Raw genomic sequence first — 61,495 nt, 5'->3', positions numbered from 1 at the left:
GTCCCCCATCACTGTCCTGCCCCCCCCACTGTCCGGCCCCCAACACTCTCCTGCCCCCCCCAACACTGTCCTGCCCCTCACACTTACTCTGTGGGTCTTCATTACTTACTCTTGGTAGGTTTTCATTTTCCTCCTAGGCTCTGTCTGGCTCTGGCTCACATGACCTGTGGGATCAATTTTGTGGCTCATTTGGGCTGCTGTGTTCACAGGCTTCGAAAAGCTGCTCGGAAGGGTATGAAGCCTGGCTTCTGCAGTGTCTGCCTGCACAGTCACTTAGCTCTGAGGATGAGCAGCCCTTTAAAAGGAGAAGAGGTCCTGGGTTGCTGCTCTTTCTAGATTCAGAGCCATCCACAGAAGGGAAATCCCTCCATACTTTGTCTAAACTGAATTCATTTTGGTGGAGTTTTTAAAGTGATAGTTGAAAAAGTGTCCTACCCTGGAGCTAGGGGTAACCCTGCCCTACCTTGGAGCTGGGAGTGCTGGTGGGTAACCCTCCATTGAAGAGAGTGTGTGAGCCTGGACAAGTAGCTTCTCTTTGCTTCAACTTCTGGAAAATGGGAACATTATTTCTGTCTCCTAGGAAGGAATCTGGGATCTTCAGATGGAGAGGAAGTGAGGGCCCAGGCAGCTTCTGAATCCCCAGATCGGGTTGGGTTATTCTGACAGGCTACAACCCTGTCTGCCCAGGTGTTACCAAGAAGGCTCTGCTCTCTCAGCTCCCAGACAGCTCTGTGAGTCACCTGAGAAACTCAGAGAAGGCAGAGAAAGCGCCACCTCCTGGGGACCTCACAGCTAGGCTCCTCCCTGCCTCTCTCTTGAGCCTGGATGGAGCTTGGGGCTGTAGGTTTGACTATTTTCATTTCATCAGCTACCTTTCGGTTTCTCAAGTGTGTCCTCTGTGGTTCTGGGAACCTAGGGTCTCTAGCAGTAGTTTTCCCCAAGGACTAGGTAGAAGTGTGTGACCTCTGACGGTTCCCACTTAGATCTGCTGTCAGGACTTTTTTGATCCTGTTCTGGACAAAGGGTTAGAAAAGTGAGCTACAAGGCCAACTTCAGCTCAGCTTTGGCTACCAGGATGGTTTGGAGTAGCCAACTGTGTGCCCACAGGTCCTGTGGAAGTAGAGACCTCATACGGCGTGGGAGAACGGGGTAATCAAGCCAATGAGGTCCTCAGAGAGCATGCCAGTTGGGAGGAGATGGGCGATACTGTGGGCAGGTAGTGAGAGCAGAAGGCAGTGGCAATGTCATCCCCTGCCAGTTACTGAGCATCTACCATGAGCCAAGCACAGGGGTAAAGGCTGTTTGCAGTTGCTGCTATCCTGTTTCCAGTGCCTACTGATAGCAAAGAATTTATCCCAGCATTCTCTATGGCTCGGCCCTCCCCACCCCAACTCCAGTCCCTTTCTATCACAATCCTGGGGGTAATTTAGACGAGAATGTGCACCCGGCTGCCTCCTAGGACAGGTGCTGGGGTGGAGACTACTTGTCTTCCAGGGCAGGCAACTGGAGGAGAAAGAAGGGGGATTGGAGGAGGGAGAGCTGAGGACACACAACTCCCTCCCCAGTCCATGAGGTCCCTGCTAGGACAAAAGTATCAAGCGTGAGAATCAGGAGCCACAAGCTGAGAGCCAGCCTGGTGTATGGTTTGTGGAGTGACTTTGGGCAAAGGGATGGCCTCTCTGGACTCTGGCTCTACACCTCTAGGCAGTAGTACTTGGGGAGAATCAGAGACTGCCTCAATTCCAAACTGGGGTGACATGAGAAGCTAGTGAGTTTTAGAGACCCTCTTCCTCCCAGACACCAAGGACAGACACCAAGACACATAATTTACTCCCACCCTGCACCAACTGGCAGGAAGGGCCAGATCCAAGAGCTTGAATTCCTCAGGCCTTTACCCCCCTCTTTGCTTTGAAATCCTTACCCAGGACAGAGTTGTGGATAGAAAAGGAGGAAGAGAAGGACCCATTGTTTCCCAAGCACTTAAGGGACAGGAACCCCAGCAGATCACTTCAGGGTTCTGACATCTAGAATATCCAGGCCCCAGTGTATAAGTAGTTACTGCTGTTGAGGTGCTATCAAGTGAGATATTTTCCATTTAGCACTTCAATTGCTCTGAGATGGGTATAGTTTCATCTGCACTACACAGGAGGGAAACCAAGGCCCGCAGAGGTGGCCACTCAGCTGACTTTATGTATCACAGCCAATCAGCAATAGACCTGGGATGTAAATAACCCTGGATGGAAAGCTGAGGTGATGACCTTGGTGTGAATGGAAAGGCTGTTTTCTGCCTTTCCCATGGGCCTCCCCACTGTCACAAACACACCCTTCAGTCCAGCCCTGACTAGAAGCCCCCTCCCTACATCCATGAAGACAACACTGGGGCCCAGAGAGGCTTGGGACTGGAGTCAACACAGCTGCCACTGGCTGCTCACCAACTCTCCGCTCAGGGGGAGGGGGCAGGTGGACATACAAATGAGACCTTAGAAGAGAAGCCCTGAGAGGCCAGGGTGATGGAGAAGGGGCCATGGAGGGAAGCCGCAGGTCCTGCTCCATTCCTGGAGGAGAGCCCAGGAAGGTTTCACAACTCTCCTCTCTGGTGATTGGCTAAGAGAAGAGTTGGGGAAAGGAGTCACTTGGGATCCCTGCTAGGACCCCAAGTCACAGCCATCACTCTCCTGTTTCCAATGGAAACCTGACCCCCTCCCCCCATTGCCTCTCCTCTGATGTAGTTTGCTTTCTGGATAGGGAAGCTGATAAAGACCACTCTGTGCCAGAATGAGGTGCCCTTGACCTTGAAAGAGACTACCCCTCCCAGGTACACATTCTAGTAGACAGCTGGATGGGTAGGCCGCTCTGCAGTGTGAAGAGGGAAGCTCGAAGTCCTTTCTGAGGCAACAGTAGACTTTGGAGTTTAGAAAGAGCTCTGCTTTTTCCCAAGGGACCAGTTCTGCCCTTACTGGAGACCTCAACCTTCAGGGAACAAAGATTTTCTTGGAAACTCCAGAGAGCTCTGACACTGGAGCTTGTAAGGATGTAGGTCTGTCAGATCTCTCTGGCCATGAACCACCTTCTCCCTCCTTTCCTAGGCCTCCATCCCTCCAGGTGAAAACTGGGTTCCCATCTGCCTTCCTGTGCAAGACCAAGCTGTGCAAAGACAGATCCACCCATTACCCCAAACCCATTATCCCTAGGAAACTCTATGAAACCTCATGTCTGTCTCCGGGTACCTGGGAGATGTGTGCCCTGCATCCTCCATGGGGGAAAAAGCCCTAGGGGCTGAGGTCTGAACACCTCTAGGCCAGTGGTTGGCTAACACACATTGGGAAATGACTTGTGGATTTAATCACATTCTCAGAGGGAGCACCAACTGGCTGGCATGATGTTCTTAGCATGAGCATGCTTCCAGTCCAACGACTTCCCTCTGAGGTCAACAAGATTTAAGTTAGTGATCCTGTGGCAGAATGGAAACCCATTTTCCACAAGCTTTGGGCTTTCTGAGAGAATCCTTGATCTAGTCCAGACCATAACTCTTAGCTCAGCTCCACCCAGCCAGCGGGTAGGAATAGGGCTCCATTGTGCATCTGAGCTACATCTTAAAGGGAATCTGACCGCCTAGAAAAGCCCTTGCTACCCAGATCACCCAGAACAGAAAGGTAAGGGGCAGAGAACAATACAAACGAGCAATGTGCATATCTTACTTTGGGAGCTAGGTTTTAAGCCCTCTACTGCTGCAGGTTTGAACTTCTTCCACATGAGGAAAGCTTATGAGGTGCTGACATCTTATCCTTGCTCTGTGAAAATATGCTCTTGGCTCTCCTGAGTGACCTACAATGTTACAGCAAGGTACAGGGTAATGGTGAGGTCTCTTTGGGGGAAGAGTTTAGAGGGCTGGGTAGCTACAAATCTGGAATGGTTAAGCATCTCAGCTCCAGTGGGAGATCCAGGGTACTGGGCAAGCAATGCCTTGTTCTTGGGACTTTACTAAACCAGGGAGCTGCCAACCTGTCCAGAGCCTTCTCTTACAGGTCAACACCTAGACGACCTCACTGCTCCCCAGCTCCAGTGCAGAAACCTGGTGCTCTATCCCGGTGGAGAGAGCTTCGGTGGCTGGCGCTCTGCCTTTTCCCGGGGCTATGGCTGCCCCAGGCTGGGGGCCAAGGGGATGGCTGCTGGGGCACAACTGGAGAGGTGAGGTGGCCGCCTCCATGTTCCAGCAACCGTGTGACAGTAGGCGAAATTTGTTCTGAATCTCCATCTACTCTGGGTGGGGGACTCACTGGGTCAGCTTGCCTCAGATCTCGGTTGATAGGGAATTCGGCATGTGGGGGAGGGGGAAGAGTCCCCGTTGTCACTTCCATCGCACTGGATTGACACTGATTCTAATTCTGGGTGCTAGGAGCATTTCCTAGAGTCCTGAGTAGAGAAAAACCAGGGCCTTTCTGCTTGGCCTACCTTCCCAGGGCTCATCTCCAGAAATCAGCCCGCCTCTGGAGTCCCAAGTTCATATTCAAAATCCTCGAATTGAGCAATTGAGTACCTCTCTCAATCTTCTGCACCTCACTGCTCTGCACTGCGGGGAACTACAGAGATGCTGGTGAGGGAGAGAACTTGAGACCTGCAGTTAGCTGCCGTTGCTATGCCTGACTACCACGGGTTTGAGCGCCAAAGAGTCCCCACGATTTGTTAAGTCCCTTAGCCTCTGGGATCTGTATCTTAATGCCTTCTACCACCCAGGTGTCCACAGTGTCCTCCCGAAGCAACAAATTCTGAGAAACTTCATAGACTTCCCACAGTTCACAGAACAGCAGTTCCCACCAAGTTGGGAAAGCCTCCTTTGACTCAGATGGAAACTGAGGCTTGTGACAGTCAGGTGACTTCACCTGGCTGGATAGTGGCTTGCAAGCTGGGCTACAGAGTCCCTCCCATGGTTCCATTGCATGATCAGCCAAGCAGGAGAACAGTGGGAAACTGAAGACTTGGTGGCAGCCTGACCCAAAGAGACCCAGAATCTGCCCTTCCCTTTGAAAGGTGGGGGAGGCTGCTTTCCCTGGATCGGGGAGCCTCTCATCAACTCAGTTCTCCCTCTCACACACAGTTCTGCGCCCCCCCCCCAACCAGCTCCAACTCTGATCAACAACCCAACAGTGGCCCTCCTGCATCCTCCTCTCTGCATCTGTTCACTCGCTTGCCCAGTGGTCCGTTCAGCAGCAGCAGCAGCAGCAGCAGCAGCAGCAGCAGCAGCACAGAGGAGTCAGTGGACTCCCATTCTATCCAAAAGACACAACAAATAATCCATGCACATAAGAGATCATGTCAGGAGCATTCCAGGAAGGGAATCTCGTGCTAGAGTTGAGGGAGTAAGATTGCCTCTCCCTTCTCATGCAGAGTGTGTCCTACCCTAGTCATGACCAAGCTGCTACCTCCCTAGAATAGAGGGGCAGTTAGAGAATGAGCTGGGAAGGCGAGAGACTCAAGCACTGACCTGCACAGTTCCTGCTGCAGAAAAAAAAGGGGGGGGGATGTGTGCACTGAAGAGACACAACCTGGCATGTTAAGGAACCTCGGGAGAACTATAGAGCAACCCAGCGTCGTGGGTTACCATCTGTGAGAGAAATACTGCATCAAGGAGCAGAGTTTAGAGCCAGAGCCAGCCTCCATGGCTTCCACATGACCAGAAGGCTCCAAGTGTGTGTATCATGATCTCTCAGTGATGGTACTTAGACTTTCCCGTGGGACAGTCAAGATGACGAGATGTATGGATGGGTGAACAAGTAATCGAACAGAGAAGAGAGAGGAACCATCAGCTTCACTGGGGGTGAGGAGAGTTCCAAAGGAGGGGATCCACAGGGGTTGGCAGGAAGGTTCCTGGTGGCACCATCAAAGGACTTGCCCCAAACAGCATGACACACCTGCAGACTAATGTACAGACACTTCCCCACCTTGATACAAGCTCTGGTTCCTTGCATATCTATCTGTGATTGCATAGCTGTGATCCAGACAGTTGAAGGCCTTCAGGGTGAGACTCCAATAAATGCCACAGCAGGAGTGCTCAGGGTTCAAATTCCTAGGCAGACACCAGAAGGTTGAAGGAGGCAGGAATGAAGCAGGCAGCCCAAAGCTCAGGGCCTTCAGTGGTCAGCTTCCTGGGATGCATGCTGAGTACCCCAGGGTACAAGGGAGACAGTGTGCAACTGTAACTGGCCCCCACCTCACTGTTGAAATCCCTTGCTCACATCCCTCCCTTCCTAAGGCAGGAAGTGGATAGGAGGAGTGGGAAGGTGGCAGCCGGCATCTGGATGCTGAGGGCAGTTTCTGTGTTCCAGGGAGCGCTGTCACTCCTACTTGCTTGGAACTCCTGGGCAAAAACAGTCTGTATGCCTCTGGAAACTGCATGACGTTTTCATTCACTCGTTCAACACACAGTTTATGAGTATCTGTGCTGTGCCAAGACCTGTGGTGCACAAGACAGGCCTGGTCCCTGTTTTAAGAGAACTTACTGTTCTGGGCTGGAGTAGAGGGGAGTCCAGCCCAGAAAAAGGCTGTCCCGCTATTAAGTTTTGACACTTGATTTTGGAAAGAGGAGCCGGCTGAGCAGACAACTGGTTGTCCTCGGCTAAAGGGAACCATGGGTTCCTGGACCACTGCTGCTGTGTTGGAAGGCTGGGTGTAATGAAAGTTCTTCAGCCCCAACTCCAGTACTTTATTCTACAAATGCTTGTGGAGTGCCAAAACCAGGAGGCTGCTCTCCAGGAAGCACCAAGTAGTAGAGCTCTGAGCTTGAATAGTGGTTAAGGACCCCTGAGGTCAGGAATGGTAACGAGGCAGGTGAGTGTATAAACCCTGGCTAACAGGGCATGGGGTTCAGGGCTGAGCTCCAAATCATGAGCCAGACAAAAACACAAGAGTGATGGAAGATAAGCCACCTATGAGATTCCCCGGGTGGGAGGACTCCACGGGCTCTAGGACTGAAGGAAACTTTAACCTGGCAGAAACATTCAGGATTTCAGGATAACGGCAGATTTATCTACCCTTTTACTATCTGAAACTGAACAATGATTCGGGTTTGAGGGACTCAGTCTACTCACAGCAAAGTAGATATGGTAAGACAAGCACATGAGGTCAAATTGATGTGACTTCTGGCATAATAGACATTCAATAAACGTGAGAGACTCTCGAGAGGCTCTCGGGTGGTTAAAGTCTGTTGGCCAGAGAAACAGACACAGGTTTCTGACCAGCCATGGGGGGATGGGTGCCATAGTGGTCCAGCGCCCCTGGCTCTGAGGAATATCTTTATTAACGGGGCACTTCAAGGTAAGCCAGCGATGAAAACCAGATGTGGGATTCTGCAGTCTGCTTTGAGTACGGACTGGAGATAACAAGGGCTGAAGTGGTGTGGGAGATAGGTGAGATTGGAGGTAGAAGCTATGTTTTTTTTTCTGGGTGCTTCCAGTGCAGAGAGTGGATAGCTCATCCTCTGCTTGAGACCATTCAGGGACTCCCTACCTCCAATCTGCTCCAGCCTCCCCATTCCAGATTTCCCCCGCAGTTTAAGGAGGGATGCTCTAAAGAATCGCCCACCTGAGCTTTTTCTGCAGCTGGAAGCCTATAAGTTAGCTTTGAGGTCTCCTTTGTTAACCTTTGCTTCAACTTACCAAGTCGACACAGAAGGACTGCCTTCTACACGGGCTCCAATGAGGAACGATCAACTTTTCAGTGTTCCCTCTTACCTTGTGATTTTTCACCACGTGTCTTCACCTCTCTGTCTTCACCTCTCAGAGCCCCAGTTTGCTTACAGGAAAATGAGAGAGTCCAACCTCTCTCTATTAGTTGTGGGGTGCCACCGATGCTTAGTCCAGCACAGGAGCTTCTGACAGGCTGTGAAAGTTCTTTCCCCTTGCTATGTGAAGATCCAGATGTCCACATAAATCCCTGCTATGGGTGTGGTGATGCATGCCTATCATCCCAGCACTATGGGGACAGAAACAGGATCCTGAGTTCCAAGCTAGCCTGAGCTAACCAATGAGACCCTGTTTCAAAATCAGCAAAATTTGAGTCTTTTATTTTACAAGGGGGGATTGCGTGGGTGGACTTAGTGAAGAGAGAGCCTGACTTACCCAACAGGTGACAGGAAGGGCAGGAAGGATGGTCTCTTAAGGCTCCATTCTCAACCTGGCTTTGAGGGGTGGGGCAGCCATTCAAGAGACCAGAGGTCTTAGCCTAAGAAAGGGAGTCGAGGTGCTTGGCTCCAGAACTTGAAGCCAGGCCAGTCTAGGGTCCCTCCAGTGACTGAACGAATGCATAGCTCACTGCATCAGAGTCCAGAGTCCTTACAGGGCGAGGAAATAGTTAAGACGCCAAAGTGGATAGTCCGGACAATTTTGAGATCTGTTGTATGTGAACTACTGGGAATAATCGGGAATGGGAAGGCAGAATTGGAAACCCCAGCAAAGGTCCTGGCAAGCAAGCCCCGGGCCGCTCTGCCAAGTTCACCAAGAAGCATTCAAAGGATTCGCCAGGCCAGCGGCCCATCTGACTCCGAAAGTCAAAACCTCTTACAGTTCTTTAACCTGTCAATAAAATTTACATTCTCGCATACACTAGACCCTAGCTGAAACCATGCATCAATTTGCAGCCCAGCTTCGGAAGCCAAGGGATGGCCGCACCCCCCCCCCCCCAATCTAGCCTAAAATCCAAAAGGCCCCGAGGCTTCTCCGGGTCGAATCGCCTCTAGCCAGTGAGTGGCATCTCCAGCGAGAGGAAAGGAGGGGCCGGGGAGGGAGGACGGAGCGCTGGGAGAGGAGGGGAGGGAGGAGGGGAGCAGGAAGGAGCAAGTCAGGAAAAAAAAAATCACTTTTTTTCCTGCTTCAAAACCTTAAGAGGGTTTGGGAGATCTGGTGAACTTTCCGAAGCATCCGAATCTTTTTACGAAGCTCTTGGTTCTTTCTCTGGGCCAGCTACAGGGAGTGAAGGGGGAGGAGAAAGAGAAGAGGCGAGGAAGAGAAAGAGAGAAGAGAGGGAGAGAAAGGAAGAAAGAAGAAAGGAGAGAGAGAGAGAGAGAGAGAGAGAGAGAGAGAGAGAGAGAGAGAGAGAGAGAGAGAGAGAGAGAGCAGAGAGAGAGTGAGAGCAGAGAGCAGGCCGGGCACAGAGCACTGCCACCACCTCCTTGCCTCCCCAACTCCCAGCCAAGGCGCGCGGTGGCGTCCTCGCGCCCTCGCCGGCGCCCCCGCCCGTCGCCCGCGCAGGCCAGGCATGAACGCTGAGACTTGCGTCTCTTACTGCGAGTCGCCGGCCGCTGCCATGGACGCCTACTACAGCCCGGTGTCGCAGAGCCGGGAAGGTTCGTCGCCTTTTAGGGGATTCCCAGGAGGCGACAAGTTCGGTACAACTTTTCTGTCAGCCGCGGCCAAAGGACAGGGATTCGGGGACGCCAAGAGCCGGGCCCGCTACGGCGCGGGGCAGCAGGACCTGGCGGCACCGCTGGAGAGCAGCGCCGGGGCGCGGGGATCCTTTAACAAGTTCCAGCCGCAGCCGCCCACCCCGCAGCCGCCGCCCGCTCCGCCCGCGCCGCCTGCGCATCTCTACTTGCAGAGGGGCGCCTGCAAAACGCCCCCGGACGGCGGCCTCAAGCTCCAGGAGGGCAGCGGCGGCCACAACGCGGCCTTGCAGGTCCCCTGCTACGGTGAGTGCACGTGAGGGACACCGGGCCCGGGGACCCCGGGGTCCGCGGCTTCGCTAACCCCAAAACCCGCTGGGCTGGCGGGAGGCTGGAGGTGGAGGCTGGAGGAACTCCGGGTCTGCCCGGACGACCGAGTGCTTCGAGGGCTCGTTCTGCTGCGTCCCCAGCCCCGGCCCGGGCGCAGAGCACTCTGGCTTCCTGGGTTTCTCCTCTGTTCATCCAAACCTCTCGCTTTGCGCTGCCCCGCGGGGCCGGATTTGAAGCGGATGCTTCGTCCGGGTTCCCTGGCGGGCGGATGCTAGAAGCTTCTCCCGCTGGATTCGGCGCGCGGCTCTAGGGCCGCCGAGGTTTCACTCTCCCGCCCTGCCAGGCTCCGCGCACCGCAGGTAAGAAGCTGCAGGTGCTGAGCGCGTCGAGGAGTTCTGAGCGCAGTCTCGGGGTTCTGCATTAGAAGCCCTGACATCGCATCGTGTCGCGAAGCTCCTGCCCGAGAACCGGGCACCTCAGAAAACCCGAGTCCTGGCCAGGAGCACCGACCGCATAGGGGACCGCGGTCTGCGATGTCTGGAAGTAGCCGGCATCGGAAAAGCGCGGTTTAGTACTCAGCCGGTGGGAAAGCAGTAATTCTGAGATACAGCCAAAACAGGACTATGGGAAGAAGGAAAAAGTTGGTTACCGGTTTGGGCCTCAGGGAACCTGATCGAGATGGCCTAAATGACCTCCAAGGCCCCTTGAAGTAGCTGCAGGGTTCAGGCCAGAGTCCTTAGTGTCCGCTATCATTGTCGACGCGACAGCTGATAAAATTAGTTAGGAAACCAAAACCATCTAAGCGCCTAAACGTTCTCTTTTCCCATAGCATCGGAATTAGAGAATCCAAGCAAGGCTCAAAGGAGTGAGGAAGACCCTCTCCCCAAGGCCTTTGTCTTTAGGCTGGGCCCTAATGGGGTGGGCTGGTTCTTGACAGAGCAATGACTCTGGCTGTTCCACTCCAGGTAGGATATAGGCACTCTAAGGCACTAACCCTGGGGACACAGGTGAGACACGGTAGAGACCTTGATGGCCAGAATAACTCAGGAACACAGCCCAAGCTTTTAGTGTGCTGGGCAAACATGTTCCTTCATATTGAGCTTAATCACAGGTAGAGCTGGAACAAGCTTCCGGGGGACTGTAGACATAATCATCCTCTAACCTAAACTTGAATTCTACACACACACACACACACACACACACACACACTTACACACACTTTTATTGGCCAGCATGGTCACGTACCAAATGCATCCATTTATGTGGCTTCAAAAAAGCTACAGAGCTTCCAACTGACAGGACAGGGCGAAAAGCAGATCTAGAAAGTTCTGCTGACCCTTCTCTCCACCTCTGGCTAGAATGGGATCAGCACACAGAGACACTCCTTCCATGCCCGGCTCCACAACCCAGACCCTGTCACTCGTGGCTACCAGGTGAGAGCAGACAGCAGGCTCCGAGGGCCACAGAAGTAGCCCTGGAGACTGGAGGGGCAGGGTGCTCAGCTGATTTCTTCACCCCTGAATTGTGTTTTCGTAGTTTAAAGAACTCCATTAGCATGACCTCAGAGGAGGCCGAGATACTAGTCAAACATACAGTCAAACTGCTCTGAAGATCTTGGTCAGATCCTGGTGAGAAAGATGCCTTAGGGCCTCCCTGAGGTAAGAAAGAAGACTAGGCCCTTGATGGCCTGAGGGGACCTTCAGGATAGGATAGGCGTTATATCACCTGCATTCGGCCATTTGGCTGAGAAAGAGAGCAGCTACTTGACCTGAAACTGCCCCTAACCCACAGAGTGACCCCAGTATGAGTAACTCTACTAAATTCCTATTTCCTCACTGATACCAGGGCAGTAAAGGAGAGGTCGTAAATGCCAGTCCCCTCCCCCATGCAGCTCTCCTCCTACCCACTTCCGTCCCCTTCATTTCCATGCAGTTGGGGACCTCTAATTCTGAAGACTTGGCAAACTCCTGCCCTTGCTGGGAAGAGTCATAGAGGGCAGGTAGGGAAGAAAGTCGCCCTGGAACCTCCCAAAATGAGGCTGCGATGCTGCCTGGAGCGGAGGCAGTCCTACAGGAAACAGCCAACAAAGGCCAAATCACGGTCCCTGTCCCCTCTCAATACTAAAGGAGATATCAGAGCCACATAGGATGACGCACATTGAGTCCAAGAGAAGGAGAGGCAAGAGTCTGGCCCTTTAGGAAACAGCAGGGAGGTCTGTGCGGCTGGAGCTCTAACCTACAAGCAAACTGGGAAACCGAGCCAGGCATTTGAGAGTTGACAATTCTCTAACACCGTTATAAGGGTGTCTACTCAAAGCCGAGAGGACAAGGGCTTCAGGGAAAATCCTGAGATATTCCCAGGAGCTAGGCAAAGCGCCGAGGTAGAAATGGACAGAGGAATAGGCCCGGTCTCTGCGGCTCGGGATCTTCAGCACCGGCTGGTCCATCGATCCTTGCAACTTCTGCCAGCTCTGAGTCCGGACCCCAAAGCAGTTACAAGTGGAGGGGAGCCTCGGAAACTTCAGCCTCAGAATTACTTTGCGGTCCCTTGGGAGGAAGGTGCAGGCCTTGGGGGACTGCACTAAGGCTCAGCTGAGAGAATGAGTGCAGACCAGGCCAAAGTTTCCGAGACTCCTGAATTGGAGGCAAGGGAGAGTTCCTCCGTGGCTTCAGGCAGCCTTACAGGATCCCTAACCTCAGGTGCCCCACCTTTATTTACTCAAAGGGCAAAGCGAACATAGAGTCATACGAGTTTTTTTACGAAAGGGCCCCACGGAGAAGCCCAGGCCCACAGCGATCTAGACCCTGCCAGGCTCCCTGCGGTCCTTCAGTTTTCTGAAGTTCTGGTCCTCTCTCAAGGCGGCGGGCGAGCGCCCCCGGAACTGCTCACAAGGTAAAGACCCGCCGCTGTTGTGCGGTTCTAGGGGAAAAAAAAAAAACAGGATTCTGGGCGTTCACCTCCGCAATCATCCTCCTGCAGTCTTGCGGGTACCTCTGAGGTTGTGGCTCAGCCCTGCCACCTCCCGTTTCGCTTTCGATTCGGTGCACGCAGGTTTTCGTTGAGTGCAATTTGGGACCTCCAAGAGCCCATCCGGAAGGCAGCGCTCTGAGAGCCCAGGTTTTAGAGCGCTACGGCCAGGCTCGAGCCCGCGTGGCGCCGCCGAGGGCATGTTCTGATTTTTCGAATTAGACGAAATGTTAAACTCTAGAGGTATTTCTGTATTCCACACCCCAACTCCCCAGTACAGACACTACTCACAAACGATGACTTACTTGATTTAGTCAAGAAATCGGGATCTTTTGTAAATCCTTCTACCCCTAAAGATGGAGACTAGAGGCGTAGGTGGGCAAGGGAAGCAGCCTAAATCAATCCTCGGGGCCTTTGAGAGAGGATTAAGTCTCTTCATGAAAGCAGAGAGGCCCCGCCAGTTTTAGAGGGAATACAGGAAAATAATAGCTTTTAATTTTTTACTTTGTTAATTCCCATAGCCCCCGGTCTGCTTCAACAATCCGGGCACGTTTTTAACTAGGAAAACAGAAGGCTTGTATTAAAATTCTAATATTATTTTGAAATCAATGGATTCGGCATACATTTTTCTTTAATTTACACTTAGTGAGGTTCAAAGTCTTAAGTGGAAAAGTCTGGAAAACCGATAGGAACGTGCTTGCTCAAGTATGGCCCTATAGGTGTTGAATACGCTCACGAAAACTTTTGAGGGGGAAAAAACTCCTTTTTTTGAATTAAGAAATTTTCAGGAAAAATTTTCGAAGCACCGGGGGACCCCATTATGTTTCTCACAGCAATATGTCAAGGGTGACCTTGTAACTCCCGGGCGTTTGCGCAGTGCTGACCCTAAAAACGAGACTATAACCAGCTAAGCCTAGAACCTTCCTGGGCTATCCCGGAGCCATCAAAGCCTTCAGTTGCCCTTGAGGTTTCAGACGCGGAGGAAAGCAAATTCTGACACTCTGCATTAAATCTTGCTAATGTCCCATAGGGCTTTGGTTTCAGCGGCAGATAGACTTTTCTGGAGAGTGCTGTGATTCCGTTCGAGGGCGGGTTCTTCTGGAAGCGCTGCCCTCAGCGTGGCGTTTCGGTGGCCGGCTGAAAAACGAAATGGAAAACTTCCCTAGCAACTGGGAGGGAGGAGAGGTTGGCGTCCGGTGCGTTTGAACCGGGTTGGCTCTTGTCTGCTGATGCCCTGAACCTCAGTGCCTGAGACATTAGGCAGGGACAGTACAGGGAAAGCTAATTCCCAGAACCTCCCGCCGGCCTGGGATAAGGCGCTCCGGTGGTTGCGTGCTAACAGTGGAGAGAACTAAAGGACTGAGTCAGTAGGAAAGAGGTACTTAGGGAAAAAAGAAAGAAACTTCTGGAAAGGAGATCTTGGGCCCCTGGTTCTCCAGAGTCCTTAGTCTTGAATCCTTCTTGCTCAGGACGCCTGAGAGCATGAGCGCAGCCACAGGCTTGGGTGGTACATTTGGTCTAGAGTTGGCTTCTAGGTGCCACTCGAGAGTTCACTGATAACCGCGGGCCACTCTGGGCATAGCTTGACGTGGTGTGGTCCCCTCACCGAGGAGTCTGGCATGGTCGTCAGATCGGGAACCACGTCAGTGCTTGGATCCTGGCTATAAGTAGGTGATGATTCTCTCTAACGAAGTCAGAGTGGAAATCAACGATAACCCCTTGTTTAGATGCTAAGAGCCACCATCTCAGCACCACTAGACAAGTGGGGGTCATCAAGGAGATCCAGCAGCCCTTAACCAGGGTTTCTTCTCTGAGACCAGTTACCAGTGGCCCCCAGGGACCACACTTCTCTGCTGTAATTGTGTGAATGAGTGACACCCGCATCTCCATTAAAGGTGCTTCTGTTAGTTAATCTTTTAGAGATGTAGAGTAGCCTGGGGCGACAACCATTGAGCCACCGGGGAAATAGGAAGCCAGTCTTCCCGGGAAAGGCTACAAAAATGAAGTCGGGTTCAGATGCCTTCTGACTCTTCAGGATGGTGCTCACCAGTCGCATTGGACTCTTCCTCTCTGTTCCCAGCACATTCTGTAATTTTAGGGAAGACCCGTTTCTTCCCCACACTCACTCCCAGCCTTCGGCATCAAGGAAGAGAGAAGGAAGGGAAAATAGTTGAACACAGGCTCAGATGTTTGCAAAAGGTAGATCAGAGGCTTGAGGGGCAGCTTGGGCCACCGGGCGGGTCGTGGAATAGCAACCCGGACAGCCTTCGCTTCAGTTTCTCCTTGAGAGGTCACACCCAGAGTACTTCTAGAGAAGTGGGAGCCTTGAGGGTGAGAAGTGGCCCTGTCTGATGAGGTACCTACCTGTCCTTGAGACAGTGCTTGTGCTAGGAACTCACAGTTTCTACCGAAAGTCCGGTCACTGGCGCCGCGGTGTATTTCGAATAGAGAAGGAAGCGGATGGGCCCGCACCGTACCGCACCCGCCGCACATTGGATTTGTAAAGCGGATTCTCTTGGTGGAGGAAGATTTTCATCCTGCGTGAGGAGCCCGTGCACTGTCTAGAAAGCGGGACCGGGACTCTGTGCTACCGAGACTGTGATCCAGAAGGACCTGGAGTCCACGGAAGGTTTGAGTATGTGTGCAAACGGTTCTCCTGCATGGCCTTAGAGGATTCTGCTCCTGGCTTCTATTTTAACACAGAAACGGAGAGATCAGTAGACGATGCAAAGATTGTCTGAGAGGATCTGTGAGGGGACCCCCTCCTCTGCTTTCCCACTCCCACGCGTTTTTGTCTCAAAGGAGTCCAGATAGCTAGAGTGGGCAGATGTCTTCCCTGGAAACAGGAACCTGTTCTGAATGACCGGCAGTCCCAGGACAGAGCCCTGACAATCCTGGAAGGTGGGGCTGGATGAAAGGTTTGGGTTCCTTACTGGGGTTTAAATATAAAGGTAAGCTACTGTTCTCTGGTCCTCACGAGCACCAGGCTCAAGCCAAGGATGCAAGAATTCTGGCGGCTCCCAGTGCAGCCCTCCCTAATCTAATGTTCCATTTATACTCCCGTCTCTGTACTCAGCAATTGCCTACCAAAGGCAATAAGGACTTGGTGAACCAAGAGAATGTGGGCCTTCTGTGGCTCCAGCCTAATCTCTTCTGGTATATATCCTGGAGCTTGACTATAAGGATGAATGAAGAATTGGTGCTTCATTCAGAAAGTTGGGTGCTTCTGTGAAAGTCTGCCAGGACCTGTAGCTCTCTCCCTTCTGTGTGTGTGTGAATGTGAGCTGCCATGCCTCCTACCCATGGTTACTGGGTCCTCCTCCTCCTGCTGAGTGAGTCAGGCTATAATTGTGTGTATTAATTTTTGTGCACTCCTGTGTGAAAACTGTACATGACCCCAACCATTTTGTCACCCATGCATGGGAACTTGTGTACTTCCGTGTGTACAAAGATGAGTGCCCGTGTGTGGCTCTGAAAGCCCCTCCTAGTCTGTGTACAACCTAGTTTCCCCTTCAGAGGGCTGTGCCTGAGGCAGGCTAAGCGTCTGTGTGTCTCTGGCTCCAAGCCGCCCTCCTTCTGGCTGTCTATTGTAGCTTCCCTGAGGCTGACTCACAGACCAGCAGACTCTCCAGGTGGCAGGTCTCCAGCAAGCCCTGGAGTCCCAGATTGGGTCCATCCAGCCCACCTGCAGTGTTGTGAGACTTATCCCCGTCTCTGGATACTTGGATGTCCGTTTTGCTCTGCATGGCTCACTTTGTAAGACAAGCTATCCTGGCAACATCCTGATGTGTTTTTCAGACTTCTTTTAGTAGATGAGCAGAGAACCAGGAGATCAGGGGGCCCCAAGCCCAGGTTAAAAGGGGGCAAGAATACCTCTTACTGTTGGGTGGAGAGGCAGTGGGATCTGGGAACAATCTGGTTGGATCAACTGCTCTTTATACATGGAGGTATGGAAGCCACATTGCATGAGAACCCTGAGGCCAATGACCCATCTCCGCCTGTCTCATGTGACTGCCTCCCAGTGCTGGGGACCTTGGTGATTCCAGGAACCATTGTCCCTGAACACAGACTTAAGTGGGTCCTGGTATTCTTATGGGGTACTGCCCTATTTTGGAAGAAATAGCAGTCTTCTCCTGTACCAATGCCCTGTTTCACAAACTAGGATCTAGGATGCCTGATTCCACTTACTTATGGCTCATCAAACTGTTGCTGAGCCAGGCCCTGGGAGGCCTGAGAAGTGCTGGACCCTGCCTCTGCTTTCAGGTCCAGAGGCAGACAAGCAACTTCCAGTTCCCCTTGCCTGGCACCAGTGCTGGGCAGACGAAGCCTCCACTAAGCTGGCTCACAAACTGCAAGGGGAAAGATTCCCCTGGGTATAGAGCTAGTCTGAAGCCACCGCCCCAGCCTACCTGGGCTCCTTTCTCTAGTAAGGGAAGGGAACCAAGGAGTTTGAAGACATTTGCCAACTCTCTTCTTCCCTTTCTTTGTAGATCAAGAGGTCTGGGTGTAGGTGCTGACATTGCAGTGGAATTGACTGTGACCTTTAGCAACTTACTCTCTAGTGGCACTTAGTGACTTCATTTGTTGAACATGGCTATTTGGGACTTGATGACTAAGAGGGAAGACTTGTGAGCATGGAGAGTGAGCCTGTTATAGGTAGACCCTAAGCCCTCGCCCTTGGCACTCACGTCTTTTAGGGAGCTAGAATATTACAGGTGGTAATGGTGACAAAGTGTCAATAAGGTGCCATTTGTTTATTATTATTCCTGTGTTGGAGATCAAACTCAGGTCTCATGCATGGCAGGCAAGCACTACACCACTGCAGACTCTGATCAGATTTTAAGAGAGGAGAGGGGACTTTGAGGTTCCCCCCCCCAGGATATGTGAGCCTCCCTGATATCTAGAAGTTTTCCTGGTCCTGTCTCTGACTCCACCATTCAAACATCTCCAGTTCACATCTGAGCACTGAGCAGGGCTCAATGAGTCCTTTTGGTCTTTGTTTTTATGAAGGGACCCAGCCCCATGACAGACAGGACAAGCATGTGCATACCTCTGTGACACAGGTCCCCATGTCTGAAACCCCTTCATGGAATCTGATGGTTTTGAAATGAAAGCTTTGGTCCAGGTCTTGAGGCCAAGCATCCTTTAGAAACTTCAAGATCCTACCTCTCTGCTCACTGCATTGTGCTCACAGAAGAAGGTTGGGCCATCTGTGGCAGGGGAGAGTTTGGCAAGCCTTGCCTGGTATTTGCCCTCATTTTTCCTTCTATAGGAAATACTGAGTGCATCCTGTGTTCTATTTCATTGCAATCCCTATGTATGAGAGCAGTAGACCCGCCAGAGACCCATTAGACAGGGAGGAACATGTACAGGCTGGAGCAGATAGGAAGGGACAAATAAGTTCTTGACAGCCCCAAGACAAAACCTACAAAGCACCTTTTTCTAGGATGACCCCGATATACTTTAAGTCATTTCAAGCTTATCCCAGATGGCATGGACACAAAGGATGGGGTCTCTTTCAAAGAGGGGGCTCCTAAAGAGCTCTTTCTATCATGTCTGGGATGTCTGACCAAGACTGGATTTTGGCACTTGAGTGAGGTAGTGTTCCAGGCCTGACTTGGACCTCAGGCATGGCTTCTTCACCCATGCCTGGTAAGAACGGCATGGCACAGGTGCCTAATGGAGTGGGGATTATGTTGTAAAGTGCTGGTCAAGATGAAAGAGTTGAGAACAGTCAGAAGAATGGGCAGTGGGGGAGTGTCTAGTTGTCTTTCTTCCAGGAGATACAGGACTGTGTGAGGCTCTGTCTGTGTTGCTCCAGATCATTTCTCCAGAACCTAAAACAAGGCTTGGGATACACAGTAGGTGCTCCATCAGTGTTTGCTGGTGGATGACTGATATGGATATGGGTGTGAACATTTTCATTCCCTCTCCTCTCCACTCCCTCCTCTTTCTTTCCTCTGTGGAGATGGGGTGGCGGCCCACAGAGTGGACCTCTTCCACCCTTCTGGAAAAGGATTTCACTCTGCAAGGAGCCTGCGGCTTAGGAGCAGGGAGGTCGTGGATAGACAGCCATTTGTTTTGCAGAATTGCAGCAGTTTGGAGGAGATCCATCTATCCCAACTGTTCCCCCTTTAAGCTCATCTCCAAGACCACAGGCCTGGTGTCCAGCTGTCATGCCTGCCAGGGCTGACTCTAATCAGGTGGGTGCTCTCCCCCTTTCGAATCTCCTCAGACCTTGCCTGCAGTTAGCTCTAGCTCCTGCCTGACTCCAGCCACATCCCAGGACCTTTATTCCTTCCCGCTGCCTGCCTAGGGTCACTCAGAACCAGTTGAACCTATCTATTCATCTCTCCTTGGGATTCTGAGATTTGCCCGGCAAGGGGCAATGCTCTCTGTTTCCACACATTCTGTTCCTGGTTTCTCCTTGGGTACCTACTGAGGCAAGGCTTCCTCCCAGCCTATCCCTTCTGCTCCCTGTGTGACCCACAGCATTTTCATGGACATGTCCTAGATGCACAGATGTACAGGCACATGCACACACTCACACACTCATACCCCTAGCCTGGGTGTGTCAGCACTCAAGAATGGCTTCCACTATTCCAGACTGCTAGGTACTTGGGGGAGAATGCAGACAGGAACAGAGCAGAGCTCCCTTCTCCCTCAATAAAGAGGGAACAGGCTCACAGGAGGCATAGCCCTGGGAAGGTTTGGACAGATGCTGTGGACAACACCCTGGTCAGACATCTCCCAGGGTCTGGCTGTGAATGAGATGATTCCAACCTCAGTCACCAGCCTCACTTGGATGAGCCACATGGGGAATCCCAAGAGAGGTAGCAGTGGTCTGGGGATTCCTAAGGACACCTGAACCAGTCCTCAGAGGCTGAATTCCTCAGTCAGCAGGAGGGGGCCGGAAATGGGCCTCTGTCACTAAGAAGCTGCCTGAGTCAAGGGTTTGGGTTAGTCAAAATCTGAATGTAGCATGCTGGCTGCTGGGAGTTGGAGCAGGGGCCAGCTGTGAGGACCTTCATTTCTGCTAAGGATTGGGGCTTAGGGGACCCCTGGAGGTTGCTGAGGGGGCTGTAAAGGCAAGCCCCTTGATGAGTGTTGTAGTGTTGCTTGGTGTGAGCTCTAAAAACAATTTCAGAAACTTTAACCATGGGGAGATTGTGTTTGTTTTCTTAATGGGAGTAAAATGTACAGGCATGACACAAGTCTGTGCATGGTGGCTCAGGCCTATAAACCCAGCACATGATGGGGTGAGGCATGAGGCTTGCTGTGAGGATGAGGCTAGCCTAGGCTACATCAAGGAACTTCCTGAGTTCCATCAAAGTACTATGTGGTAGGAAACCTGTCCTCACTTTACAGATTCTGTGCAGGTGAGTTCCAGAACAGCCTACCTAGTGAGTTCCAGGACATCCTGGGCTACAGAAAAAGACACTTTTACACATGCATGCACATATTATATATAGCATTATTATGTATAGCACACCAAATTATATGTAGCATAAAATTAATTATTTTGACCATCTTTAAGTGTACAATTTAGTGACATTAAATATACCCAAAATGTTGTATAGCCATCTCCTCTATTTCCAGAACTTTCCTACTGTTTTAAATAGAATCTGTACCTGTTAAACAAAAGCTTACTTCATCTCTCCCCAGGCAGCTGTCACTTTGCTTTCTGCCTCTATAAATTTTTCCCTACTTTTATTTGAATTTGTCTGAATGTGTTCTTGGCCATCTGTGTAACTTTTCAGGAGAAATACCTATTCCAGATCCTTCTCCAATTTTTGAATATGTTTGTTTGAATGTTTTTGTTGTTAAGTGGAAAGATTCATTATTATTTATGCTGGTCGTGATTGAACACAGTGTCCCAGGCATGTGCCTTAACATTGATCCACACTCAAAGCCCATAGAAGAATCTTTAGGTATCTGGATAATAATCTCTTATCAGACAGATGGTTTGTAAATATTACAAAGCCTCTCCTCCTCCCATGGGCTGTCTTTGCCTTTGGAGTGGATGTTGTCCTTGGATAAATGAAAGTTTTTCATTTTGATAAATCTGGTTGACCATTTCCCCCTTTGTCACCTATTTTTGGTGTCACATCTACATTGATGGCACCTGTGTCCTGGATTTCCATTTCCTTCTATTACTGTTGGGACCCTTAGGTCTTTGATCTATTTTGTGCCCATCTTTGGGCACAGCATGAGATGAGCCGTTAGCTCCCTCTGTGCACAGACTTTCCCGATAGCACAGCAGAAAAGGCAGCACCTCTCCAAGGAGCAGTCTTGAGATTCTGGATGAGACCTGCTCACCCAGGGAACCTGAGAGCTTCTCTCTGGCATTTCTATCCTTTGGTATTGGTCCACTCCATCTGTCTGTCCCCAGCAGGGCTCTCTCATGTGAAGTTTGGAATTGTAGAATGCACAGGGAAACACACAGGCCACTCTGTATCTTTTCTTGCCTCCGGGTTAGTGATTGGCTAGCCACAGAGATTCAAGTCAGGGACACATTTGTTCCCCCAGGACGCAGAGCTGATAAGAGAGGGCAGAGCTGCAGGCCAGGGCTCCAGAGATGGCCCCTAAGCTCCTGGCTATTTGAGAGCCCCTGGGTTTCTCCAGCTAATTCTAATAAGGATGTAACCTCATGTTATTAACATGGCTCCAAAACCTTCTCCCTGTGTGCTGTGAGAATTCCCTGGAAGGAAGCCTGCGACCTGTCTGCTGCAGGCTCCATGCTGTCAGCTCTCTTGTGTAATATTTATTCCCAGAAAGAGGCATTTGCACTGCCTGTCCTCTGCCCAGTCATCAGTAAATCCACCAGGCCTTGAGTTCCAGGCACTGGGCCCAGGGGAAGAGGCTCCCTTGCCTAAGCATCAGCCCAAGTGATCAACCACAGTCTGCTGGGTCTGGTCTGCAGGCAGGTAGCACGTACAACTTCTAAAACCTTATTTTACTTGTGTGTGTGTATGTGTGTATACTTGCACACGTGTGTTTGTGTATGGTGTATATGTGATAGTGTGCATGCCACAGCATGTGTGTGGAAGTCCGATTTTTGCAAACATACATGTGTAATATGTGTTGACATGCGTGTGAACATCTGCGTACAGGTACTCATTTGAAAAATTGACGTCAGCTGTCTTCTCAATTGCTCCCCACTCTCTTGCAGAACCTGGGGCTCCCCAGTTTTGGCTAGTCCAGCTCGACTTTCCTGGAAGATCTGCTATCATAGGTGGCAGCTATGCCTACCCAGCTTTTACATGGGTTCTGGGGATCAGAACTCAGGCCCTTATATGCTTGAGAAGCAAGGGATTTAGCCACTTAGCCACCTCCCTTGTGAGATTTCTTTGAAAGCAAACATCTAATGGCCTTTTCTATCCCTTAGAAAATTAAATAGAGGCTTTGCAATGGATTCGGCCGTGACTCCTTCCTTCCCACCTAAGAGAGAAAAGCTCTTCCTGCACTTCCCGTTTATCAGTGATTCTGCATTCCAGAGAGGAAGCTGGTCACTGGTGAAAGAAGCAGTCTTCTTCTAGATTTGCATGACTCCTCCAAAGGCTGGAAACCCAGCGAACCAGAGTCTCTCGCTTCCATGGGTATTTAAAGTCAGATACAGGGCGGGGAAGGGCCATGGAGGCTGGTGTGACATCCTCCTTGCCCGCAGCAAGGGCTCCATCTGAGGGAGAAGCTGCCAGGAGTATACATAGCTCAGGATGATTCCATACCTAAGTATGGAAAACAAAAGGAATGGACAGCCAATGCCTGGCTTTTATGGCAGTCTCAAATGTTCTGAACATTTACAGCAGCTACAAATGTTTCACCTGTTACAGGACCCGCTACACAGATAAGAAATGAGCTCAGATTGAAGGAGACTCTGGGGGTCACATTGTGCAGGGCTTTAGGGTCCATACATGTCCCAACAGCTAAAGCTGGTGAGACTTGGACAGAAGAGAAGGCCCCTGGAAAGGGCTGGGAAGTGGGGGTGCTCCTGCCTCTGAGGGAATCTTTTCTTCCCTCTTGCAGCTGTGTGGACCCCCTAGTTAGAGTCTATTATGTGCCCTGGGAGATTTCTGGTGCCAAGGGACATGATCCATGCTTTCTGCCTCGTTTCCATTTCCTAGCCTTCTGGGATGTAGATTGCTCAGCCTCACTTCGCAGGCAAGGAAATGAAGGCACACAACTGTTGCTTCCCCAAAGATGCCCTGGGAGGCTGAGTGGAGGGATAGCCTGGGAGCATCTTTTTCTCCTCTGCCATTTTTCAGGTGAGGATAGTCAACATCTCTAGTATGGTGAGGCTAGCTAGACAGAGCTTCAAGCTGGCATCTTCAGCACATGGCAGCTTCAGCATCTTTATGCATAGGCCAATGTTGCCCTGTCAATCTGCTGTCACTGAGGTCGGGTGACTCTCCCTTATTCTACCAGCCTGTACCTCCCAGCAACCTTCCTTCTTGAAATGAACATTTGACACATTTCATTCCCACCCCCTGGAATTTTTGCCAGCTTGTTTAAGTACCCCAGAAATGGTAAGTGGTGTGGGGAGGGAACAAAGAACGGCAGAATTAGGAATAAACCTGTCCTACCTGGTCATGTCCTACCCCAGACCCTTCTCACCCCTTCATATTGAGCAGGGTTTAAGCTGCTCCATCTTGCCACAGTGTCCTGGAGGGGCCATCAGGGACGCAGGCTTTCTTTTGTTGTAAGAAGAAACACAGGATCTGGGTTATCAAGTTACTGGTATTTGGGGACATACTCAAAGTCAACATGGTTTAGAGGAATCAAAAGAAACAGTGAGCAGACCGACCACAGGGTTAGAAGCAAGAAGACATGAGTTCAAGTCCCATCCTTCTCTGTACTCTGCCACTCAAGCTGGCACACACGGAGCTTGGGTTTTAAGGCCTGGGCTAGGCAGTCTTTTTAGTGCTAAGTTCAAATATCTCCTTGACCTTTTCAACTGGAAGCAGCCAGCCCTTCTTTTTGTGGACCCTGGTGTCCAGGCACAACACAATGTTCACTTGGCTGGAATCTCCTGTGACAACTGGATGACACTTGTCCCATGTCTGTGCCTTCCATCAGGCTATGGCCCTGTGTGTTTGTGTGTGTGTGTACGTGTGTGTGTACATGTGTGTGGAGGCCAGAGGTCCAACTTTTGAGATGAGGTCTCTCAATAGGTTGTGAACACGATGATTTGGCTAGACTGGATGGCCAAAGAGCCCAGGTATCTCCTGTCTCCATCTCCCTCTCTGGTGTGTGTATGTGTGTGTGTGTGTGTGTGTGTGTCTGTGTCTGTGTCTGTGTCTGTGTCTGTGTCTGTGTCTGTGTCTATGTCTGTATGTCTCTGTGTGTGTCTGTGTGGATTCATACCATGGTATCTGTGTGGCAGTCAGGACAATGTTCGGGAGTTGTTTTTCTCTCCTTTAACTGTACAGGACCAGAGAATTGAACTTGGGTCATTAGACTCGGCAGCAAGCACCTGTACCCACTACACCATCTTGCCAGCCCAGAAAATGGAAATTCTGATAGATTCAGAGTGTTTTTTAAATTCTCAGTTGCAACAGATGCATGCCCTTTGCTCACAAACTTTGCTACAGGCCTAAAAGTCACTGTTGAAGGAAGTGCAGGCTCTGTGTGGGGCCCCTGAAGGGCTGGATGAGAGGGAGTCACAAAGGGCTGCATGAGGTATGCTCTGAAGCTGGCATTATGACTCGGCCAAGGACATGGGGACCAGGCATTGGAGGCTGAGGATGCTATGTCAGGGGACACTCACTACACTCCAGCCTAGGCCTTGTGTTGAGCAGTATAGAATGTGTTCTGTAGTGGAATCCTGGATAAGGCCATCTTCCTACTAGCCCTTATATATAAGTTTTCCATAAAAGCTTTCCATTTTGCGAAAGGTTCAGACTTAAGGAAAAGCTATGAAGTATAGTGGGAAAGCCCAGATGCCCCTCAGCTGATTCTCCACACATGGAAGTTTTACCACACCAGCTAAGTCATCCTCAACCTTCTGGGCCTTCCATAAATCAATAGGCACATGCTGATTGGCCTGCAGGTACACAGGGTATGCTATTATTTTTCTGTGAACTGTCTAAGCTGCCTATCTGTCTCTTTACTTCTAACTACTTTGGTGCACAGTTATAAAAGAAGACACAAGTCTATTCTTGAGGTCCCTGACAGTTGGTGACTCTGGTCTCATGCACAGGGAAGCCTACTCAGTGCCAGCACGGAGGTGGGTGTGATGGGTCCTTCATGAGGCAGCTGAGAGGGGCTGGCCTCCTGCACTTCCCAATCTGTTTCCCTTCTTCCTGGGCCTGGTCTCTGAATGTCTAGTCCTGTACCACCAGGCATCTGTCCCACTAAGGCAGCTGCTCAGTAGGATGCAGTGGAAATAGCCAGGTCAGGCCACTTTTCAAATAAGCCATTGTCTTCTCTGTCTCTGTTTCTGAAGTTGTGGAATGGGGTGTTTTTACACGGTGTCTGTAAAGAGGGAGTCACCAGGGCCGGTCCCAAGGACCATGTAGACTACAAAACATATTCCCTGTCCTCCATGGTGCTCTGTGCTACTTTCTCTCCCTTCCTTGACTCTGACAGCCCACTCCTCTAAACCAGGAAAGAGCTTCCCTTGTGAGAAGAGCCCAGAGAATACCTGCATGAGGTGGGGCTGCGGTTCCCCGACTCTATTAAGAACTCTCCGAAGGAGCTCACAGTCCAGGAGTGACAGCTCCGAGCCACAAGGTGGTGTGTTGAATAGTTCTGGCATAAGACAGTCATTCGGAAGTGAGTCAGATGTTTCCTGCATACCTACTGTGTGCCAATATAGCTGGAACCCAAGGGTTCCAGGTTCTTCAGGGAGGGAGACAGCCTCCAGGAAAAACAAAAACAAAAGCCCAGCCCTTTCATTCAGATGCTGTTGGTATTCAACAGGTCTCTGTCTGGTGCCTCATTTTGCCCACTGGGGTATTTTGAGACTGGCTCAAAGAGCTGTGCGTTAGGGAGGCAAGAGCTCTTCCAGGAGGCACTGGGACCTGCCTTGCCTGTCCCTGGGCCCCTCCCAGAGATGGCACCGCAGGTAAACAGTAGGGCTAAATACCTGCTGAACTGGTAGACTCTCCCAGGAACTTCTTCAAATCAGTTTAAGGGGTGCCCCACCCCCCCTTCACTTTGCCTCAGGCCCAGAAATACTTTATTGGAACTACAGTGCCTCTTAGTGGTAAGTGTGTGAAACTGCAGCCTTGCTCTTGCCCTCTAGGAGTTGGACCTACAGTCCTGACACAGAACCAGCACTGAGGGTGAGCAGCTGCTGGAGACCCTCCCAGGTGTTGGCTGCCCACAGGACCGGCCCCTCCACAGTGTCTTTTGTACTCCTAGTGGCGTGGATTCACTCAGAGTTGTAGGTCTGAGGAAACTGTTAGCCCAGAGGTTTGTTCAGACCAAAATAGCCACAGGACCGCCTTTGGTCCTTCATGTTTGCTTTATGGCTGGTTTCTTTGAGCTCCTTCTCGAAAGGTCTCTTCTACAGAAAAGGTCTCTATAGAGAGGGCAGCTGCAGAAGTGAGAACCCCAAATCTACCATGCAGCACGTGGTGGGGGTGGGGATGCTATTGTGTGGGGGGGTGAACAGGTCAAAGTCGGTAAAGCAAGAGGGGGTGATCTGGCCCACAAGTCCCTGAAAGCCACGGTGGGGTTGGCCAAGGTAGCAGAATGCAAACAACAGACTGTCACATTTGACTGTCAAATACTGAAGGAATCATTCCGTGTATTTCTTGTCAATTTTTGGAGTGTTTTACTGTTTGTTTTTGAGACAAGGTCTCTATACATAGCCCTGGCTGTCCTGGAACTCTCTCTGTAGACCAGGCTGCCTTGGAATTCAGAGATCTACTTGCCTCTGCTTCCCCAGTGCTGGGGTTAAAGGTGTGCACCACCATACTGAGCTTCTGGTGTTTTTAAAGTTTGTGTGTGTGTGTGTGTATCTGTGTGTGTGTGTGTGTGTGTGTGTGTGTGTGCATGTGAGAGCACGTCGGTACACAGCCACATGGGGAACAGAGGTTGTTAACCAGATGAGTGTGTTCTTTAATTGTTCTCTACCTTATTTCTTGAGGTGGTGTCTCTCACTGAACCTGGAGATCACTCATTGGCTAGGCTGGCTGGTCAGCAAACCCCAGAGATCCTTCCAGCTTCCCAGAGCTGAGATCAGAGGCCTGTGCCACTGCACCTGGCTCTTCATGTGAGTGCTGTGGACTGAACTCGGGTACTCTTATATTAAACGTTGGTATGTACTGTTTCAAGGAGTATCTCGTCGTACATGAGGCATCTGAATGAGGCCTCTGGGAGCTGGAGGGAACCTCTGCTGTGGGTTGTGGCGTGATGGGTGCCCATGTCTCAGACACCTTCTGTCTATACTCAAGGATAGAAGCCTACAGACCAAGACTCTTATGAAATCTGGACTGGGCTTGAGCACTGGCCGTCAGCCAGCAGTCGCAGAGGCCTTGGCTTGGAGTCCATTAGGGCCCGGTTAGAAGGTCAGTACCACCCCACCTGACAGTAACCACCCCATCATGACAGGAGCTTTACTCTGCAGCTGCCCTCTCCCATCCCACTCCATCCAGGCCTCTCACTCCCCATAACCCCACAGCACAGTGTCAGCTCCCTGTCAGCATAAGCTTCCCTGGGATTTCCAGTCTCTGATTGAGATAAGAGCTTATCCCAAAGAACAAATATGTAGAGCCAGCCAGGACAAAACAGGCCAACAAAAGGGGAAAGCTAGCCAACAGCCTCAAATTTCTACTTCTGGAAAGCTCCTAGCATTTTCTAAGGATAATCACTCCATGTTTACTTTCAACCCGAAACTTCATAGAAATGCCTGTCTTTCCGCTTCCCAAAGCCCTGTTCTATAACAGGGTTCAGACATTCATTCATCATGTGTTTACTGGGCGACTAATATGTTCCCAGTGCAATACTAAATGCTGGACAGAAGGGGTGAAGTAAGATCTGTGCTTTCTAATGGGGAGGAGGACAATAGGAATAAAGGAAAAATAATCAAACAGATAAATGCACAATAATTCATGTTAAATCCCAACAAAGATGCTGCACAGAATCCGAGTATGAGAATAATACCGTTTATGCTGGATATTTTGATTAATCTCCGCTTTCTACACAGTAGACAATGGCCTGATGAACTTTGTCTCTCATTCACTTCTTAGGTCCATTGTTAATTACTTCTCTAGGATAAGACCCTAGAAGTGGGACTTTGGGGTGAAAGTCTTTGAATGTTGAATGATGTTCAATGCCATTTTGTATTTTCTCTTTAATTACTTTTTTTTCACACCATAAAATAACATCATGTGAAATGAAGTTCGGTATAAATTTATAGTCTTTAATGCATCCCCATACAGATTTATGTACCCATTGACACTATCACAAAGGCACAGTCATATGGTTCTAGAACAGTCTCACATCATTGATATCTCTTTGTTGACAAACCTTCCTCCCCCCTGGCCCCTGGCAGCCAACCATCTGCCCTCTGTACCTCCATTTCTACCTTTCCCAAGCTCGCATGATAACTGGATGAGCCACACAGTATGTGTGCTCACAGGCTGGTTCTTTTACATGTGCAGTAAGCTTCCGAGACTCACCCACATTGTCGAGTCTGTGGTTCGTTTCTTTATTGAGTGTTATTGCACCACACGCTCCTCAGCCTGCTTGCCTATCGTCTCCTAAAGAACCTTTGCTGTGTTGTGCAGCTTTCTGGGACTGTTACAAAATGCCTGTGACAATCAATTTAAAAGAAAAAGGGTCTCACTGCTTTGGAGGTTCTATCCCTTTCCAGCATGCTTATTTATCTCTTGTCAAAATGAGATTTACTTGTCAGAGGTGAGCACCATTCTAGGTGCTGAGATGTTATTCTGTAGCGTGGGTTTGTATCACAGTTGGTTCCATTGCGTTGAGTCTGTGATGCTGTGGTTCATCGTGGCAGGAGCATGATGCAGAGGAGGAAGGAGGAGAGAGATTAGTGTCCTACATCCCCAGAGATCTAAGACCCACCCACACTCCTCCATAAACCCCAGCTTTTCTCACCTTCCAGCATTGTCAGTTGCTGAGGACCAAACCACATGACATGAGCAAGCTTTCAGGGACATTCAGAGCCAAACACAGCAGTAGTGATTTTTCTCTGGTTTGGGTCTCTGCCCCTCACAGATGGGTCTTTACTTCTTTGGGCTTTGCTGAGCTGAGGGCTTGCTGGGGCCAGGGCTAGGGTTAGTCTAATCACATAAGAAACTGCTGACACAGTTGCGACCACTGCATGCCACGGGTTCCTGTTTCTGTGTCTCTTTGTGTGGGTGCCCTGGGATCTCACCCCACTTTTCATTTGTGCTCAGTGGCAGTAACGGTGACCCTGCCTGTTCCCAGGTTTATTGGCTACCCGAGTGTCTTAGTTGAGTTTGCCTGTTCAAATAAACTGTGACTTTAAAAAATAGAGTTATTATGAACTAAACTCCACACCCAATTCAGATTTCACTGTTTCCCATGTGCTCATGTCCTGGGACCCACAATCTACTTAGTTCACCTGTTGCCTCCTCCTCCTCTGGTCTGTACCTCCTCATTCTTCATTAGGGCTCTCTGGCTGCCGAGTGCTTGGAATAAGGTGCCTTGTGTCTCCCACTGGCCTGAGCAATGGCTGGGACACTCTTCCCATCCTGGCTCACCGCCTCTTGAGTTCTGACACACATATGTGCTCCGTGTGCTCTTGCTGACATGCCGCCTGGGTACTTCTTCCCCTGCGGCATTATTTACCAAGCCGCCTGCTAAGCTGAAGACCTCTGGACAGAGCCCAGGGGCAGACGAGGTGGGCTGAGGATTTATGTGATCAATGGCTAACCTTTAGCCTCCACCCCAGCCCCCCAGGACTGTTTGGACAGCGGTGGGTTTAGTCAGTGCCCTTTAAATAGCATGAAAGGGCCCCATGCTGGCCTGTTTTGTTTAAGGAGATTACATCGGTGCTGTGCACTTCGCCACAGGGTGTGTGGGGCCGGCTCACCCGGGGAACAGAGCGAGCCGCATGTCCCCCACAAAGCAGATGTTTGGAGGGAAAATAGATGTAATCAAAACCACGGAGGATAAAATTACTCAGACCCTATAGCCATACACGCCGTATGCACTGCCGATGCTTAGCCACACACGTACAAACTCTACCCAGGTTCACACTCACCCATCCACACTGACACACAACTCTACACATGTCTGCATACTCACGACCCTTGCTCTAGGCGACTGGAAACAAGTTCCCCCACACCCATCCCCAGCTGCAGGCTGGTGGTGCCTGTACCCTGGGGGCTCACAGCCTCTGGCATAGATGGAGACACAAAGAGACTCCTGATGCCCTCTAGAAACAATCACAGTAAAAGAATGAAAGAAAGAGAGAGAAAGAGAGGGAGGAGAAGGAGGGAGGGAAAGAAGAAGAGAGGGAAGGAGGAAGGAAGGAAGGAAGGAAGGAAGGAAGGAAGGAAGGAAGGAAGGAAGAAGGAAGGCAGGCAGGCAGGCCTTGGAAATTTCTCGGGAGCTTTGGATGACCCTGGATGAGAGGATGTAGTGGGTAGACATTAAGGGAAGGAAGGTGGATTTCCCACATTTTCATTTCACAAGCTGAACCCCAGTGGCCAACACTGAGTGGGATCAGTTTGTGTCAGCTGGTTCCCAGCAGTGGTCTCTAGTCTACCCAGAAGCTCTTGCTTCTCGATCCCCACCTGTCAAAATTGGTCCACAGGAATCACACTGGCTTCAGATTGTTCTAGAGCCTTTGGCACACCGAAGGCAGCCCTTTCTGGAGCATTCATTCCTTTGGACATTCACTTATGTACTCCTTGTCTCCCTTTTCTGGGTAGCCTGGGATCTGATTGCTGGGCATGATGGTGTGTCCAAATGAAGGTGGATCTCTGTGAGTTTGAGGCCAGCTTGCTCTACACAGTGAGTTCTAAGCCATCAGGGGAAGGATAAATGGAAAGGGGAAGATTTAGTCAGGATAAGGCAGCCTCTACTGTCTTGACTTGGGACACACCCACAAAAGTCTCCTTGCATGATTTGGGAAGGAAGACATTCAGCCAGAGTGTCACTGATGGCTGAGATAAAGGCAGGCTTGCTGTTGGTGTCCTGGATTCAAGCAGGCCTCTGTTGCTGCTCAGCCTACTCCAGTACTGGGGTCACAGGGTGGTGGAGAAGGATTCCACAGCTGGACAAACTGGCCCTCCTGGAGGCCACATCTCTTGTGCAATGCAGTGGTTTGACACAGAGACAACTACCCTCTGGTAGGTGATGGATGATGGTTTAGACCAGCAGTTCTTAACCTATGGGTTGTGACCCTTTTGAGGGTCAAAAGATCATTTCACAGGGGTCACATATCAGATATCCTGCCTATCAGACATTTACATTATGATCCATGACAGTAGCAAAAATTACAGTTATGAAATAGCAAGGAAAATAATTTTATGGTTCGGGGGGTCACCACAACATGAAGACCTGTATTAAAGGGTCAGAGCATTTGGAAGGTGAGAACTACTGGTTTATATGCCGGCCCCCTCCCTGCTGGTCCTGCTTGCTATGTGAAGAGAAATGTCCCTTAAGGCCCATCCTGGCTTTTTTTTCCCACCCACTTTCCCTCAGTCACCTCCAGTTGTGTGAACCATCAGTCTTGGGAAGTGGCATGTGTGTGCTCAGCTCCCCTTGAGTACCTTGATTCACGCCTGGTCCACTCACCTGCTCAACAACAGCCCTCTGCAAGTCTGCAGTGGGGCCACAGCACACAGCTGTGCAGAGTGGCTTCATGAAGAGGGAACACCGTCGTGCCTCTTGGCCCTGACTCATCTTTTCTTCCACAGCCTCTCCCCACATATTTGGGCCTGTGCCTCCCTATGCTATGAGCTAAGACAGGGCGAGTGACAAGAAGCTCCCCTTGAGCAGTTGGGGAGTCAGACACTGAGGGCTTTGTTCACTAATCAGAAAACCCCAGGCTGTGGGGGCTGAATGGAGGACAGAGACTTCCTGGAGAGCAGCTGCAGGCACCCAGAAGGCAAGATTTTCTGAGCAGGTGGTAAGAGGTGAGGGTTGCAGGGAACCCAGGAGGACAACGGCCTCCTGTAGACAGGAGTAATCAGACTCACCTTGTGGAGCCAGGCCCATCTTATTGATCAGGACTGCCAGCATGAGCCAGATTTTGAACTACACTAGGCTACTTCCCTCGCCAGCTCCCCTGGATCTTTTGGCTGGCGTCACACAGGGCCTCACATGCTTCCCTCATCTCTGGGCCCTACTTGATCCAAGCAGACCCTGGCTACTCAAGATCACATAGGGAGTCGTGGCTGGAACCATAGCCTTTAAGCTAGATAGATGGCATACTTCAGACAGAAGAGCTGTGTCCCATGGTTCCTGAACCTGGGTTGAGGAAAGACCCTGGAGAGCTGGACCAGGAACAATAAACCAGATCCCCAGAGGACAAACATGGGCTGGCTAAAGATGAATGTCCTGGTTTCAGGGACCCCAGGTTGCAGGGGCCTTATTAGCCAGCCAGCCTGAGTCTCCGACCTTAGGCTGTTATTCTGAGACGGTGCGTATGGATACAGACCTTAGGCTGTCATTCTGAGATGGTACGTATGGATACAGACCTTGGGAGAATGTTCCTTTATTGTCTAGAGCAGGAGCCCAGCTTCAGCATTTAAAGCAAGAAAATCAATAATCAAAGTTAGCGTGCTGGCTAAGGTACAGCTTAGCAACAGAGCTGTCATTTATACCTGCTGGGAGAGGGAAAAGTCAGGTTTCTCCAATGGAGTGACAGTGGCTCTATCAACCCCTCTCCAGGGCAGACCTCATGTTATGATGTAGGTGACGAGCATATAACAGACTCCATAGTGTGTGTGCGCGTGTGTGCGTGTGTGTGTGCACGTGCCCGTGCCCTTTTGTTTGGCTACTGTTTGGTGAGATTTTTGAGGGGGGTAAATTATGTTGTCTTCTTGGTTGTATTTAGTTTTTGTTTAAGCAGGGTGGTGGTGGTGCACGCCTTTAATCCCAGCACTTGGGAGGCAGAGGCAGGCGGATTTCTGAGTTTGAGGCCAGCCTGGTCTACAGAGTGAGTTCCAGGACAGCCAGGGCTACACAGAGAAACCCTGTCTCAAAAAACCAAAAAAAAAAAAAAAGCTTTTGTTTGTTTTCTGAAAAAGAACATAAGGTTGGAGGGGTAGGGATGGGGAGAGGGTCTGGAAGGACTTGTGGGAGGGGTGGGAATATGATCAAAATATATGTAAAGTTAAAAATTGTTTTTAAATAATTAAAAAATGACAACAACAAAAAACCAGACAGGCTGGAGGGATGGTTCAGTGGTTAAGACTACTTGCTGCTCTTGCAGAGGACCTGGATTCAGTTCTCAGCACCCACATGGTAGGTCACAACCATCCGTAATTCCTGATATTCATGTGGTGCACATTCATACATAAGCAACAAATGTTAAAACACTGGCATTGAAGGTTGGGGAAGCGGCTGAGTTGGTAAATCACCTGCCACACAAGTGTGAGCATAGAACCCAAGAACATACCTAAAGCAGCTGGGCGTGTAATCCCAGCACTGAGGATCTGAAGCCAGGTGGATCCCTGGAGCTCTCTGCTCAACCAGCCTAGTGGACATGCGCACATGCGCGTGCACACACACACACACACACACACACACTCCTTCTGGGGCTTTGATCTCAGGACACACCTTGCTATGTCCCCATCACCCAGTCACTCGTTCCAGTGGGTGGCTAGGTGTGGGTAGGGCTACACCTTTACCCTTTTCTCATCAGAAGACTGTGAACTCTGCCATCCTCTCCTGCTGGGCCAAGAACTAGCTCCATACTGAGGGTGCCTTGAACTTCATCTTAGTCCCTTGCCCTCAGAGGCAGGACTAAATAGGTGCTGAGAGGCCCTGGATTTCTTCTCCCTGGAAACAGGTCCTATGCCCTGGTAGGGTAGTCCCAGGAGCAGGAGACTGTTCTGTGGATAATTAGGACATACTCTTTTTTTTTCTCTAGCTCCCCCCCCACCCCTCAGTTTAAATGAGAAGCTAGAATTAGTGCTTCCAACCCTGGCTTCTATGTAGCTGCCCTCAACTGGCCCTCATTCCCATGGGGTGATCCCAGCTCCAGGCTGGATGCCGGGAGATACCACTGGGGTTCATGGAGCAAGGATGAGCCTGGGGAACAGGGCTAGGCCAGGAGGGGTGGGGGCTGCCTTCCCTGGCCTGGCTGCCAGGAAGTTGCACAAGAGGAATGCTTATTTTGGGTGAGCTGGGTGGGATTTCTTTTCTAAAAAAAGAAAAAGAAAGAGAGAAAGAAAGAAAAGAAAAAACCAAAACATAAAACTTATTTGTCTGCCAGGAAGATAAATATCTTTGCTGGAAGCTCTTGGTCCTGCTGCCAATTGCAATTAATTCGCACAAAGCTGTCACCGAAGCTGTGCTTGCTCGCTAGCTGTGTAAGCTGGGCTCACATGGCTGTCATCTGTAATGCCACTGGTTTGGTCAGCCACCCCCACAGAAGTGGAGCTGCTTCCAGGCCTGCTCTGGGTACCCCCTCTTCCCTTTCTTCAGTGCTAGAGCTGGAAGGAGATGGGAAAGGGCAGAAAGTCTTCCTCACCTTCCCTAATGCTCACAGGGAGGCTGGTAAACTTGAAGCATCAATCTCCCAACTCCCAGTCTGGATGGCATCAGATCAAGGTTAGAGGCAGTATCCTGATCCAAAATGCAAATTGCATGGACCTGTTTCCAGAAGAAGAAACAGGGTCAGAGTGGATGATATTTATGCTCACCACACACGCTTGTTGTGAATGGACAGAACCTGTGCATATTTAAGGATTTTCCACATCTTATTAAAGGTTCTCTCACTGAACCTATCTCCTTCTTCCCAAGTCTCAAATAAGGAATATGGCCAGAAAGGGGCTTCCCGCATCTGGAGACACGCCTTGATTCCCATTACGATGCTTGTATACATGTGTCCGCACCCCCAGGGACTTTTCTCACAGAGGACTTGTCCTGAGTCACACTCCCTTTGTGCTGGCAGGGCCTGCAAACCTGCAAGGGGTCTGTAATGGTAGAAGGCTACACAGCCAGCTGGCTGAGTACCTCTCCCTTTCTCACAACCCACAAGAAATATCCCATGGATCTCTTCATTCACCTCAATATTATACAGGGGAAAACTGGGCCACAAACGGTTCATTGAAAAAGTGGAGTTGTGAAGCCAGGGGTGTGGCACAGAAGCCCTGGTGTCTGGCACTGGAGCCCAGACTCTGAGGCTCTTGTGAGGCAAGTGTGTACACTCAGATGGATGGGTGAGCCAGAAGCTCCTACCCTCCTACCCTGGTCTCTACCTCCCCACTCTTGACCTGTGTGGCTTGGCTTGGTTCCTTGTAGCTCTGAGCTTCAGGAATCCACCATGGGAGTCTCACTGTGTCAGCAGGCAGCAGGCAGGGCCTGGGCTGTGAGCTGTGTTTGTGATGATTCTCTGTGGCCCCAAAGAGGACATCCCCCGGAGTGAGGGCTTCCCAGCTGTGATAGACAGTGGCAGCTGTGGTGAAAGGGACCCCAGCAAGCACTCACACCTCAGTGAACCCCACCTGCTAAAGGGCCCTCTGCAGACAGTGTTACAGGTGGAGTGGGGTGTGTGTGGGGTGGGTCTCAGCACTAAAGTCTGAGACAGTCTCCAAGGCTTCTCTGTTGAACTCCATGAAGACCAAACTATGTGTCTCAATGCTGTCCTTTCTCTTTCTCACCAAGTCCACTGTAGCTGAAAGAGTTCTCCTCTACCAAAGGTGGCCTCGGTATTGTGTCAGATGGCCATTGGATCCACGTCCAAAGAGATTTTTGGCTCTTCTGATCCCCTGTAGGGGAGGAGCCTCACAACCAGAGAGTGGCGAGAAAGCCACCAAGATCAGAATGGCCAACCTAGAGCTACATGACATTGGTGCCAGAGGGTGAGGGAGGGGACAGACTTGCCTAAAGTCACCTAGCATGTTGATGAAAAGCCAGAGTAAAGACCTTGAGTTTTTTGGCCTGGTACTCAGTGTGCCTCTGGGAGGGTAAAGTGTCCTCACCTCTCCCTTCCCAGGTTCAACTTTCTAACCTTCCTTTCTCTTCCTCAGCCAAAGAGAGCAACCTGGGAGAGCCAGAGTTGCCCCCTGATTCTGAACCCGTGGGCATGGACAACAGCTACCTCAGTGTGAAGGAGACAGGGGCCAAGGGACCCCAGGATCGAGCTAGCGCTGAAATACCAAGCCCTCTGGAAAAGACCGACTCTGAGAGTAACAAAGGCAAGAAGCGGCGGAACCGAACCACCTTCACTAGCTACCAGCTGGAGGAGCTGGAGAAAGTCTTCCAGAAGACACACTACCCTGACGTGTATGCACGGGAGCAGCTGGCTATGAGGACCGACCTCACCGAGGCCCGTGTGCAGGTCAGCCATGACAGGGCCAATACAATGAATGCCCTATAACCATCACTCTCCAAACCCAGTTCAACCCAACTCAGCATAGCACAACCCAACACAGTGCAGTCTAGCAAACTGAGCACAGTGCAACCCCCCATACACAGGCCAGTTCAGCCCCAGGACAGCACAACTCAATGCACCATGGCCCAATTACTGTACAGTACAACTCAGTGCAGAGCAGCACAGACTAGTACAACCCACCTCAAAACGGTACAACTCGCTACACACAGTTCAGTTCCACCCAGTGCCAAATGACACAGCTCAATACAACACAGCTCAATACAACACAGCCCAGAACGAGCCAATTCTACATGGTGCAAATTCAGTACACAACAGTTTACCTCACCCAGTACAACCCAACCCAACAACACAATAGAACCCACTACAATCCAACAAGACCCAGCTCAACAATATAATAGCCCAGAACAACCAACTCAGCTTAAGTCACCACACATGGCTCAGTTAAACTCAGTACAACTCAACCCAATCAACACAGCACAATACAACACAGTAAAAAAAAACCAACCTAGCACATCAGTACAGCTCAGCTCAACCTGATACAACATGGCCCAAGCCAATATAATAGAGCCTAGCAGAGCCCAGCATATCTAACACAGTCTAGCACAACACAAGTCAACAGTGTGGCTCACAATACACAGCTCAGTTCAACCCTGTACAGCCCAACTCTAGCGAATCCAGTATTAGCCAACCCAACCCAACACAACCTATCCCTCCATAGTACAACTCATACACAGCTCAGCCCAGTTCAATACAGCACAACCCGGTGCAACCCAACTCAACACACACAGCTCAGTCTAACCCAGTGCAGCACCAATTAAACCCAACGCAACAGTCCAAGACAACGAACTCAACACAATTCACCACACGCAGCTCCATTCAGCCCAAACCAACCGAGCAGAGCTCAGCAAGTCAACTTGGTACCGATAACACAGCTTGACTCAGCTAAACATCACACAATACCATGTAGCCTATGATAAAATCAACAGGACCAAAGCCTGTCACTTTCTCCTACTTCTGCTTCCTCTTGTGGATGGACTTTAGGACTGGTCACATTCTCTTGCCCCTGGAATGAGAAACCCGTTATTATTTGCCTTGTTGTTTTTGAGACAGGGTCTCATTTAGCTCAGACCGACCTCTGTCTTGCTATGCAACCAAAGCTGGCCTTGAACTACTGGCCCTCTTGTCTTGCCTTCCAAGCCCTGGGATTACAGGTTTAGGTCACACTTAGCACACACAACAAAGGCAGCAAATATGTGCAGTTCAGTGGCCCTGCTTTCTTAGAGGGTGGCTCCCTGTAGGAAATCATAGAAATGAAAGAGAAAGCCCGCCCAGTATGCCAAAGCATGTACGACCAAGCCCACCCTCTAGAGTTCAAACTTCAGTTTAATACGAAATCAACTCAATAGTCAGATTGCTTTTGCACTCAAAGCACAGCAAGAATGGCGTATGAGGGTTCTGTGCAGGCAGAAGCCTGACGTGTGAATACAGAAGCTTCTTTTCTGTTTTTAAACATGTATGCGTGTGTATGTGTGTGTGTGTGTGTTATGTGTGTATGTTCATGGATGTTTACAAGTGAGGGAAGATGCATGTACAAGTAAGTATACGTATATGTGTGCATGTGCGTGCGTGCGTGCGTGCGTGCGTGTGTGTGTGTGTGTGTGTAGGCCAGAGATTGACATTAGATGTCTTTCTCAATTGTTCCTGATCTTATTTTGTAGACAGGATCTTTTTCTGAACCCCGGGCGTTCCAATTTGGCTAGACTAGGTAACCACTGAGCCTCCTCTCTGACCCCACTTGCCAGAGCTGGGGTTACAGATGTACACCACCATGCCTGGTTCTTTTCAGTGGGTTCTAGGGATCTGAAGTCAGGGCCTCTTGCTTCCATGATGAGTACTTTACAGACTGAACCATCTCCACAGTCCCAAGATGGTCTTTCTTTTTAATGGGTACAGCATTGTGGCCTGGACCCCAGAGGGTCAGAACAAAGAGCCCCATGGTCCTGGGCAGACTCATGGACACCATAGCTTGTATTCTACTGGTGGTTCCGAGATACCAGTTGAGTGACCATCAGCTTCAGCAAGTCCTGTTCAACACACTGAGGCATCTGCCATTTAGCTTGGGCACGTAGAAAATACCAGGAAGCCTGTAGCCCCTGGACACCATAGCTGCTGGAGCATGCTGCAGTCTTATGGCTTGATGCCAAACAGCATTGCAGCCGGGCTTTATTGCCATGCCAGAGCCCTCTCATGCCGCATGAGGCCTCACCTACCTGAGATTCGAGCTCCCAGAGGAGCCCCAGCTTCTGCCCAGGATTGGGGGCAGAACAAAAGGGGTAGAGAAGGGAGCAGCTGGATGCAAGTCCACAGTACCAGTAAGTAGGTAGCATGTTGGGGTGGAGTAAACCTGCTTGCTTTCGGCTTGTATGTGTGCACCTGTGTATGTGTGAGCACCACATGAACCCTTCTCAATGAACGTTGCATGTCTGGAACAGAGTTCAGGGAACACAGCAGGAAACAAGAACGATACAGGCCAAGTATTTCTGGGTCACTGCTATATAGCCAGGCAAATGCTTTGTTGATGTACAGAGACATACCCAGGCCTACTTCCAAAATGTTGAGAAAATTTACAATTAGAGTTTTGTTTTTGTTTTTTTGTTTAAGGTCAGAAACCATTTCAAAAAATGGGGTATCTATGTTAAAAAATAGTAAAAACCCTCCAGGGTTAGGCTCCTTGTTATTTAAAGTCAGCCTTGAGCTTCCTGTCAGCCAAGGTAGAAAGGGAAACCCTAATGTGTCTTCTATCTTCCTGTCGAATAGGAAGGTTAGAGAATTACTGAATGGTAGTTCAGAAAACACCACACCATATTTGGATGAGGAAGGAAGACCCAGATGTGGGAAGTGATTGCCCAGAGTTAACCAGGATGCAGAAGCAGTTCTGAGTCTGGAATCCAGGACACCCCAGCTCGGGGCCAGTGCTCTTTGGCTAGCTTGCTGTTCTCAGGCACATGCCAGATTGTTCTTAGACTTTACTCTGTACAAAGGCAGCAGGGTGGGTGGGATCTCCATGTGCGTCAAACCTCTGGGTTGAGCTCTGAGCCTGGCAGTGCCCTGGGGCTGGGGGGAGTGCAGGGGTGTACTAGAATTGCCTTGCTTGCCTCTGTGGAGTTTCTCAGGACCCACACTCTGGATGCTGGTGGCAAACCAGGTGTCTGGTGTACCCTGATGGCAGGAACAGGGAGGGGCCAATGGGGGGTCCCAAGATGGTCTTTCATGGGAAACAGCCTGGGGTCTGGCCCTGCTCCAGGGGGCTTCAGGGCCTCTCTCTGCTGTCTGGGATTCCAATCTCCACAGCTGGTGTCTGAAGGCAATGAGACTGAAGCCTCCCCGCCCTGGGCCACCCCACCCTGGCCCCAGATGGGCTGCGGTTAGAGAGGCCTCCTCCAAGACAGTTGGTTCCTTGAATGGCCTGGTCCTCCTGAGAGGCCTGTGCTGAGTGGGCCAGGCCCGGGTGGGCTGGGAACGGGGTGGTCCTGGCTGCGACATCCAGAATGGAAGCACAGCAGGGACCTTGGTGAGCTCTCCTCCTGGGGGCTTATAGAGGCAAGGCTGTGGTTGCAGGGCCCTGAGATACAGAGGCACAGCTGGGGGTCAGAGATGGGAGGACACATCAAGTCTCTGCACAGAAACATGTATTGGAGCACAGAGGGAGGTACCAGGTACCATGATACTTATAGAGGATGTGAAGGCATTGAAGGCAGCCAGGCTAATAGCTTCCGCCAACTGGGGGACAGAAAAGGCAGAATTTAGTCTCAGGCCTCAGGCACAGAGTAAAAAGATAGGGACAAAGGACCACCTGGAGAAGGAGGTCCCTGGTAGGCCAGCCCCACTGATCTGGGTTTCTCTACTCTGCCTCATCTGCCACCACCTCCATCGAATGAATCTTACCATGACCCTTTCCCACATCCTCCCCCAAACAATGCTCTTGGTTACCCCGACTGACACTTCCCTCAAGTACCATCTCCCATCCCTCACCCAACTCCTTCCTCTAGATGCTCTGGATCCCTCTCAGGCATCCCTAGGTCCTCAGTTTCACATCCCTCAGTGACATCACATACCTCTACAACCCTACCACAAAAGAGACCTGGAACCCACAGACACAAAACCACAGCAGCAGCTTCTCATGCCTCTGCCCACCCCACACTCCCCCAAAGAGAGGAAGGAGTGGGGCTGTATATTTTGGTGCCTATAGTGCCCCCCCTCCAAAAAACCCTGGGAGGCTGAGGATGGAGCGGAAGGCTGAGCTCAGTCTGCAGGAAATTAAACATGAAATGAAAACAAGCCCCTCTGATTGATTCCTCCAGCCTGCCCCAGCCCCCACTGCAGCCGCTGATAAAGGGGGATCCCATTTCACCACGCAGAAGAGCCCTCATGTCTTGCATTCTCCCAGTGGGCATCCTGGGCCTTCACCCCAGGACTACTCAGAGTAAAAGTACCCCTCCCCCAGGCTCTGGGGCAGGGACTGAGACCCTTAGCCTTGAAGAGAGCTGGACTCCAGGGAGGTCACAGGAAGGACACTCCGTGTGTATATGTATGTGTGTGTGTGTGTGTGTGTGTGTGTGTGTGTGTTTGTCTGTGTGTGTGTGTATGTGTCTGTGTCTCCATGCCTTTGTGTGTAATGTGTATATATGTCAGATTAGGGATGGAGAGTGAGCTAGAGAGGAACACACCTCCCTTCCTCACCAGACACACATCCCACAGACCTTGACCACTCTTCTTCAGCAAGAGAATGAGGTCAGGAGTCATAAACAAACAGCTCAACTGTTCTAGAAACTTCATGCTGTGTTCCCATCTGCTGTCTCCATTTCTACTCTGACGTCAGCCCCGACCTCAGCCCCATCCTAAGGATGTGGAACTTGAGGTTTTTGGCAGCTCTGGCACTGCCACGGGCCCATTTTAAAAGATACTCTAAAAGTCTCCCATGCCAGAGCCTCCAGGGAAGCCCCCATTTCTTTTTCTGCCCTGGTTCTTGAGGAGTCTGGGTGTTCTCAGGCAGGATGGTGGAGAGGCTACTCTGGTCTCCACAGAAGCTGACTGTCATGGCTAGGGGAGCTCCTGCCCTGCCCGGTTAATGTCTTTCTCATAGTATAGGCCCCAAATAGCAGCCTGGGTGCAGATCGCAGCAGCACAGAGCCACCCAGCCTTTGCCATTGCAATATGATATCATCAACAAAGCTCACAATGGTGGACCATGCAATTAATTGAGTTATGAGATCAATATATTTTTAAAAGTGTTTTTAAGCAAGTTTACACTTTTGTGTTGGGCTGTGTTTGTGGCTATCCTGTGGTACATGTGGCCTGCAAGTGACGGACTGAGTACTCCTAGCTGAGCAGTGCCTGTAAACATCTGAATCTACAGAGCCCACTGGAAGTTAGAGAGAAAGCTGGTGGCATTGTCCTCTAGGAAGCACCTGGTCCGCCCTCTTCCCATTGTGTTTCCTCTCCCACCCTCTCTGACTGCATCCTCCCCTGTCTATAAACAGTTACGTTCCCTAAGGTAGCTGCCTACCCTTGCCTTTCTCCTTGTGTCTCGGGAAGGTTCTCAGCCACCCCACATCTGACTCTGAGACCTCTCTCCTGGCTCAGTGTTTGGTCAAGCCAATGGCCCAGCACCCATACCTCAGTTTCAGGTACTACCTGTCCAACATCAGTCAGTCTGCATAAGATTTTTCAACAGCCACCCCTACTGACACCTCACTGAGGGCAAATCCACAGCCAGTGTACGCAGCCCTTCACAGTCTAGCTCCTGTGTCTACACATCTTTTTCTGACTACTGTTGTTTCAGAAGGTTTCACTCACCATAACACAAGGGAAGGAATTCTGAGCTGAGGTTTGGTTTCTCTCAAAAGGATTCAGAGAGGTGTGTACTCTGGACTTGTATCTATAAATATGTCCTAGAGAGCCATGAGCCTTCAGGGTTGTATGTGATTGGCTAAGGGAAGAAATTTCTAGAAAAGGTCTTCACAGCTTGATGGGTCTGTGACCCTCTGCAGATCTACAGTGCCAGGAAGACCAATGACCAATGGCTTGTGCTCATTCTCTCTGTCTCCCCGTGTGTGTGTGTGTGTGTGTGTGTGTGTGTGTGTGTGTAATACTTGTCTGATCTGGTATCTGAAGCTAGGCCCCAAATCAAAATCACACTGATGGCCAGTGGAGTATTGGCAGTCTTCCCAACTCTGACAATTCTACATAGTTAGTTCCCATACCAAAGAGCAAAAGGTGCAGAATGACTCTGTTCCCCTAACACACACACACACACACACACACACACACACACACACACACACACCACACACACACACCTGGCTGGTGAAGTCACTGCAGGAGCAGTGTTCCCTGCCTAAGAGCAAGGCCTAACCCCTGTGACCACCCACTGCTTTGTCTTGTAGGTTTGGTTCCAGAACCGGAGGGCCAAGTGGCGAAAGAGGGAGCGCTTTGGGCAGATGCAGCAGGTCCGGACCCACTTCTCCACGGCCTATGAGTTGCCCCTCCTCACCCGAGCCGAGAATTATGCCCAGGTACATCCCCCTTCCCATTATGTTCCCTCTGACCCTAGGCTTGGGATGATGCAAGCGAGATGGAGGGCTAGGCTCAGAGACGCCAGGTGTGTGCCTGTTTGTCCTGACTTGGAGACCTAGAATTTTGGGACAGTGTTGTCCTCTGCTGTGGTAAGCATCTGGCAGACAGAAGACTAGGAGCTTTCAGGGTGTTGGCTGTCCCTCAGGGAACCCAGAGGAAGGATGTGCTGAGATAGTAAGGACTTGTGGCCAGGTTGAAATGCACGTGGGCCCAAGGTAAAGGTTCCTCAGGGTCTTATAGCCTTGCGCTCTTCATGTGTATCTCCAGCTCTCTGGGGCCCAGATTCCTTGTGTATAAATTGGACACAATGTAAGTGTCCACTTCAGCTCCTCTGTAACATTGTTGTAAGGTCTAAGGTGATTGTCCCTAGAAGGTAGCTGCATGGGCTTGATACTCAGCCATTTGGCTGCAGTCTCCCTTCCTTTTTCCAGCAACTTCTCCCCTGTCCATCAGCGAGAACAAGGAGCATTGTGAGTTGATGTCAGGCACCTAGGGCACCCTGGACAGATGTCCTCTTGTCTGAGTGTGCATCCCTGGTACCTCTCTCATGATCCACCTCTGCCTAAGTCTCCTATAAGTCCTGAGACTTTCCAGCTGCCAGTCTCCAGTGCTCCTAAGTACACATGGCTGCGATGCTATCAAACAGGCCCCGCCCATCCCACCCCAGCCCCAGATCAGCTCTGTACCTCCTCCACCTCCCCCAGGATTTTAAGGTCGGAGGGCAGATCTCGTTGTGAGGCTGAGGAATGAGGGGTGTCTAGTACATCAGCTTCACCTCTGGTCACATTCTTTAATGCTTGACTTCCTCTCTCCCTCTGTCTTCCCAGGGCCAACCTCCGGCTCTTGCTCTTTGCCCTTGATGGCTGCCATATGAACTCAGAGCTAGAGGGAGGAAATTAGCAAGAGACATTTGCCCATCTCTTCCACTTGCCCCACAGACTCAGGTCTAGATAGTTTAAGAAGGGGTGTCGATCACATTGTTCCCACTCTGGGGCATGCTGGGACCAGGAATAGCACGTGGTCAGTTTGCAGGAAGTTCTTGGGAGCATTAGAAGTTCCTGTGGCCTTTAGGACCCAGTGCCCACCTAGTGGTTCTCAAGGCCTTCTTGAGTTCTTGCCACCTTAGGGGTGGGCAGGCTAGTAGAATCCTGCTGGAACAACTGAGAGCCTAGAGTGTATAGTTGAGAAGACCTAGTCCTTTCTTCATAGGGGATCCAGGCACCCCAGATTCACCTCCTTGGAGATGCTTAGAAAGCAGAGAACACTGAGGCCAGACATGGGAGCTGGGAAGAGAAAAATTACGACCATGGAAAAGAAGATGTATAGTTGAACCCCACCTCAGGGCTGGGGCCACCTTTTCACTGCTGGCCTCAAAGGTTTTGTCCTGGAGCCTTAGGCATGGGCCTGGGCCTATGGGAGCACTCAGATGCCTGCTTCCCACACTGATCCCCACATTACCCCAACCTGCAAGCCCAGAGCCTGTGTCCCCCCAACAAGGTGCTCTCAGGTTAATCCAGAGCAATGCTTTGCCTGAACCCTAAGGCAGTTTAAAACACAATCCTTGCTACTGAATATCAGGTATGGATCTAGCCTGGAAATTGAAATTCTAAAACATAAATTCACCTCTAGTGGTCCCTGGGCATCCTTAATGTTAGACACCTCAGCATGGTTTTGTTGTAATGATGGAAAGCTGGAAAGGGTAAGAGCCCCTCTACACCACTGCCTTTCCAGCTGGCCTATGACATCTCTCCCTTCACTGTCCCCAGATTCAGAACCCGTCCTGGATTGGCAACAACGGGGCTGCCTCGCCAGTGCCAGCCTGTGTGGTCCCCTGTGACCCGGTGCCTGCCTGTATGTCCCCTCACGCTCACCCTCCTGGCTCCGGGGCCAGCAGTGTCTCCGACTTCTTGAGTGTCTCTGGAGCTGGCAGTCATGTGGGCCAGACACACATGGGCAGCCTGTTTGGAGCAGCTGGCATCAGTCCGGGCCTCAATGGCTACGAGATGAACGGCGAGCCAGACCGCAAGACCTCAAGCATTGCTGCCCTGCGCATGAAGGCCAAGGAGCACAGTGCAGCCATCTCTTGGGCCACATGACAGAATCCCTCCTGCCACTCCTGATGTCATCCCCCTCCCTGGGGCCCTGGCCATGCCCCTGCTTTCCAGGCCCCTAGCTTCCCACTTGACTCTCCTCTTAGGAACCCGGCCTGGCCCAGGGGCCTAACCCTCAGCACTTTCAGCCACCCCAAGTCTGAGGCCCCAGGGACTGTTGGGAGGGAGGGGGCGACAGTAGGCTCTTGCCCCTCCCTGGCTCTGAGGTCATGACCCCTGCTCCCTGCCAAAGGCAGTAGAGAAAGCCAGGTGGCCCTGTGTGTAGCTTTGCGTCATGTAAGCTGAGGCCCTGTCTCTCTTCGTGTTCTTTTACCCCTTCCGTTTGACTTGAGTCAAAGTTAGGCTCCCTTCCAGACCTAGCGGCTTCAACAGTCCAGCCCTGTCTAACCTTCCTTTTTCCTGTGGGACCCCTGGTCACTAAGCCGACGGCTGTGTGTCTTAAGTGACAAGCTGCCATGCAGGGTCGGCTCCTGACCCCTTTTGCTCCCTGAAAACACATAGAATTCCACCTTCTGTATCGAAGGCATCTGATCACCCACCTGTCCAGTGGGCCCCCTGACTGTAGCTTCACTGTCCCCTGGGATGGATGTACCTGGTAGAAGTGGGAGGTGAGGGGGGGCACAGAGATGAAGGACTCTGTTGCTGTCCACCCATAAGCCCCATGGAGACTTGGGCCAGCCTTTGCTCCTGAAGCTGGTTTTGTGAAGGGAGGAAAGGACACAGATTTTTTTTTTACTCCCATCATTACCACCACACATGGCCATCAGGAGACAAAGAAGCTCTCAGAATGATGACCGTGGAGATGATCCAGTGGGCTGGACCTGGGCACTACCTGGTGTCTTCTGCGGTGGAGAAGTCCCTTTGTCAGCACTGGCATCTCCTCAGGGCCCCTCTGGGAGGAGTTGAGATATTTGTCCTCTCCCTCCTGGTCACTCATTGGGGCTACTGGGCAGTGTCCTGGGCTGGAAGAATTTACACCTTGGAAGACAAAACAGCTTGAGCACAGGGCACGGCTGAAGGGGTCAGGAGCAGAGGACACGTGACCAGCTCAGTAGCCTCCAGCCAGGAGGCCGTTCTATTCTCAGACTAACCATGCCCACCCACCACCCTGCCACAGCGTCACATCTGCTGGAGCTTTCCATAAAGGGTAGGTGGAGATCGGTGTCCCTCTAGGCTAAAAGGAGAGCTGCTTTTCAGTTACCCTACACACCCTCTTAGAGATGCTATCCTTACTTCTTCCCCAGGGGCCATGATCTCTGCCTCGGCTGGCCTCAGGAAAGCCTCCCATCAAGCCCCACCAGGTCCAGTCTCCATGGCAGGAAGTCCTCCTGAAGCCAGTCCCCTATCTGAAGGAAGGGGCTCCCTGTCTACCTGACTTGACCCGGAGCTAGGAACTAGGATTTGAAGTGGCCCCAGCCCTCACCTGAGCTGGAGCACAGAACCACCCTTGAGGTAGGTCCCTCAAGCAGGTGGCCTTTACCTGAGGAGACACACTTGCCTTTTCTACCTTCTGCCTTGACTATTGTCCACAAGGTGGGCTTGGCTCACTAGGCCCAGGGTTCAGCTCTCTGAATGGCCTCTCAGGTTGGGCTGAGGACGAGGACCCCTGGCTTGGATCTGCCCTAGGGCTCAGTGGGTGAGAGGGAAGCACAACTCTCTGCTGTGTGTCTTCATCTGCTCTGGAATGTAGACAGACTAAGCCCTCAGGAGAATGCAGACTCCGGGTTGGGTCAGCCACTCCTAGCAAGAGTCGGACCTCTTCAGAAACTTTAGTTCTCAAAAAGATCTTAGGAAGGCAAAGAAGGTTTTGGGTACTGAATTCAGGGTTCCTGGTGGCTTGGCTTTAATGCTTCAGATCTTTGAGGATCTAGGTCTGTCTTATAAGTTCTCCAGAACTAACTCACTTCCTCAGAATCTATCAAGAGAAGGAAGGACTTAAGGCCAGAAGCAACATCTTGGGGTCCTTCTTTCATGGCTATTATGGGTGGGGAAGGGCATGACGGGAAAGGAGTTCATACCTAGATAATCAATAAAGACTGAGAGCCAGGCCAGCTCAGGAAGAAGAAAGGACAGAGGGCTTTTGGTAGATTCTTCTGGAAGGGAGTGATGTTTAAATTCTCCAAGTTTTATTTTCGGCCACGCTAGATGTAAGTCAGGAAAATTCCAACCCAGAAGCTTCAGAATGAAAAAAGTATATAGAAATACCCCTTTGTTTCCAGCACAGCCAAGAATTGACATGCCTTCCACCATCTTTCCAGATGTAGCCGTTTCTACCTAGGCTGTTCTGGAAGGCCTTGGTCTCAGTTAATGCCTGGGACAGCTGGAGATGTCCTGGGCTCCCACTAGGCCTCCCTCATGTCTCAGACATCCTCAGCTTCCCAGTTATCCAGAAGAGAACTGTGTGGTCCTGTTGTCTCTAGTGGCCCTGTCTGAGCCCCTAGGATGTTGTAAAGTAAGTAATGCAGTCCTTCATGGCAACCTGGCTTCCTAAAGAGACTGAGGCACCAATGAGGAGAGAGGACTTCTTGCTGGGTGGTCACTGCTAGACGAGGAAGCTGACTGAGCTGAGGCCAGCCTTGCCTGACAGCATAGTAAGTGGCCATGCTTAGTCCTGCCAGCCTGGCTGTGTCACAGAGGGCAGTTACGCCCGCCTCAGAGCATCTATCCAGGAGCCCCTTCACAGCACAGGGCCAAGGTTCTGGGGCAGACAGGCACACCTCCTTGTTTTTCTTTGTGTTGTTTCTTCCCGATTCTCAGTTCTCACAATCACAGTCTCCACCTTTGAGGAACAGGATGAGTGGGGATTTAGGCAAGATCTGTGGGTTCCCCAGCACACACTGCCAGGCTCAGGTTGGACACAGTTCAGATGCTCCATGTCCCTGAGCAGACAGGAAGGATTCTATGGAAACCACCATGTCCCCTTTACTCGGTCAATTGCCCTCTGGGCTATCCTTGGGTAGAACATCTCTGGGGACTCAGAGGAACTCGAGGTTAAAGGTCAATAGGAATGACCCTAACTGTCAGGTATAGAGACAAACAGACCCAGCAGAGGGAGAGAGGCAAGCAATCTGGCCCCCAGGATGCTAATTTAGAACCTTACAATTTCACACCAGGGCAGTCTCCTATTTCTTTCCCTCAGCCCCACTCTGCTGCAAGGATGCCATAGGGAGGAGTTCCCACTGGGCAGTATCTCCCACCCTTCCCCCCTCCCATCCCCCTTCACTTACACATAGAGCTAGGCCTGTATACTACTGATTTTGGAGGACTGTTTTCAGTGTCTAATAATCTGTTTGGGTGTGCAGTGGTCAGAAAAAAAGAGAGAGAGAAGCTGAGTGAGAGATGGAACATGAACCTCAACAAATAGCGGCTGTTCTTGTAAGATAGTTTAACCCTGTATAAATGCAACTTTTCTCTTAGCTTAATGGCCTGGGGTGGAACATTCAAATATATAAATATATATATTAAAATACATTAAAATTTCAGAAAAAAATGTAAAAAAAAATTGAGGTCTGTTCCATAAAATTTTACTGCCTATACCACCATGTAACTACATTATAGCAAAATATTAAAAAAAGAAACATTCTTTTCTTTTAAAGTAAGTTATTGCACTTACATCTTTTGGAGAGGGGAGGAATGTGGGAAGAAGGGGGCCGAGGAGCTGAGGGGCCGAGGCGGGTGGAACGCAAGGCAGAGGCAGCTGATGCTCCCAGCATCCCCTTTGTCGGGTGCAGCCCAGACTGTCTGTTTGGTTGTTGTTTGCAATAAACTCCTTCCTCCTCTCGACTGGAGTCTGTCTGTTTTGTTCCTGACTTATGACAGATGAAATGTGATCAGAGAGGCCTCTGAAATCTCATGTTAATTGAAGTCGGCAAAAAAATACTAACAGTGCCCTTTTGAACTGCTGACACAGCGCAGGGTGGGTTATCAGGTTAGATTAACAACAGGTGGCCAGCCAACCCTCCAGCACAGAGAGGGGGTGCATGGTCTGACAGGGTCCGGGACACACCTACCTCTTTGACTCTGGGAGTAGCAGGCAAGCTGTGGGGAGCAGGAAAGCCTCAGCTTGCCTCTTGGACAATGGGATAGATGGTGGACGAAGCTTCTGTGCTTAAACTGTGCCAGAAGGGCTCCACCAGCAGCCGTCCTCCACGTCCCCAATGTCCCCAAGAACAATGCTTCCAGAGGCTGTCCTGGAAGCCTGCTGAGAGCCAGGGCATCAGGCCCTGCAACTCTGTACTGAGAATGCACGGCAGACCTCTAGGAGGGAGATGCAAGGCCTAGGCCTGGCTCTGGTAAAGAGTACTGATTGGTAGAAGGAACTTTCTCATCAGGAAAAGAAATGGACAAATGAGTCTGAAAGCCAAGCTGCAAGGACAAAGGATGAAGCAGACAGGGGCTGTAGGAGGTGCTTCAGAAAGAGGCACTGGGTCTCAGAACAGCTAGTGTGAGGAACAGGGTTCAAGGTACAGGAAGACCTTGTCTAGTCTACCAAGTGTGGAGAGGGTTAAGTGATGAGATGCATGCATAGGTTATTATATGCATGTGACGCATGCATGGGTTATACATGCATGAGATGCACACATGGGTTATGCATGCATGAGACACATATGTGGGCTATACATTCATGAGATGCATGTATGGGCTATACATGCATGAGAAATATGCATGGACTATACATGCCTGGCATGAGATGCAAGCATGGGTTATACATGCATGAGATGCAAGCATGGGTAATATGTGTATGAGATGCAAGCATGGGCTATACATGCATGAGATGCAAGCATGGGTTTTACATGCCTGAGATGCATGCATGGGTTATAAATAACTGAGATTCATGCATGGGCTATGCACACATGAGATGCATGCATGGGCTATGCATACATGAGATGCATACATGGACTATGTATGTGCAAGGGGTCAGGAAGGATAGTGGCTGTTCACCTTCTCATCCTTTCATTCCAACCATCTGAACCCTCTCAGACTTGTTACCTGGGAGGAGGGAATTCTATGTAATACAGATACATTTCAGGTAGATCGGTAAACATACTCTAGAGAATGACAGCTGGCACACAGCAGCGGTCAGGGTCGCAATAGCATTTGGACTCTTACCCCAAATCATAGGACAGGAACTGAGGCAGGGCAGGAAGAGCTACATGTTCATGGAAACAGTGGGGTACTGTCTCTACACCCCATCTCTGCTTCTTCCTTGGGAGTTAAGCATTTCTGAATCTCAGAGTCCAGACAAGGGCTGTTTCTCCAGGGAAGTCTGGCTGTGGGGGGAAGCTGTCTGGGTCATGCATCTCTGGAGGAAGTCCATTCCAGAGATCTGTGCTTCTCAGGATGGCCATTCCTCAGTAGTCATGGGAGATTGCCTTCAGGACCTTTAGGTACCCATAGCCAAGATGCTCAAGTCCCTCCTACACAATGGTGTAGCCCCTTCCAATCTACTTTGATTATCTCTGTATCCTTACCAATACCAGTGCAGCGGGAATGCCAGGCACAGAGAGTTAAACTGTACTGTCTGTGATAGAAGGGTAAGATGGAGTTAGCACATGCTCAGCAGAGAGGCACACCTTCTTTAATGTTTATCTCTCTGTTGAATCTGCTGACAAGGTACCTGAGGCGATAAGGGGACTGACTCTACTTTCAGGGGAGGGAGAAACTGTTGCTGACTATGGCTCCTACCCCCTGCCTCGCCACCAAACACAGCTCATTGTCCCTCCAACCATCAGACCTTTCATTGTCACCATCATTAGGCTTGCTATGCTTCTGTCTAGATGCCTCTGTCACTTCCTGGATCTCTTTGTCTAAGCGGTCTGCCACTAATCCTGTGCGTTTCCACCGGCCAAGGCCTCTGTGGAATTCCACTCAGTATCCAGCCCAGGGCATCTGCTTCTTGGGAGCTGTGTGTAGCACCACCCTGACACAAAGCCCCATGGCAACAACTCTTATCTGTGTATAGTCCCCACACAAGAGTTTTCGGACCCAGAATGAACTCACACAAGACAGCAGGTTCTGTGGATGGGAGATGTGACTTGGAAGGACGGTTCAGGGTTGGGAGGAAGTGCAGAGGGGAGTCAGTACACACGTTAGAGAGAGCCAGCATAGACTGGGGATGTAGCTCAGTTGGCAGAGTGTTTCCCTGATGTGTATGAAGCCCTGGGGTTCAACCCCAGCACTGTACAAAACAGACATGATGACATATGCCTGTTACCCCACACTTGGATGGGAGAGGCAGGAGGATTGCAAGTTCAAGGTCATCCTTAACTATAATGCAAGATTAAGGCCAGCCTGGACCTAATGAGACCCTGGAGAGATGGGGGTGGGGTGGGGGCGAAATGAGGGAGAGATAGATGGATGGATGAAGGGATGGATGGAGAGATGGATGGAGAGATGGAGAGAGAGAGAGAGATAGACAGACAGACAGACAGACAGACAGACAGAGCACCAAGAGGCTGAGTCAGGCCTCTGGGGAGCAGCTTGGTGTGAACTCAGAGCCTCAGCTGGACAATGAATCCTGCTGTGTTCCTCCAGATTCCTGTGCATCTATGAAGAGCCATAACATGATAAGGGATCTGTCCCCATTATTTATTCCTCCTGGGGTCAAGCCATCTCAAGGCTAGCTCCTCACAATAATGCAACAAGTTCCGGCACAACAGTGTTCCTCTTGGAACCTCTCCACTTAGTCTTGGGCTCAAATCCCATGTTTCAGTCTCCCTTAGATAACCCTTGTGCCTCTGCAGAGACTTTATTGCTGTCATGGTGCCAAGCCCAGCCAGAGCTGTTTTGCCCTGTGCCCCCTGCCTTGCTGTAAGAAACCCTGCCAACCCTGGCCACCATGAGTGGGGTGGTCCCCAGACACCAGCATGTTTGCTGTGCTGTAGAGAGTGAAGAGGGGGCTGGGGGCGGAGCTCATCCTCCCATGGCCCAGATCTGCATGCTCAGCAGCTATGGAACAATGGACCCTCCACAAATAGCACAAATAGCCAGCTCCCCAAAATAGGGCTGACTACAGAGCCTCTACGTGTTCATGGCGAGAAGATGGAAGCTGGCGCCAGAAGACAATGGGGTGTAAGAGTTGAATTTTTCCCAGGAATTCCGTGTGATTCCAAACAGATTTTTTTTTTTCTTTTTAGCTCAACATAGACCAACAGGCTTGAGGAAGGGCAAGCTTGCACACAGAGCTTTGGGTTTATGGCCATGTGCACACCATGTGTTAAGGTGTTGCCTTGGCTGGTGGAGAGCAAACTCTCTGTGGTCCTTCGTGGGATCCCCCTGCAGCCCTTCAGGACATGGCTCTTAGATGTTCCAGGATTGGGGGGGGGCACTGCAGTGCTCTGGCCATGTCTTTTGAGATGTCTCTTTCAGTTTTTCACAAGTCCCCTCCCCCTCTCTTCTCAGATGTAGCTCTATTACTCCCAAGCTTTCTGGGAAAAGTAGTAGGCCCACCTATACCATGGAATGAAAGAAAATGGAGAGAGATAAAGGTAGAGATTGAGCTAGAGATAGAGATAGAGAGGTAGACATACAACATACATACATACATATATACATACATACATACATACATAATACATACGTACGTACAGACAGACAGACAGACAGACAGACAGACAGACAGAGGCAGAGAGGATGGGGCAATGATGGACGGGGTGCAGAAGCAGTCCACATTCCTTTCTAACACAGATTTATTCAGAGAGCTCTGTCCTGAGGAAAAAGGAGAAAAACTAGGAAGTCACCATCAACTGAGGTCAGAGTTGGTTTTAAAGATGGCTTCTGCTCTGTCACTGCAGGCTCGATACTGAAATGCTTTTGCTGCACCTCCCTGTCCAATCCATAAAGCAGAGAAATAACTCTCCTCTCCTCTTACAAGGGAGCCACAGAGTTCAAGAGTTAAAAGGTTTGACACAGTGAAAGGCTGTAGAACAGAGACACAATACATGAAAGAGCTTGCTGCTACCCAAGTGGCTAAGGGTGGGACACCAAACTTGGGGAGACTGTCACCAAGTGTGTCCTCTATGATGTTATATTTCTTGGATAAATAAAGGTGAACAGTGCAGCATTCGATCTTCATGGGATACCCTAACTGCACACATAAGGCAGCTTAAACAGCAGGATTCAGTTCCTCATAGACCCTGAGCCTGGTCATGGAACTGGATTGGTCTCCCTCTGGTTTGCTTGCGGATAGTTATCTTGTCTCGGTGTCCTCATTTGTCCTCTGTGCAGACATGTGGAGTAACATGGCTTAGCTGTCTCTTCTCTTTCTTGCCAATAAAAGAACCCTCCCTCGTGGGCTCCTCATAGATGCTGTCTCCAAACACAGTGGCGCTGGGTGGTTGTGTGTCAGGGCTTCTGTGAGTGAACAGGGTCGGGGTGGGGCAGAATTCAGTTAGTAACAAGCAATGTGGCTTGTGTGTGTCACATGGGTAAGGGGCAGGGATGCACATGGACAAGTGGTTGATCCTAGACAGTCTCAGGGTTCCAGTGGCATGGCAACCTCTAGTTTAGAGCCCTGTCACTTTGTTCTAGGTATGTCTCATTCCTACTCTCTCCCTGGTCCATATCTTCAGAACTCAGACTAACACCCAGTTCTTCCCAGTTGTCCCTAGTGGGAACCCTAATCTGAGAAGCTTCACTCTGCCATAGGCTGGGGTTGCAACTCTCCCTTGTAAACTGTAGGTGTCAGCCTCATTGGATTATGGAACACCTACACGGTCTCTGCTGGGTGGGAGGGCTTCCAAAGGAATCTGGTGTGTATGTCAGGAATAGAATGGGGAAGATTTGCCCCCAGCATGGGTGGTACCCATGCCATGGCCTGGGGTCTGGGATAGAAAAAAAGACTGAAATCACTCTGTGCCATTTACTGCCTCACGAAACTGGTGGGGTTCTAGTGACTAAGTCTTTTCACTAAATGAAATGACCCTGGAAGGCAGATGTTATCTCTATTTCTTTTCTAGTTTGCATGTGTTACCATCACACAATGCTTTAGATGAGGCAATTTGCAGCCAAAAGCAATTGATTTCTCATAATAACAGAAGCTGGGAGTCCAAACTCAAGGTGGCAGCAGTCACAGGCTGGTGTGGTACCTTCTTCCTTCACATGGTAGGAAGGACAAACATGCTTCTCTTAGGTCTCTTTTATTGATCTCCATCTGCCTGATGGCACTGGAGACCCTTTAATAGTCTAGAACCTGGAGCAGTACAGTTTTCTTCCTAATAGGCATTGCCTATATCATGCTCTGTTTCCCCTAAAGAGCCAGGCCCTTGCTCACTCTAACAATGAGCCAGCTTTGTTTGGAAAAGTTCTCATTTTCTAGCTCCTGGGTATCTGCTCTCCACTCTCCCTGCCCACTCGGTGCTTAGCCTTCTCTTCTTAGGTAGGCACTCAGATCATTTCAAACCTTTCCTTTCTAGTTTAAGTAATTCAAGTCAGGTCTGCCTCTTGGGATGTTATGAACACATTTGGTACTTTTGATCTTAACTAAGTTCAGATTGTGTGTGTGTGTGTGTGTATCAATCCAGGCATTATTTAGAAATATGTTATTTTACTCCAGCTAATAGGGATCTTCTCAGATATTTGTTACCAATTTCTGACTTAATTACACTGTGTTCAGATGATGTAGTTCTTTTTAAATAAAAAAATAAACTGCATCTCATTATTTGTATGTGTGTACATACACATGCAAACCACAGGACGGGTGTGGAGGCTAAAGGACAATTTGTGGGAGTTGGTTCACGTCTTCCATTATGTGCTCATCAGGTCATCAGATTTGGCAGCAAGTACCGTTATCTACTGAACCATCTCATTAGCCCAAAGAATGTACTTCTGACGTTCTCGAATTTTTCTCAAGTTATTGTGGCTTACTTTTGGTGTAACACATTTGGGGTGTGCTTACATGCAATTTTGAGAATTGTATCTTAGCTGCAGTAGACTTCAACAGCTGTCAAGTAAACCACAGCGTTTGACAGTGTTGCTCAGGCCATCTGTATCTTTCTATAACTTGCTTCATTAATCACTAACTTTATTGAGACATATTACACAATCCCATGTTCTGTTTTTCTTTTAGTTGGTTTTGCTTTATATATTTTCAAGTAGCTATTTGCTTCATACATTGATATATTGATGGACTGACTCTTTATCACTATCAATATTAAGTGTTTATCTTTCTCTCCTAAAATATAATCACCCCCATTTTAAAAACTTAAATGCATTTTACTTTCCTGAGAAGAGTGTATAATTAATTGGTCTTGCTGTTTTGGTTGCTATAAAAAAATACCATAAATTGTATCACTTATAAAGAGCAGAGGTGTACTTAACTTATGGTTCTGGAGAGACTGGCATCTTATTGGCTTCTGGTGAAGGCCTTCTTATAGCTTCATAATGTGGCAGGAGAAATGGCCAAGGAAGATGAATTTGCCTTTCTGGCAACTCCAGAGAATGAGAACTCATCCACTTCAACACTGGTACATCAGAGGTAAGGTGTCACACTTAGTAAAGAACTTAGTAAAGCCACAGCACTAGCTGATGATCTCTGTAGTTTATTCATAGTGTTTAGGCCATTTATATTTAATGTAATTATTGGTACATTTACATTTAAGTTAACCATATTTCTTTGTTTCTAATTGTCTGATTTGTTCATTATTTGCCTTTTCTTTTTCCTCTGCCTTAAATTGAATACATTTTTGATATTTCATTTCCAATGTTGCCTTAGCAACTATGCTCTTAAAAATATTTTTATTGTTTGTCCTATAGTTTATGTGTTTGTAATTTATCACAACCTGTCTTACAGACTTCTCATTTTTTCTTCCTAATCTGCCACCAAGTTCTCTGTCTCCCTTTCTCACCTTCCTGGTAGTGAAAGAGCAGGCTGAGTGCTGAGATCCTTTCTTACCAATTCTGATTTTCAATAACTTCATCTAGTCTATAGTTTTAAATCCCATTTATATTTTTAATACTAATGTTTCTTCTGAGTGCCAAGTATCCAACTGTTTAAATAACAATATCCCTTAGATTCTCATAGACATCTTAAGATAATTATTTAAATTAGCACAAAGATTAAAAGATATTATTTATTATTTGTGTGTGTGTGTGTGTGTGTGTGTGTGTGTGTAAGGGGCTGTGCATATCTGTGCACATGCAGAAGACAGAAGAAGGCATGGATCCCCTAAAATTGGAGTTACAGGCATTTGCAGGGCATCTGGCTTGCTATTTGGTGGCAGATATCCTGACTCTAGTTGTCAAGATTGTGCAGAAAGTGCTGTTAACTGAGGAGCTGTCTCTCCAACCCCAGAGGCACACTCTTGACATTCCCTCTTAATAACCCCTTCCCGTCTTACATTGGTCTGTCATTTTTCAACTAATAGTTTCACTTACTTGATTCAGGATAAAGATCTAGGCATTACCTGTAAGCCTTTATTTCTTTTGCCTCCTACCTTTGATTTCTCAATACATTTAGTAGACATTCCAGCCAGTGTCAGTTCTTACCACTCATGTTCCCTTCTCGCTCCGGCCTCTGCTAGCTCTTACTCAGAATAAACAGCAACATGGCTTCCTTCTTTAATGCTTGCTCCCTGTGATCTACTCTCCACGCAGTAGCTGAAATGCTTCATTTAAAAATGCCACTCAGACTGGTCATTCCTCTATTTAAACTCTCCTAGTACCTTCCCTTTACACACATAACACGTACACAGGCTCCTTTTGGCCTATATGGTCTTTGCATTATCTGGTCCTGCCTTACCTCCCTGTAATCACCACCCAGCACACAGTCTCTCCCTTTGTGTGTAGGCAGTGGTCACACACTGGTTCTTATGCTAGCTCTTCTTTCAAGTCTGGTCTCTTCATGGCCTGGTGCTTTTCAAGATTTAAAGATTTGCTTAAACATCCTCTCTAGCCAACCTTCACACTGTACTTTTCTGTGGCCTGGTCACTACCTGTCTCCAGCATTCTGCCTTCTAGTCATCGTAGTATCTATGACATCTGAAAGTACCCTTTCTTGTACTTGCCATGGTTGTCTATCATCTCAGATTCTTGGCCTGCTGCTAGTAGGCATGTGGTTTTGCTCAGTGGAGTGCCTTGCAGCAAGAATGGAATCTTACACATAATAACTCAATAGGATTTATCAACTCAATGAATCCATCACAGTAGGGTTTCCTTCCTTCCTTCCTTCCTTCCTTCCTTCCTTCCTTCCTTCCTTTCTTCCTTCCTTCCTTCCTTTCTCCCTCCTTCCCTCCCTTCCTTCCTCCTTCCCTCCCTCCATCTCTTCCTTTTCTTCCTTCCTCCTTTTCTCATTTATTCTTTCTTCCTAATCAAGAGAATCATTAACAGTTAACAAAATAAAAACATAGGAATAATTATTTACTTTCTCCTAGTCCTTTCTGTAAAAGTGAATTAAATCATACTAATACAGTTCTCTTAATAGATTTTGGGGTCTGGTTGGAAAAGATGTCTCTATTGAACACAGACTCCAAAACCCTCTTGAGAGAGATCCTCACTCAGGACACTCCAATTACCCAGGCGTCCATGTGCCAGGTGCCCCAGTGCACAGCTGCCAGATTCACATAGATAGGATGAGGCTGAGAGGCACATTCTTATGTGTATAACAGATATCCATCCTTAAAACTGCCAAGGAAGGGCCAGAAAAAGGGAAAGAGGCATTGATTCTTGGATCTCCCACACATTGGAGAAGATGGAGTTAATGAAATCCATGCTTAGCCATGTTGTCAAGATATCAAACCAAACTGGTGACAAGATCAAGGCTGTTAGGAGGGAAATTGCTGGGCCTGTATCCAGAAAGCCAGGACAGGGTACTTGGCGCAGAGTAGGCAGAAGGGAGATGAAGGTGAGTCCCACAGGATCTACCAGGGAAAGACTATTGGAAATCCTAGAGGGGCTCTGCCACCAATGCACAATTTTCCTTAATTTCCTCAATTGTGGCTGTTATCCCCATAATGAGAAACACAACTTCACTTCTAAGCAGGCAGTGAGGCTGGCAGAAAGCTGAAACCTGAAAATCAGCAGATACGGGGCTGCATGCAGCCTTTTCTATTGAAATTAAGCCACATCCAAAACACAGGGAAAGGGTTCCAAATAGCTTCAGACAGCAGCCAGCCAGGCAGGGCCCTTACCAGGCACCGGATGGACGCTCTGTGGACTCGTCAAAAGAGGCCCAAATCACAAGTGCTCATTTCAATAACATAAGAAAATAAACATGGGCCTTATTTATAGCTCAGGAAAGGGACTGGGGCAAAAGACTGCTCATTTGGTAATCCACCCTGATAGGGCAGACAGGATCCAGACCCCCAGGCTCTCTAGTAACAGGGTAAGCTGGGAAAGGGGCCAGAGGAGGGCTGGCAGCCAGCATCACCAGGTACAATCTGGAAAAGACCCAGGTAAGACAGAGAAGAGGTATATGACATCCTGCTGTCTCTGTTCTGGCTGAGGGAAGGAGAACCTGTGAGCAGATGGCCTTCAGGCACTCAAGGGAAGGTGTATGAGGTCAGGAAATAAAGGAACCTCCCAGAATCCTCATAACTGGGGTTCTCAAAACTCGAGTATGTACAGGTCTTCATATACAGCTCAGACATACAGCAGAGTTCATAGCTGAGGCACTATTTGCTGGTTCCCAATATATAGCTGGGACAGACATTGGAGTCCCAGTGATACCACTGAGACAGACACTGGACACCCTAGTACTAGTTGGGTACCCTAGTACTAGTACCTACTGTGCCTAGTACCGTAGGAGATATGGGGGAGCTTTGTGCATACAGCTGGGTTGTACAACCAGGTACCAGGATAAAAGTGGGACTAAATCACAAATCCTAAGAGACTTGGCCAGTGAGGGCTTGGGATATGTATACAGCCCAAGATTAGCAACCCCTGCAAGCAGGGCAGGCTCTCTGTCGGCTGCACAGTGTACACGACAGTATGCTGGCTATGGTAAGGCTGTGCGGATGATGCTCTTCTGAAATCCCCGGGACACAACTGGCTGATTTCATCTGTACTCCCAGAACATATGACTCCTGACTTTGGTATAGGAGGCAGCAACATCAGTTTGCAGTTGTGAGAAGTTTTTCCAGTGAGGCTCTGTGGCGGCAAGGCCCAGTGGGTGGCTCTGGTCTCAGTGCCACTAAGTCCCACTCTGCGGCAACTCTCACTTGTGTGGACCCCAGGGAGGCAGTCTAAGAGCTGGTGTTTGCTGAGCAGGCCTGTAGCTGACAGCTGTCTTTAGGAGAGTAAGAAAACCTCACTCAGAGGTCTGGCCAAGCCAGAGACAAGAAGCAGCCATGGGAAGGCTGCACATCTTGAGGACAATTAAGGCTGGACACAGATGCTGGTTATAAGAAGCCTGGAAGTTGGGAGTTGGGGAGTTAGTGTCATCTCAGCCATTTGCTCTCAGCTACAGCATTGGTGAACCTGATGTTAAAGCCCATGGCAGCAGGCTCCCTATGACTCCACCCTTTCCCCAGGGAACACGGATGTGGAGGAGGGCTCTGTGTATCCACGTCTTCAGATGAACTCCCAGGAGAAGAGACAAGGCTTACAGTCTACAGGGGGTCCTAACTGCCACTGCCCTATGGTGAACAGCATGGTGGGGGATGAGGTGGCAGGAGTGTGTGTGGGGAGGGGGGGCTTGTTTGCAGGCCTTCATCCCATCACGGTGGGTACACTAGGTATGGAAGGTAGCCTCTAGAAGGAGGAATGGTAAACATCACTCATGTGTAAGTCAATGGTAAACCTGGGCTGGGAGCCCCTGGGCTTGGACAGAGCTCTGGGGTGGGTGTCTGCTCAAGATGAGTTCAGAGTCTCCCTGGATGGGAGTTGCCTGCCAGCATGGTGTGCATTCCTGCCAGAATCTCTCAAGAAGTGGAGGTCAGCTCACTGTCCATCTTGGCTTGAGGTAGATACCCTGGAATAAAAACAAAAACAAAAAACAAAACAAAAAAACAAAAACAAACAAAAACCAAAAAAAAAAAAAAAACAAAGCAAAGGAGACTCATGGTGCTGCAGTGTGGATGTGGTTGCCTGGGAAGATCAGAAATTCAAGGTCATCCTCCAAGTACCTATTGAGATGGAGGCTAGTCTAGGGTGAGACCTAGTCTAAAAGCAAAACAACACGTGCTGATGCTGCTCCCCCTGGCCCCTGAGGAAAAAAAATAAACCATAAGTGGTGCTGATGGGGCCCAGCAGTCACAGGTGTTCTTCTCCTAGTAGGACCACAAGTTGTGGACACAATGGAAACCTTGGTCAAACCTAACCATGTCCTGAACATGACCTCTGCATCTTGAGTTTGTCTTGGTCAAAACCATCAAAGGTTCATGCTTGCCACTTGTGGTCAGATCATCCCAAAAGATGCTGGGATCCAAGGATTCTCAGTCAGTCCGTCAGCTGATGCAGGCAGAGGAGTCTGCCTCTGCTGCTCCTGCCCAGGAGATAGTCCCTTCCCCACAGACAGAAAAGAACTCAGTACCTCACACCTAAAACCGTGAGCTCAAAGGACTGTAAGTTTGGTAGGGCCAGAGCAGTTAGGGGCTACAGCATCCCAAAGAGAGGTCAGCAGAGCATCACTGGGCTGAAAAGTCAGAGAAAAGGATGACATTTTCACTCAATTTTTCCAGAAAAAGGTTTTGGCTTAAGCCTGTACAAGACATGGTAAAATGAATAAACAACAACAAAACAAACAAAAAAAACCCAACCAAACAAATCATGAACAACTAAGTAAAATTAATAAGAAAAAAATGCCTTTGTGACCCTGCCATTCTCACAGGCACATCTCAGCTGGTCCCTGGGGAGGGCAGTGGCTCAGTGCACAGTTCGGCCAGATCCAGGGCCAGCTTGGTTCCCCTTCTCTGTAGGCCAGCAGGCTGCAGTTCCTTTAAAAAGATGTCTTATTTTGGAACCAGCTGTTGTCTGCTGTAGGCCAGAACATGGCGTTTTAATTAGCATTATTGTTCTGCTTCTGAAACCAGGCTCTGTGGCGTCCCAAGGGCAGATGGTCCTGACCCAAGCTTAGGCAAGGCTTGCTGGCTAAGCTTAAGGACACAGGGGAGGGGTACAGTTCCTTACCCTTCTAAGTCCCCACTGTTCAATATGTTTTCTGTCCAGTGCTTCTACTGCAGACAGAACTTGTGTTGAATCTAAGATACAGTTCTATGCTGTAAAACCTAACCCCACCATTTCTGGTAGCCATTGAGTATTTTGTCTGAAGTGCTACTGTCCAATGGCGAGTCACATATCCTGGGGGCTTCCAACATCTCAGATTATAGTGCCTCTTCAAAACCAAAGTTCTCTTTTCCTTAGATATTTTTGTGGTGTATTTATTTGTGTATATGTGCTCAGACATGAACACGCAGGTCACGTGTGCACTTGCAGCCCATAGGCCAGCCTCTGGTGGTCCTCACTCTCCTTGTCTTTTGAGCCACGGTCTGAGTTTTCACCTGGAATATGATTTGGTTAGGATGGCTGGCCAGAACAGACAGATTCTCCTGTTTCCACCTCCCCTGCAAAGGGACTGCAAGTGTGGAAGCCATACCTGGTTTTCCTACAAGGGTTTTGTGGATGAACTCG

At 49.8% G+C, this 61,495-nt stretch overlaps 1 protein-coding gene across 1 annotated transcript; it reads left to right on the top strand.

Annotated features, from left to right (window-relative positions):
• The first annotated feature begins 9,079 nt into the window (after positions 1-9,079).
• Alx4 (ALX homeobox 4) lies at positions 9,080-45,292 on the top strand. Its single transcript, XM_028778625.1, has 4 exons — positions 9,080-9,679; positions 35,821-36,131; positions 42,632-42,760; positions 44,588-45,292. Exons 1-4 carry the CDS (start codon positions 9,250-9,252, stop codon positions 44,915-44,917), a joined length of 1,200 nt encoding a protein of 399 aa, XP_028634458.1. The 5' UTR covers positions 9,080-9,249; the 3' UTR covers positions 44,918-45,292.
• The last annotated feature ends 16,203 nt before the right edge of the window (positions 45,293-61,495 follow it).

The sequence above is a fragment of the Grammomys surdaster genome, unplaced genomic scaffold (assembly GCF_004785775.1).
Source record: "Grammomys surdaster isolate TR1022 unplaced genomic scaffold, NIH_TR_1.0 338, whole genome shotgun sequence".
In the NCBI taxonomy this organism is placed as follows: domain Eukaryota; kingdom Metazoa; phylum Chordata; class Mammalia; order Rodentia; family Muridae; genus Grammomys; species Grammomys surdaster.
The sequence above is the reverse complement of the archived record's forward strand: the minus strand, read 5'-3'. Positions and strand labels throughout refer to the sequence as shown.

Excerpts from the sequence above, each read along its gene's own strand:
- Alx4 (XM_028778625.1), top strand. The coding sequence starts at position 9,250 with ATGAACGCTGAGACTTGCGTCTCTTACTGCGAGTCGCCGGCCGCTGCC. Across the intron at positions 9,680-35,820 it reads CTTGCAGGTCCCCTGCTACG|CCAAAGAGAGCAACCTGGGA; the intron begins GTGAGTGCACGT and ends TCTCTTCCTCAG. Across the intron at positions 42,761-44,587 it reads GAGCCGAGAATTATGCCCAG|ATTCAGAACCCGTCCTGGAT; the intron begins GTACATCCCCCT and ends CACTGTCCCCAG.